This window comes from Saimiri boliviensis, chromosome 1 (assembly GCF_048565385.1).
Source record: "Saimiri boliviensis isolate mSaiBol1 chromosome 1, mSaiBol1.pri, whole genome shotgun sequence".
Lineage (NCBI taxonomy): Eukaryota > Metazoa > Chordata > Mammalia > Primates > Cebidae > Saimiri > Saimiri boliviensis.
Genome location: NC_133449.1, coordinates 131062083 through 131124415, shown reverse-complemented (window position 1 = coordinate 131124415; position 62333 = coordinate 131062083). Strand labels below are relative to the sequence as shown.

The 62333-nt window shown below is 44.4% G+C and overlaps 1 protein-coding gene across 1 annotated transcript; it reads left to right on the top strand.

Annotated features, from left to right (window-relative positions):
- Nucleotides 1-11023: 11023 nt before the first annotated feature.
- Nucleotides 11024-50856, top strand: CREG2 (cellular repressor of E1A stimulated genes 2). Its single transcript, XM_003938078.4, has 4 exons — nt 11024-11509; nt 14837-15006; nt 44832-44945; nt 49078-50856. Exons 1-4 carry the CDS (start codon nt 11069-11071, stop codon nt 49223-49225), a joined length of 873 nt encoding a protein of 290 aa, XP_003938127.2. The 5' UTR covers nt 11024-11068; the 3' UTR covers nt 49226-50856.
- Nucleotides 50857-62333: the final 11477 nt, after the last annotated feature.

The window sequence follows — 62333 nt, the reverse complement described above, 5'->3', positions numbered from 1 at the left end:
TGTAATTGGAAAAGAGACTTGAAGAAAGTAGGAGAAAGGAAAGGTGTTAGAGTTTCATAAAAAGGAGAGGAGAATGAATCAGAGAAGTAGGAGAGCACTGCCAGGCAGTGCTAATGCCCCTTTAAAGTTAATGGCCTAAGTCTGAAGTGATTAAGGAACTTAAAATCATATACATACCCTATATATAAAATGTATATATATTTAAAATTATATATATACTACATATAAATCATATATACTGCATATGTGAAATCATATATACTATACACGTATATGACTTATATATACAGACTTTAGATTTATGGCCATTAACTAAATTATACATATATATGATTTTAAGTCCCTTAATCACTTCAATATATATAGTATATATAGTATATTGATAAAAGAAATTAAAGGCAACACAAGTAAGTACAAAAACATCCCATATTTATGAATCAGAAGACTTAATTTTGTTAAATTGTTCTTACTACTCAAAGGAATATATAAATTCAATTCAATCTCTATCAAAATCCATATAGTGGCTGCAGGCAGAGGCTCACCCCTTGGGAGGCCAAGGTGGGAGGATCATTTGAGACCAGGAATTCAAGACCAGCCTGGACAACATACCAAGGCCCCATTTCTACAAAAAAACTTTTTAAAATTAGCCATGCAAGATGCTATGTGTCTATCTATAGTCTGATCTACTCCAGAGGCTAAGGAGACAGGATTGCTTGAGCACAGAAGTTGGAGGTTACAGCAAACTATGATCATTACCACTTCACTCCAGCTTGGGCAGCAGAGTAAGACTCTGTCTCTAAAACAAACGAAGAATAGTAAAAAAAAAAAAAAAAAAAAAAAAAAAAAAAAAAAAAAAACCCTGCGATGAGATCACCTTACACCCATTAGAATGGACATTATAAAAAATAACAACAGGGATCTTCCGGGTCCACTGGCAAGGTCACTGAATAGGAATAGCTCCAGTCTGCAGCTCCCAGCAAGATCGACGCAGAAGGCAGGTGACTTCTGCATTTCCAAGTGAGGTACCCGGTTCATCTCACTGGGACTGGCTGGACAGTGGATGCAGTCCCCGGAGGGCAAGCCAAAGCAGGGTGGGGCATCGCCTCACCCGGGAAGCACAAGTGGTCATGGGAGTTTCCTTCTCTGGCCAAGGGAAGCCTTGAGAGACTGCAGTGGGAAGAACAATGCACTCTGGCCCAGATACTGTGCTTTTCCCACAGTCTTCACAACTGGCGGACCAGGAGATTCCCTCCGGTGTCTACACCAGCAGGGCCCTGGGTTTCAAGCACAAAACTGGAAGGCCATTTGGGCAGACACTGACCTAGCTTCAGGAGTTTGTTTTCATACCCCAATGGCACCTGGAACACCAGCAAGATGGGACCATTCATTCCCCTGGAAAGGGGCTAAAGCCAGAGAGCCAAGTGACCTGGCTCGGTGGGTCCCACCCCTACAGAGCCCAATAAGCTGAGATACACTGGCTTGATAGTCTCACTGCCAGCACAGCACGCTGAGGTTGACCTGGGACACCTGAGCTTGGTGGGGGGAGGGGCATCCACCATTGCTGAGGCTTGAGTAGGCGGTTTTACCTTCACAGTGTAAACAAAGCCACTGGGAAGTTTGAAGTGGGTGAAGCCCACCACAGCACAGCAAGGCCGCTATGGCCAGACTGCCTCTCTAGATTCCTCCTCTCTGGGCAGGGCATTTCTGAAAAAAAGGCAGGAGCCCCAGTCAGGGCCTTATAGATAAAACTCCCATCTCCCTGGTACAGAGCACCCAGGGGAAGGGGCAGCTGTGGGTGCAGCTTCAGCAGACTCCCTTCCTGACAGCTCTGAAGGGAGCAGTGGCTCTCTCAGCACAGTTTGAGGTCTGATAAGAGACAGATTGCCTCCTCAAGTGGGTCCCTGACCCCCTTGTATCCTAACTGGGAGACATCTCATACAGGAGACCTCTGGCTGGCATCTGGTGGGTGCCCCTCTGGGATGAAGCTTCCAGAGGAAGCAACAGGCAGCAATCTTAGCTGTTCTGCAGCATTCACTGGTGATACCCAGGTAAAGAGGTTCTGGAGTGGACCTCCAGCAAACTCCAGCAGACCTGCAGCAGAGGGGCCTAACTGTTAAAGGAAAACTAACAAACAGAAAAGAATAATAACAGCATCAATAGAAAGGATGTCTACTCAGAGACCTGATCTGAAGGTCACCAACACCAAAGGCCAAATGTAGATAAATCCAAGAAGATGGGGAGAAACCAGTGCAAAAACGTTGAAAAATCCAAAAACCAGAATGTTTCTTCTCTTCCAAAGGATCAAAACTCCTTACCAGCAAGGGAACGAAACTGGATGGAGAATGAGTTTGATGAATTGACAGAAGTAGCCTTCAGAAGGTGGGTAATAACAAACTCTTTCAAGCTAAAGGAGCATGTTCTCACCCAATGTAAGGAAGCCAAGGACCTTGAAAAAAGGTTAGATGAATTGCTAACTAGAATAACCTGTTTAGAGAAGATCATAAATGACCTGATGGCACTAAAAAACACAGTACAAGAACTTCATGAAGAATACACAAGTATCAGTAGCCAAACTGATCAAGTGGAAGAAAGGATATCAAAGATCAAAGATCAACTCAATGGCAAGAAGACAAGATTAGAGAAAAGAGAGTGAAAAGAAATAAACAAAGCCTCCAAGAAATATGGAACTATGTGAAAAGACCAAATCTACATTTGATTGGTGTACCTGAAAGTGATGGGGAGAATGGAACCAAGTTGGAAAACACTCTTCAGGCTACTATGCAGGAGAACTTCCCCAACCTAGCAAGGCAGGCCAATATTCAAATTCAGGAAACACAGAGAACACCACAAAGATACTCCTTGAGAAGAGCAACCCCAAAACACATAATCATCAGATTCATCAAGGTTGAAACGAAGGAAAAAATGTTAAGGGCAGCCAGAGAGAAACGTCAGGTTACCCATAGTGAAGCCCATCAGACTAACAGTGGATATCTCTGCAGAAACCCTACAAGCCAGAAGAGAGTCAGGGCCAATATTCAACACTCTTAAAGAAAAGAATTTCAACTCAGAATTTTATAGCCAGCCAAACTAAACCTCATAAGCAAAGGAGAAATAAAATCCTTTACAGACAAGCAAATGCTGAAAGATTTTGTCACCACCAGGCCTGCCTTACAAGGGCTCCTGAAGGAAGCACTAAACATGGAAAAAAAAAAAAAAAAAAAAAAAAAAAAAAAAAAAAAAAAAACCTGGTACCAGCCACTGCAAAACCATACTAAATTATAAAGACCAACCATGCTATGAAGAATTGGCATCAACTAATGGGCAAAATAACCAGCTTGCATCATAATGACAGGTTCAAATTCACATGTAACAGTATTAACCTTAAATGTAAATGGGCTAAATGCCTCAATTAAAAGATACAGACTGGCAAATTGGATAATGAGTCAAGACCCATCATTGTGCTGTGTTCAGGAGACCCACCTTACATGCAAGGACACACATAGGCTCAAAATGAAGGGATGGAGGAATGTTTACCAAGCAAATAAAAAGCAAAAAGAGCAGGGGTTGTAATCCTAGTCTCTGATAAAACAGACTTTAAACCAACAAAGATAGATTAAAAGAGACAAAGAAGGGCATTACATAATGATAAAGGAATCAATGCAACAAGAAGAGCTAACTATCCTAAATATATATGCACCCAATACAGAAGCATCCAGATTCACAAAGCAAGTTACTAGAGACCTACAAAGAGACTTAGATGCCCACACAATAATTGTGAGAGACTTTAACATCCCACTGTCAATATTAGACATATCAACGAGACAGAAAATTGACAAGGATATCTAGGACTTGAACTCAGCTCTGGACCAAGCAGACCTAATAGACATCTACAGAACTATCCACCCCAAATCGATAGAATATACATTCTTCTCAGCATCACATTGCACTTATTCTAAAATTGACCAGATAATTGGAAGTAAAACACTCCTCAGCAAATGCAAAAGAACAGAAATTATAACAATCAGTCTCTCAAACCACAGTGCAATCAAATTAGAACTCAGGATCAAGAAACTCACTCAAAATCACACAGCTACATGGAAACTGAACAACCTGCTCCTGAATGACTACTGGGTAACTAGCAAAATTAAGGCAGAAATAAAGATGTTCTTTGAAACCAATGAGAACAAAGACACAGTGTGCCTGAATCTCTGGGACACATTTAAAGCAGTGTGTAGAGGGAAATTTATAGCACTCAATGCCCACAAGAGAAAGCAGAAAATATCTAAAATCCACACCCTATCATTATAATTAAAAGAACTAAGGAAGCAAGAGCAAACAAATTCAAAACCTAGCAAAAAACAAGAAATAACTAAGATCAGAGCAGAACTGAAGGAGATAGAGACATGAAAAACTCTTCAAAAAAAATCGATGAATCCAGGAGCTGGTTTTTTGAAAAAATCAACAAAATAGACCACTAGCAAGACTAATGAAGAAGAAAAGAGAGAAGAATCAAATAGATGCAATCAAAAATGATAAAGGGGATATCATCACCAATCCCACAGAAATACAAACTACCATACAGAGAATACTACACACATTGCTATGCAAATAAACTAGAAAATCTAGGAAAAATGAATAAATTCCTGGACACATACACCCTCCCAAGACTGAACCAAGAAGAGGTCAAATCCCTGAATAGACCAGTAACAAATTTTGAAATTGAGGCAATAATTAATAGCCTACCAGTCAAAAAACAACCCAGGACCAGATGGAGTCACAGCAGAATTCTACCAGAGGTACAAAGAGGAGCTGGTACCATTCCTTCTGAAACTATTCCAAACAACAGAAAAGGAGGGAATCCTCCTAACTCATTTTATGAGGCCAGCGTCATCCTGCTACCAAAACCTGGCTGAGACACAACAAAAAAAGAAAAGTTCAGGCCAATATCCCTGACAAACATCGATGCAAAAATCCTCAATAAAATACTGGCAAAACAAATCCAGCAGCTCATCAAAAAGCTTATCCACGATGATCAAGTCGGCTTCACCCTAGGGATACAAGGCTGGTTCAACACATGCAAATCAATAAACGTAATCCATCACATAAACAGAACCAATGACAAAAATCACATGATTACCTCAATAGACGCAGAAAAGGCCTTGGACAAAATTCAACAGCCCTTCATGCTAAAAACTCTCAATAAAATAGATATTGATGGAATGTAGCTCAAAATAATAAGAGCTATTTATGACAAAGCCAATTTCATACTCAATGAGCAAAAACTGGTTTGAAAACCAGCAAAAGACAAGGATGCCCTCTCTTATCACTCCTGTTTAACATAGTATTGGAAGTTCTGGCCAGGGCAATCAGTCAAGAGAAAGAAACAAAGGGTATTCATTAAGGAAAAGAGGAAGTCAAATTGTCTCTGTTTGCAGATGGCATGATTGTATATTTAGAAAACTCTATCATCTCAGCCCAAAATCTCCTCAAACTGATAAGCAATTCAGCAAAGTCTCAGGATACAAAATCAATGTGCAAAAATCACAAGCATTCCTATACACCAATAACAGACTTAAAGAGAGCCAAATCAAGAACAAACTGCCATTCACAATTGCTAAAAAGAGAAAAAAATACCTAGGAATACAACTAACAAATAATGTAAAGGACCTCTTCAAGGAGAACTACAAACCACTGCTCAACGAAATCAGAGAGGACACAAACAGATGGAGAAACATTCCATGCTCATGGTTAGGAAGAATCAATATCGTGAAAATGGCCATACTGCCCAAAGTAATTTACAGATTCAATGCTATCCCCATCAAGCTACCAATGACCTTCTTCACAGAACTGGAAAAAACCACCTTAAACTTCATATGGAACCAAAAGAGAGCCCGCATAGCCAAGTCAATTCTAAGCAAAAAGAACAAAGCGGGAGTCATCACACTACTGGACTTCAAACTATACTATAAGGCTACAGTAATCAAAACAGCATGTTACAGGTACCAAAACAGAGATATAGACCAATGGAAAAGAACAGAGACCTCGGAGGCAACACCGCACATCTACAACCATCTGCTCTTTGACAAACCTGACAAAAACAAGCAATGGGGAAAGGCGTCCCTGTTTAATAGATGGTGTTGGGGAAACTGGCTAGCCATGTGCAGAAAGCAGAAACTGGACCTCTTCCTGACACCCTACACTAAAATTAACTGCAGATGGATTAAAGATTTAAACATAAGACCTAACACCATAAAAACCCTAGAAGATAATCTAGGCAAAACCATTTAGGACATAGGCATAGGCAAGGACTTCATGACCAAAACACCAAAAGCATTGGCAACAAAAGCCAAAATAGACAAATGGGACCTAATCAAACTCCACAGTTTCTGCACAGCAAAAGAAACAGTCACCAGAGTGAATCGGCAACCAACAGAATGGGAAAAAATTTTTGCAATCTACCCATCTGACAAAGGACTGATATCCAGAATCTACAAAGAACTAAAACAGATTTACAAGAAACAAACAAACCCATTCAAAAGTGGGCGAAGCATATGAACAGACACTCTACAAAAGAAGACATACATGAGGCCAACAAACATGAAAAAGTGCTCATCATCACTGATCATTAGAGAAATACAGATCAAAACCACATTGAAATACCATCTCATGCCAGTTAGAATAGCGATCATTAAAAAATCTGGAGACAACAGATGCTGGAGAGGATGTAGAAAAATAGGAACACTTTTACACTGTTGGTGGGAGTGTCAATTAGTTTAACCATTGTGGAAGACAGTGTGGCGATTCCTCAAGGACCTAGAAATAGAAATTCCATTTGACCCAGCAATCCCATTACAGGGTATACATCCAAAGGATTATAAATCCTTCTACTATAAGGACACATGCACAGGAATGTTCATTGCAGCACTGTTTACAATAGCAAAGACCTGGAACCAACCCAAATGCCCATCGATGATAGACTGGACAGGGAAAATGTGGCACATATACACCATGGAATACTATGCAGCTATAAAAAAACAATGAGTTCATGTCCTTTGTAGGGACATAGATGAACCTGGAAACTATCATTCTCAGCAAACTGACACGAGAACAGAAAATCAAACACCGCACGTTCTCACTCATAGGTGGGTGTTGAATAATGAGAACACATGGACACAGGGAGGGGAACATAATACTCAGGGACCTGTCAGTGGGTTGGGGGGCATTAGAAGAAATACCTAATGTAGCTGACAGGTTGATGGGTGTGGCAAACCAACATGGCATGTGTATACCTATGTAACAAAGCTGTACATTCTGCACATGCACCCCAAAACTTAAAGCATAATATAAATAAATAAATAAACATAACAACAGGTGTTGGTGAGAAGATGGAGACATTAGAACTCTTGTGCACCACTGGTGGTAATATAAAACGATGCAGCTGTTTTGGGAAACAGTACAGAGGTTCATTAAAAGTAGAACTATCTTATGATTCGGCAATCACACTTATGGGTATTTACCCAAAGAATTCAAGACAGGATCTCAAAGAGGTATTTACACTCAAATGTTTATTGCAGTAGTATTCCCAGTAACTGTAAGGCAGAAACAACCTAAACGTCCATCAATGATGAATAGAAAATATGGGCCCGATGCAGTGGCTCATGTCTGTCATCCTAGCACTTTGAGAGGCTGAAGTCAGAGAATTGCTTGAGCTCAGAAGTTTGAGATCAGCCTGGGCAACATAGTGAGACCTCATCTCTACAAAAAATAAAAAAGAGCCAGGTATGGTAGTTTGCTTTTAGTACCAGCTACTCAGGAGGCTGAGGAGGGAAGATCACTTGAACCTAGGCTATCCAGGCTGCAGTGAACCATGATGGTGCCACTGCACTCCAGCCTGGGCAACGGAGTGAGACCCTGATTTAAAAAAAAAAAAAAGGAAATGTGATATATACATGTGTGGACTCAGAAGGCTAATCAGAAACTCAAAAGAATGCAACTATTTGTGTCTCACCTACCTGTGACCTGGAAGCCCCCTCCCTGCTTTAAGTCTTTCTGCCTTTGCTTCAAGTGGTCCTGCCTTTCCAGACTGAACCAATGTACTTCTTACTTATATTGATTAATGTCTCATGTCTCCTTAAAATGTGTAAAACCACGTGCCTCAACCACATTGGGCACATGTCATCAGGAATTCTTGAGGCTGTGTCACGGGAGCATCCTCAACCTTGACAAAATAAACTTTCTACATTAACTGAGACCTGTCTCAGATTTTGATTCTGAGGGCCCAAGATATTTTCCTTTCACACATGCGATGGAATATTATTCACCCTTTAAAAAGAATGACCTCCAGTCATATGCTACAACATGCATGAATTTTGAACATCATGCTAAATAAGGTAAGCCACTCACAGAATGACAAATACTATCTAATTCCACATGTAAGTGGTATGTGGTTACCTAAATAGTCAAACTCATAGGAACAGAAAGTAGAATGGTGGCTGCCAGGGGCTGGGGGAGGGCAAATGGGAGTTGCTGTTCAATGGATAAAGAGTTTCAGTTATGCAAGGTGCAATTCTAGAGATTTGCGATGAGCAAATTTCTTATAGTTAACAATGCTGTACTGTACACTTAAACACTTCTTAAGAGGATAGATCTCATGTTACATTTTTTACCGTTTTTTAAAAAATGGACAAAAGACATTAACAGGATTTTATAAACGATTTCAAACTGAGCAATAAATATATGTGAAATGATCAGCCATATTAGTCATTAGGTAAATGCAAATTAAAATAACAATGAGATACCATTGCTCGTCCACCAGATTTGGTGCGGGGGGAAGTGCGGTGGACGGACCAAAAAACTTAACGAAATCTGTGTTGATGGGAATGTAGAGCTGTAACAGTAACTCTCACACTCTGACTGTGGCAGTATAAACTGGTACAATCATTTTGAAAATGTTTGATTTTCAAGTATATATATTTCTATATATATATAAACGTATTCCTACCTATATCTTTACTACCTGGCATGTCTCTGCAAAATAAATCGCTGTATCTCTCCAGAAAGACACTATCTCTAGCTTTTCAAAGTTATTAAAACAGGTTTGGACTCTGCAGAAAAGCAGGAAGTTCATGGAGAGTTATCTTCCTAAATCTGAGTTTAGGAACCTGTTAAATATTCAGGGGTAAATGGGCAAAACAAGCAACATTGGCTGTCATTGAGGAAGCATTTACTATGTTCTGGCACAAATTATGTGATGAGGTTTGAAGAGTGATTCTTGATCACCCTCTTTGAGTGTGGAGCTAATTTGCAAAATAAAACAAGAATCAAAAACCTTAATGGAAGTAAAGCCCATGGGAAATTTTGACCAAATAGGATTCCTATTAGATTCTACAATTGAACCTACTCCCTTAGTCACAGACAGGGCTGGGAGACCTCCCACCTGCTGAAGGGGCAGGGCAGCTCAGGCAAGATGGAAGAGAAGGGTGAAGAGACCATTCAGAAAAGAACAGCCTTGCAGGGGCTGAGAAAATCATGTTAAGCTTGCCTTTCGAAACTCATCCATCAGAGGGGTCACTTCTCCCATGAGGAGGCAGGAGTAAGAAAACAGCCAAAAGCCTGCAGTATTCCTCCACAGTTTTCCTTTCCAGGGCTTGGACCAGAGTTCTGGTCACCCAGAACAAGGGGCATGGCCAAGGTGGTATTTGTCCACGTGGCTTTGGCCAGATTGTTTCAGCTTAAATGCAAATACCTTGATTCTGCTACTAGATGTACTGGCTGTAATGCCCTCCTGACACAGCAAAGTGTAAGAAGGTTATTGTCCTTGCAAAGAAGGAGAATGGGCATCAGAGGGAATTGGTGCCAACCTCACCTACACCATTTACTCAGTCTTCTCCTCTAAAACGATGTAATAACAATCCCTACCTTGTGTCTAGATAACTAAATAGAGTCAGCCCTTCATATCTGTGGGTTCCCAACCAACCACAGACTGAAAATATTGGAAGAAAGAGAAAAAGAAGAAGAAGAAGAGGAGGAGGAGGAGGAGGAGGAGGAGGAGGAGGAGGAGGGGGAGGAGGAGGAGGAGGAAGAGGAAGAGGAAGAGGAAGAAAAAAAACATCTAGATGCACTAGCTCACACCTCCAAAAGTAATCCAGCATTTCTGGAGGCTGAGACAGGAGGATCGCCTGAGCCTGGGAAGTTGAGGCTGCAGTAAGCTGTGATTGTGCCACTGCACTCCAGCCTCGGTGGACAGAGCAAGACCCTTCCTCAGAAAAATAAAAAATGATAAAGGATAATTGCATCTGTACTGAACATATACAGGCTTTTTTCTTGTTCTATTCCCTAACAATATAGTAACAACAATTTATGTAGTATTTACATTGTATTAGGCATTGTATAAGCAATTTAGAAATTAAAGGAGAATGTGCATGGGTTATATGCGAATGTTGCACCAGCTTTTATAAAGGAGTTGAGCATCTCTGAATTTTGGTATCCACTGGGATACCTATACGTTATAGAGTAGTCCCTTGGTATCCTGGGACCAATACCCCTCGGACACCAAGGGACTACTGTATAGCGTTTGCTCCATGCCACGCACTGTTCTAAGCCTCTTCAAATATTAATCCTTTAATCGTCCCATCCATCACCTTACGAGGTAAACATTACCTTTGTCAGCTAACGAAGGAAATGGGCAGTGAGAGGTTAAGTGGCTTGGCAGGTCCCACCGCTGTTGAGCCGAGGCGCCTATTGCGCTGGGATTTGAACGCCCACCCTCTGGCTGCGCAACCTGTGTCATCCTGCAGGAAACGAAGCCATCCCGGGACCCGGCGCGCGAGTAAGACTCCGCAGTATGCGCGGCGTGTGCGCGGAACCTGGTCTTCTACGAGCCTGGCCTTCCGAGCGTGGCGCGCGGCTGCAGGGATTCTCCGGGACTCGCGCCGGGGACCGCGCTCGGGAATCCTGCGGGGGTGGGAAGGGGGCTCGGGCTCGGCGCCTCCGCCGCAGGGGGGCGCTGCCGGGCTCCCCGGCGCTGGCGCTGCGGGCCGCCCCCGCGGCTGGGCGTGCCGCCTGCAAGATGTCCGTGCGCCGCGGCCGGCGGCCGGCGCGGCCCGGGACCCGCCTCTCCTGGCTGCTGTGCTGCAGCGCCCTGCTGTCCCCGGCCGCGGGCTACGTGATCGTGAGCTCCGTGTCCTGGGCCGTCACCAACGAGGTGGACGAGGAGCTGGACAGCGCCTCCACCGAGGAGGCTATGCCCGCGCTGCTGGAGGACTCGGGCAGCATCTGGCAGCAGAGCTTCCCCGCCTCGGCTCACAAGGAGGACGCGCACCTGCGGCCCCCGGCGGGCGCCGCGCGCTCCAGGCCGCCCCCTGCGCCGCCCGGGATGTTCTCCTACCGGCGTGAGGGCAGCCAGGCGGCCGGTGCCCCCCCGGCCCCGAGGCTGCGAGCCGCCACCGTCCGCTCCCTGGCCCACGCCAGCGCCTGGGGCTGCCTGGCCACCGTGTCCGCCCACGAGAAGGTAAGCGCCCGGCGGCGAGCGCGAGGGGGCTTGGCATTCAGGCGGCGGCCGGGGAACCGGGACGTGCTCGCGACCGCTCGGGACTGGGATCCGGGTCCACCAGACGTGCTCGGTGCGCTGGATGGCACCCTCGACACTGCATATAACGGAAGGCGAAGGTGCCTCCGTGAGCTGGCGAAGTCGGGGAGGGGTCGGAGAGGGTCGTGGACAACCAGGCTTCCTGCCAGGTAGGGCTGGGTACCGAATCCCCGCCTAGAGATGGCCAGGCAGAGGGACGGACACCTAACCAGCGTCTGACCGAGACCTGAACCAAAGCAGCCAGAGCCGCCTTTGGAATCTCAGAGTAGGCGGGGACAGCCCTTCCCAGAGCAGGGCACAGACCCACAGACCCGAACTGCCCATCACCTCCTGACCTGGAGCTGAAGTGGAGACGGGGGCAGAGACAGCACCAGGGCTTCGTTGGAAATCTGCATTTAAGAAAATGGAGTTCAAGATTTTTTTCTGGAAAGGAGGTTTATTATGCAAAGTGTGTAAAACCTGGAATGAGCTATCCGCTGCACTTTTTGTCTTCAGTTCGCAAATGCTTTACTCACCTGTTAGACATGATTCCACGTAGAATGACATGGACAAGTAATGCACATGTAACTTCCATGCCTCCAGAAAGGTTTTACGGGTGTTAAGAGAGATAAAAGAGATACAGGGCAGTAATGTGAACTCCTATTTACTTCCTACAGAAACAGAATTAGTGTTTTATAGAATGCATAGGACATTGGCTGGGTTCTTGCCCCAGCTCTGGGTCTCACCAAGACTGTGGCCGAGTGACTGGCTTCTCCACTTTGCTTTCCTCATCTGTAAAATTAGGTGGATAACCAGGCAGTTTTTAAGGTTTTTTGTGTTTTTTTTGCTTAAAAACTGCCTAAATGGCAACTTTATTTCGATTTTGGCAATGGTCTTAACCTCTTCAGTGTCAAATGCAGATCCAGTTGGATATCCTGAGCACCCAAATGATTTTTCACAGCTGTATTTTGCACTCCTAAGACACATCTTAAAAAGACAAAGGTTAAAGATGATACTAATCTTGGTTGAAAACACAAATCTTTTCAATAAATTGAAAGTCTAGTGCCAATGTATTGGAGATATTTTGACTTTCAACATTCCTTCTCTTAGCTTTGTTAGGAGTTCCTCTTTCTAATCCTTACTGACATTTAATCTAAACAATAAATTCAGAAAACATTTACAATGTACTGCCACGTATGCAAAGCATGACTCTGGGCAGCTATGTCAAGCTGAAAAATGGGATATATGAACGAAGTTATATTACCATTTTGGAAGATTCCTTAACATTTCCTATTCCTAAAAAATTGAAGCCCTGCCTTTTATAATTCTACACTCCATTATCAAGCAACCCTTCAAGGACAAAGATAACTCCTGGATTCTGAGCTAAGTAACAACAAGGTGAACTTCGTTAGGAATGAAATCATGGAAAAGTGGGATGTTTGACTGGCAGGATTTGGGAAAACCTAAGCACTAAATATTTTTGTTGGCCAGGCGCAGTGACTCACACACCTGTAATCCCAACACTTTAGGAGGCCAAGGAGGGCAGATCATTTGAGGTCAGAAGTTCAAGACTAGACTGGCCAACATGGTGAAACCTTGTTTCTACTAAAAACACAAAAATTAACCAGGTGTGGTGGCACACACCTGTACTCCCACCACCTGAGGAGGCTGAGGCACAAGAGTCGCTTAACCCAGGAGGCAGAGGCTGCAGTGAGCCAAAATCATGCCACTGAACACCAGCCTGGGCAACAGAGTGAGACTCTGTCTCAAAAAATAATAATACTAATAAATAAATATTTTTGTTTATATCTGCAATCACAGAAACATGATATACCACCTGTCTTAGTCCATTTGTATTGCTATAAACAAATACCTGAGGCTGGGTAATTTATAAAGAAAAGAAGTGTATTTGGCTCACAGTTCTGCAGGCTGTTCAGAAAGCATGGCGCAGCATCTGCTTCTGGGGAGGCCTCAGGCTGCTTCCACTCATGGTGGAAGGTGAAGAGGAGCCAGTGTATGCAGAGATCACATGTCGAGAGAGAGAGCAAGAGAGAGGGGACGGTGCCAGGCTCTTTTTATTTTTATTTGTTTATTCCCAGGCTGGAGTGCAATGGTGCAATCATAGCTCACTGCTGCCTCAGACTCTTGGGCTCAAGCAACGCTTCTTCCTCAGCCTTCCAAGTAACTGGGACTACAGGTGTGTGCCACCATGCCAAGCTACTATTAAAAAAAAAAAAAAAAAACTTTTTGTAGAGATAGGGGTCTCGCCATCGTTCCCAGGCTGATCTTGAACTGTTGGTCTCAAGGGATCCTTCTGCCTTGGCCCCCCAAAGTGCTGGGATTACAGAGTAAACCCCCACGCCCAGCTGACACCAGGCTTTTTTAAACAACCATCTCTCAGGGGAACTCTTAAGGAACTAACAGAGGGACAATTCATTCATTACCTCGAGGAGGACACCAAGCCATTCATGAGGGATCCACTCCCATGACCCAAACACTTCCCACTGGGCCTCCCCTCCAACACTGGGGATCAGATTTTAGCATGAGGTTTGGAGGGAAAGACATCCAAACTATAGCACCACCCTTCTCCCACCCTGCTGGGTGGTCATGAAGAAAACTTGGCATATCATGTTTCTGTGACTTCCTTTATACAAAAGAATGGTTAAGAAATCAATTTCTTGTAACTTGCTGAGTCATACAATGAAATATTATTGATTATAATTTTTAAAATGCAGCTAATAAATGAGGAAGTGATGTAGCCCTAAAAGAAACAATAAAAGAAAGTTCCTGAAGTCCAAAGAGCAGGCAAGACGTTAAAGACTTAAATTTCCTCCCTAAAGTTGCTAAAAACATGGAAGCGGCAGCCAACCTTGGGAGTTAAGGCAGTGGGACTGTAACGGGCAACTTGTGGGAAAGGCTTAGCGCCACCCCCCATAAATGTCATTGTTCCTCCCCCAACATGAAATTTTAAAAGTGAATGTATATTTGCCATGCACAGGCATCTTCAAGAAGAATCCTTTCACCACCCCTTCCAAATAGAATGCCATTGCTAAGCATCTCCTGTAGAGGAATTCTAGAGCCACCACGGAGTGAATTGGGCAGACTGGGGACCACGTTACCTTGATTTACTACCCGTCAAAGCCACTCTGATGCCATGATCCCCCCTCCTCCCTGGTGCTGTATTTTCTAGCCAGAGGCACACAAGCTAAGCTCCCAGATCAAGTCAAGCCACAACTCAGCATTGAAAAAGCCTTTTTTGGTGTTTATTAGATCCAAGGACTGCCATTTGGGAACTGCCTGCCCATCAGTGATGGCCCCATCAACAATAGCACTGGGATTCCTTTCTTCTACATGACAGCCAAGGACCCCGTGGTGGCCGATCTGTTGAAGAACCCCATGGCCTCGCTGACGCTACCGGAATCAGAAGGAGAGTTCTGCAGGTAGACAAGGGTTTGCCCTCACTCGCGTGGTTCCTGGGAAATTTTTGACAGAGAGTTGGGCATGGGTTTCCCTCTGGGTCACCTGACTTTAACAGACCTCTAACATGCACATCGATGTTCACCCTTGAAATCAGATCAATTAGAATTCCACCACTCACCAAGCAGTGTGATTTGTAGCAAGTTACTTAACCTCTAGGAGCCTCAGTTTCTTCTTCTGTAAAATGTGAATAATAATCGTTGCCTCCGAGTGTTATTGCAAGTGTTGGATAACCCTTGCAAAATGCTTTGTGCAGCACTGGCAGGAATCCAGACAGCTCCTGTTATTATGGAAAAGGGCTAGAGTAGGAGTGAGGGTCAGTAAAGGAAGAGCCAGTAGTTCATCTCCTCAGCACAGAGTCACGCAACCCAGAGTCAATTTACTGTCTTTTCAATTTATTTCTCCTGTCCCCAGAGATATGTGCAATAAAGAGCCAGCATTTTTTAATACATCTTTTCAAAAACTCTCTGAAAGAAAACGTTTTTAAAGACATTTAAGCACTAACAGAACACTGATCCAGGCCCCTTTGTCTGAATTCAAAATGCAAAGCCTGAACTTGTATTCTCCCAGGGAGATGTCTACACGAAGCTGGTATGGGGGCTGCATGTGAGATCCCCTTACCCTTCCCAGAGGAGCAGCAAATGCCCAGGGTAAGCCCTTTAACCTCCAGGACCTAAGTCACTCCACCTAAATGTAGTGATGCTTTAGAAAATCAACAGGCCACGGCAGGGCTCGGTGGCTCACGCCTGTAATCCCAGCACTTTGGGAGGCCGAGGCAGGGTGATCATGAGGTCAGGAGTTTGAGATCAGCCTGGCCAATATGGTGAAACCCTATCTCTACTTAAAATACAAAAATTAGCCAGGCATGGTGGCAGGTGTAGGCAGGAGAATCTCTTGAACCTGGGAGGCCGAGGTTGCAGTGAGCTGAGATTGTGTCTTTGCACTCCAACCTGGACAATAGAGTGAGATTCTATCTCAAAAAAAGAAAAAAAAAAAAATCAAGAGGCCTCATCCCTCCTCTGAAATTTATTCTTTATGCACAGCACAGAAAACATAATAACCAAACAATGTATGAGTTCTTACAGAGGCTAATCAAAGCAACTACACAAGCAAGATGCTGCCTGGATAAGCCATCGTTCCCCTTCAGCCAGGATAGACCATGTGGAGATACTTCAGCTGACCCTGTTCCCCACCAGGTTACAGCAAGAAGCCAGGAAAAGAAATGTTTCCTTCCTCATGGAATAGTCTCCCTGTTCTTGGTCAGTCAAGCTTGCTGTTACTAGAAGTGTATTTCTAGGATTCTGTTTTTTTTTTGTTTTTGAGGTTTTTTTTTTTTTTTTTTTTTTTTGAGACAGAATTTCACTCTTGTTTCCCAGCCTGGTGTGCAGTGGCATGATCTCGGCTCACTGCAACCTTGAACCTCTGCCTCCCGGGTTCAAGCAATTCTCCCTGCCTCAGCCTACCAAGTAGCTGGGTTTACAGGCACCTGCCACCAGGTCTGGCTAATTTTTATATTTTTAGTAGAGGTGGGGTTTTGCCATGTTGGCCAAGCTGGTCTTGAACTCCTGACCTCAGGTGATCCACCCACCTCGGCCTTCCAATCCAGGATACCTTTCTAAGCTTCTCAGGCTTTCCTCGTTCAGGTATCCTGAAAGCAGTCGTGCTGAAGCGTGTGGCTCCCAGAGCCCCAGAGCACAGCCGCTCTTGGGACACGCAACAGAATCCATGCCTGGGACCAAGCTGCAGCAGCGCTCCGGCTTGGGGAGGATTTGTCAACTGGCAACCCCCAGGCAGACGGCAGCAGGAGCTGGAGCTAGGAGCAGTGAGAAATCGGACTTAGGAGAAGTCCTCACAGGGGAGAGGGTCTCAGGGTGACTTCCTTCAGCCCCCGGGGAAGACTTGCCTGCATGGTTTAGAGCCACCTATGTGGACCGTCTTCGTGCCAGGCCACATGTGGGATGCGCAAACACCTGTGCAGCCTGCCAACTAACTGGGTGAGGCAGTTCATGTCTGGAGGTGAGCACCCCAGGGCCAAGGGCAGGAGCATCTTAGCACACCTGTTACTCTGTCCTGGGAGAGGAAGGAAGAGACACACTCATGGGTACCCCTTAGTTTATATCTTCATGTAAAGCTGTTTCTCAGAACTGCTGCACCCCCGACAGTGGTTAAGCTTCTGACGTATTGAAATATGATGTAAATAAATGCCTATAAAACCAAGTTTTGCCTTAGTAAGCCTCATACTTCAATGCAAAAGTTACCCAGCAATGGGGCTTTTGCGTCACCCTAGGGTCTACGACTTCCCATAATCGGCATAAGCCCAGACGTGACTCACCTGTGTGAGCTTCACATTCCAGGTGGAGCATTACATTTTAGGTTTCACCTTCGGAATCTTGGTAATGTTGAACACAGGGACTCAACAAGTCAAAGCCATGCGGCCTGCATTGAAAAAGAGAATCCAGAGCCTCAAATAAACAAGCCAAGCAGGGGGCTCCTAGGGCCACCAAGGCATCTGGTAGAAGTGTCCGCAGCTACCCAAACACCTGGGGGAGTTTTGAACAACAGCCAGGCAAGGTACCAGCAGGGGGCCCCCTCCTGCCTGCCCCCGGGCCTGAAGAGGTCGCAAAGGCAGACTTCATCCTCAGGTGCTTCAGAGTTTCACAGCTTGAATCTCCCACAGGAGGGAGGAGATTCAAAAAAGCATCCATGTCTTATGATGATAATGAAAGGTCAAGGCCACCTGATCCTCTCAGCTTCAGAAGGTAGCTCATACTCAGAAAAGTGAAAACTGCCTTCCATCCTATGTATGGAAAACTTGCAACAGCGTTTTTAACCATCCCATGTGGCGCCTTCTGGGGGCTCCTATTCCTCTGCTGGTCTGTGCAGTGGGGAGGCCGTGAGTTATCCGTGTTTCATCCCAAGGGGGAAGACAAAGCCAGAAGTAGGCTTTACTGGACCATAAAACAAGTCCTGACAGGGAGGAAGTCGGGAGGCCACTGACCTCTGAGAAAGGAAAGGGGGTGCCTTCACGGTCATTTCCTACAGCCCACTGGGCATCTCTAAAAGAGGGGGCATTTCAGCGGCAAGCCTGCCTCTGCGTTCATCAGGTAAGCCCCATTTACTGAAGACTCTGCACTGGCATGGGCTGGTGAGTGCCACTCCACCAAGGACACAGCCCGGGAGCAAGGAGCCTCCAAGAACTGGGGCAAGAACAACTTAAGCTGAGGGAGGGAGAAAAGCAAGTCTGAGACTATTGAGAGGGCGGGCTGATGTCAGAGCTCCCTTTGGTGCCAAACAATTGTGTCTATAATGTGTATGTGTTTAGTAAGCAGATACACAAATGGAAAAATCGATTACACATAGATAATAGGTAAATAATTGATAGAAGATAGATAGATTATAGATAGGTAAGAGATAGATGGATGATGGATGAATGGATAGGTAGATGGATGAATTGGATGAATAGATAGATGATAGATGGATGATAGATGAATAGGTAGATAAATGATAGATGGATGATGAAGAGATAGATGATGGATGGATGGATGGATGAATAGATACGTACATGATGGATGGATGGATAGATGAATAGATAGATAGATAGATAGATAGATAGATAGATAGATAGATAGATAGAAGCTTTTACACATTTCAACTGTTCTCTATTCAAAAGAGCAAATATTGGCCAGGCGGGGTGGCTCACACCTGTCATCCCAGCACTTTGGGAGGCTGAGGCGGGTGGATCACAAGGTCAGGCATTCAAGACCAGCCTGGCCAAGATGGTAAAACCCCATCTCCACTAAAAATACAAAAATTAGCTTGCCATGGTGGCGGGCACCTCTAGTCCCAGCTACTCGGGAGGCTAAGGCAGGGAATTGCTTGAATCTAGGAGGCAGAGGTTGCAGTGAGCCGAGATCATGCCATTGCATTCCAGCCTGGGCGACAAGAGCAAAACTCTGTCTCAAAAAAAAAAAAAAAAAGACCAAATATTACAGTTGCCCTACTTGGTCTCCACAGTCCACTCTTCATCACCTTGAATTCATCCTTAATCCAGCAGCTGGGGTACTCTCTTAAAATCCACATCAGATCCCGAGGAGAAGCAGCAGAATCCTTAATATGGCCTAGGAGGTGCTTCACAACCAGGCACCTGCTTCCCTCTAAGAATAAATAATAGTGTCTGCCTCTTAACTGATTGACTTAATATTTAATTTATACCTAGTTTCATCAAATTAAGAGCATTAACCTGATAGCTTGTTGTAGTCAAAACTGACATATATTCTTTGGCATGGAGCTAAGAAAATGCTTTTCCATTAGTAATCCCCGCATGTAGGTTGACAAGTCATATCACTCAAAAGTGATATTTAGATCCATTAACAGGCCTGTGTCTTAAAGATAAAGTTAGATCCAAGTCGAAATAGGTGAAGGACATTGAGTATCCATGGCCTCAAGAGTCTCAGGAAATTTAATGAAGAAAATGCCCAGCAGGGCCGGGCGAGGTGGCTCACACCTATAATCCCAGCACTTTGGAAAGCTGAGGGGGATGGATCACGAGGTCAAGAGATTGAGACCTTCCTGGCCAACATGGTGAAACCCTTCTCTCCTAAAAATACAAAAATTAGCTGAGCATGGTGGTGTGCACCTATAATCCCAGCTATTCAGGAGGCTGAGGCAAGAGAATCGCTTGAACCTGGGAGTCGGAGGTTGCAGTGAGTCAAGATTGTACCACTGCACTCCAGCCTGGTGACAGAGTGACTCTGTCTCAAAGAAAAAAAAAAAAAACCCCAGCAGATGTAGTTTCCTTAACCACAGCCATGAGAAGGCAATATCTTGAGAATGATGAAAGGAATGAATATCTCTTCATATTTTATAGCTTTCTAGGGACCTTAAAGGGTTTTTTAATGAATCTGTCAAGTCCAGCCTGGGCTAGTTCATCACACCTAGTTAGGGATTTTTTCCAGATCTTTTCGTTTCCCTGATCCGCAGGTCCCCGAACTTTCCCTAAAATGTCACATTGAAGTTCCTAGATTTAATTGAACTCATTTGTCCTGACTCCCAGCCCAGGGCATAATGATTAGGTGTTATCCCAGGGCATAATAATCAGGCATATTTGCCCTGCCCTTCTTTTTGGAGGGGATAATTTGGAGGATGAATCTGACTGGATGATAAGTAGAATGTGACTCTCAGCTGGAAAAGTACTAGGTCGGTGATTTCTGCGGAACCAAGTTGCTGGGCTAAAATGAAATACCCTGCCAGTTCAGAACGTCACTTTTCCCACTGGTGTGACATAGAGGGGAGGGGAGGATATCCGAGGGCCTTCTGGCTCCATGGTTGACTGGAGGTAGGACACTCCAAGAGTGGTGGAGACAGAATAGGTGAGCACAGCCATCAGGGCCGATATGTATTTGGTATATGGATCTCTACATAGACTGTTATAAAGTGTGAGCTCCTATAAATTTAGAGTAGAAGAGTGACTTTCAACTGCTTGAAGGGCAAGGATTGAAGGGACACATTATTTGGACCTGGACCTCTTTGTCCCTCCCCCAGGACCCCTTAGGGGAAGCAGCACCCAAGTGATGCTAACACCACTCCGAGATAATGAGGACATTAATTAGGTCTTATATGCATTTCCTGGGTTTCTAGTAAAGGCCTATTAAGAAATATGATTTAGGTCGGGCACGGTGGCTCAAGCCTGTAATCCCAGCACTTTGGGAGGCCGAGGCGGGCGGATCACGAGATCAAGAGATCAACACCATCCTGGCCAACATGGTGTGAAACCCTGTCTCTACTAAAAATACAAAAATTAGCTGGGCATGGTGGCGTGTGCCTGTAGTCCCAGCTGCTCAGGAGGCTGAGGCAGGAGGATTGCTTGAACCCAGGAGGCGGAGGTTGCAGTGAGCCAAGGTCGTGCCACTGCACTCCAGCCTGGCACCTGGCGACAAAGCAAGACTCGGTCTCCAAAAAAGAAAAAGAAATGTGATTTAGGGCCAGGATGGCTTATGTCATTTGTAAATGGAGTCAAGATTAGAGTCTGACAGAAAGGCAAAGCCTGAATGATCTCACTTACACGTGAAATCTAGAGAAGTCAACTCATAGAAGTAGACAAGCCTTTTCGCCCAGGGGCCAGGCGAAAGTGAGAGCGGGAAAATGGTGATTACAGGGTGCCGAATTTCACTTAGAAGACAAACATGTTCTGGGGTTGGATGTGTGAATTAATGTGATTTGCATATACATCAAATTGTCACATTGCAGATGTTGAATCTTTTCAATCTTTATTTGACAATTAAATATTTTTAAAATGTTAGAAGATTAGTGTAAAAAAACCATGAAGGGAAGGTGGCTTTTCCACTCGTCAGACATTATACCCAACAAGCCAGAGCCTACAAAACATGTCTTGCCTAATAATTGTTAGTTTATTTAAAGTCTGTTTTATCTAATTATTCTGTTTACTCCTGGGTGCTGTGATGCCTTCATTTAATTAATGAGATGAATTAGGGGTGGGAATCTATTTCCCAGCTCAGGTTAAAATGGCAAATGGAGAATAAGAGTCTAGTTTAAAAGAGTCACTGGCAATCAGTAACCCCCCTCCTCTTCATTTCCCTCTCCCTTAGTGATGTAAGCATGGACATGTACCCCTTAACTAAATTAACCCCTTAACTAAATTAACCCCTTAACTAAATTAAACTAAATAAGGCAACCACGAAACCCACTTGATGAAAATTCAATAAATATTGATTGACAAAGAAAGGCTGCCCAAAAATGTCTCTTTTCCTGTAATATCCTCCCTTACAGAGCATGCAGCCTTGAACAGCATGGGTTAGAGATTTGCACTTTCTTAGTGAATCAGGGCAGTGAGCCCTTGGGACCAGGGAGGACTCATCCATGGGGTGATATTCTCCCTGATCATATTGGATCAATTTTCATTTGAAGATCAGAATGTAAATGAAACCCAAAGAGTTTATCAGATGCTGTTCCTGAAATAAAAACATTTCTTTTTTTAAAAAAAAGCAGAATACATTTTTATTATACGACAGTTTGTGTGGTTTAAACAATTTCTTTTCATGGAGTACATTTTCACATTTTAGATTCCCACAGTGGGAAAAATAACAATTTATCACTTAGAGGTTTATATTTGTGGACAGATTGTTTTAGAACAAGTAAAACATCTTTGAGAATTAAGTCTCAGTTTAGAATTTATAATATTTTGATACATCTCCAAGGGGGCCTAATCTTTAAATGGAACTTCTCTATATTCAGAAGCTCTCCAAGCTTTTTTTCCTATGATTTAGAAATTCATGATATGAGAGATCAGCATTTGCTAATTTTAAAGTTTCCCTAGTCTAGCTGGTGTCTACTAACGAGAGAGGGAAGTTTTCTAAAATTAAACGCTGTCTAATTTTCTGCAATTTTTCTTCATGAATTAACAGTATTTCCTTCTGTCCATTATTCCCAAGGCAAATAGAGGAGAAATTTGATCATGTGGTAGTAACAAAGCTGGATTCTCTTTAAGAGATTATTAAATTAAAAGGCAAAAGCTCATATTATGTTGTTTTACTGTGAGTCTTTTGAGAAACTGGGAGGCAACCCCACCAGAATACAGACCTCAGTCTCAATTTTTTGGACATGATTCTTCTCAAACCTTTTCCTCTTAGATTAAATTCTGTGCCGGGCACAGTGGCTCACATCTGTAATCACAGCTATTTGGGAGGCCAAAGCAGGCAAATTACTTGAGGTCAGGAGTTCAAGACCCACCTGGCCAGCATGGTGAAACCACATCTCTAATAAAAATACAGTAAAATCAGCTAGGCATGGTGGTGTGCACTGGTAGTCCCGGCTACTTGGGAGGCTGAGGCAGGAGAATCGCTTGAACGTAGAAGTTGCAGTGAGCCGAGAATGGGCCACTGCACTCCAGCCTGGGTGACAGAGTGACACACTGTCTTAAAAAAAAAAAAAAAGATTAAATTCTGGAAATAACCACGTGATTGAGAGATGCCTGTTCAATGGACTTCTCTTATTTCCTCCTTATTGTGAGGTGAATGGCACGAGAAAGCAGAGGCAAAGAGGCAGACACCAGTTTTCCTTTCCTTCAATAACATGGACAGATGTCCCTTGACTGCATAAATGCCTGGGTTTAAAGTATTCCATCAAGAAGGTCAGAGCTTCCACAGCGTGGCAGCAGCTTTACAGATGCCCATATCGTGACAGTTGAACAGCACAGCCCAACAAAGCTGGAAGTGCCGAAAGGCCTGCTTTGACAGCTTTCTGTGATGCACCCCCTTGAACACAGTCAACAACTTGTCCAAGGCCCCAGTGACTATGGAGAGGGAAGAGTTCAAATAAGCAGCTGGGAGCAGGCCCAGGAGCAAAACATTGTCAGCCCTTTCACGAGTCCAGTGGAGAGACACCGCCTTGGAACCAGAATGGTGGCTCAGTGTCAGGTGAATGTGCTGCATTCCACCCCATCCTGGAGTAGGGTGGTCCTAAGGAAATGCCGAAGCGTCAGCAGGTCTGACCACTGGGGTTCAGAGAAGCAGAGCTCAGCCTCCCTGAGCACCAAAGAAGGCACTCAGCCGCCTCGTTCCTGAGGGCTCCGGAAAACATTCCTATTGATATTTTGAACAAATGCTACTTTCCTAGGTAGACTGGTTTGATGATCAAGAAAGGAGGGTCCAGGAGTACTTTTTCCTCTTCCTCCAAAGGCTCTTAATGAAAGGTGGCCATGGGTCACACCCCCTCTTATTCCCCAAGGATGGAGGCATCCCTGCCTCACCATGACCAGTGGCTCTTGGCAGAGCCCTTTGATTGGCCAGGCCTTGGTGTGGTTTTGCAAACTGAAAAGATTCCAGTTTGCAGAGGAATCTAGTTTCTGAGGGGAGTGCCAGACTGTGGAAGGGATTGAAGCCCAATGGGCCTCGATGAGACCTCGAATGGAAGCCTCTCAGAATCCAGGATCCCTCAGAACGACTAGCTGGCAGGGGTGCATGTTGAAGATGCAACTCAGCACTGAGGAATCACACACCAGAGAGGGACTGCTCACACCGGAGCAGCTGGGGTGGCGTGCCGGGACACAGACGAAATTCCTGCCCGGTCTCATAGGCAGCCCTCTATGCTGCAGACACATCAACCGGAAGAGGAGCTGCTTTTGTGAAACAGAGGAACTGAGGGGAGGGTGTCAGCAGGAGGGTTGGTTTGCCTTTATGTCATGGGTTCAAGATGAACTCTTCCTGCAAACAACTAAATTAGTGTGCACCAAGTTTAATTGTTTCTTCTTTATGAAAAGTAAAAGGAGATTCGGGAAATGCAAATGCCACTCCTCCCCCGGCCTCCATCTTTTTAACTATACTTGTAGGAAGAAAATGTCAAATGATAGATGAAAACCTCAGACCAACCTAATTCCAAAGGCAGGCCCTGAGATTTGTTCCCCCAGAGCTGGGTTTAGAAAGCACTCTGTTCATTCAGTCATTTTTACATGGGCTGGATCAAGCAAACACACAGTAGGCACCTGCTTGCAGCGGCTGGCTTGCTAAGAGCCAAGATTTGTCTCTGTCTGGAGTCTGTGTCCACCTGAGACGGAATGTGCATTTCAAAGCCCAGAGCTGACCTAATCGGATATAGAAGCTGAATCCAATTTCTCTTCACTGAATCTTGTTCATTCCTTTTGAAAGGAACATGCAAGTCTAAATAATTCCTCTCTGTTCTGATTCATGTTACCTCTTCTCCTTTGCTGTGCATTCCAGTATTCCTAGAGCTAACATTAACCTGAGTGGTTTTATTTATTATTTTATTTTATTCTTTTGAGACAAAGTCTCACTCTGTTACCCAGGATAGAGTGCAGTGGTGTGATCTTGGCTCACTGCAAACTCTGCCTCCCAGGTTCAAGCGATTCTTCTGCCTCAGCCTTCCGGGAGGCAACACCATGCCTGGCCTGTTTTGTATTTTTAGTACAGATGGGGTTTCACCATGTTGGCCAAGCTAGTCTCGAACTACTGGGCCTCAAGTGATCCGCCCACTTTGGCCTCCCAAAGTGCTGGGATTACAGGCATGCGACACCATATCCGGCCCTGAGTAGTTTTTAAAAGAGCTGTCTGCCAGGGGCAGTGACTCACACCTGTAAGCCCAGAACTTTGGGAGGCCGAGGCGGGCAGATCATGGGGTCAGGAGATCGACACCATCCTGGCCAACATGGTGAAACTTCATCTCTACTAAAAATACAAAAATGAGCTGGGCATGGTGGTGGGCACCTGTAGTCCCAGCTACTCGGGAGGCTGAGGCAGGATAATTGCTTGAACCCGGGAGGCGGAGGTTGCAGTGAGCCAAGATCATGCCACTGCACTCCAGCCTGGGGCCTGGCAATGGAGCGAGACTCTGTCTCAAAAAAAAAAAAAAAAATAGCCAGGTGTAGTGGCGCACACCTATAGTCCCATACTCAGGAACTGAAGTGGGAGGATCCATTAAGCCTAGGTGGTTGAAGCTGCAGTGAGCTGTGATCGTACAGCTACAATCCAGCTGGGTGACCCTGTCTCAAAAGAAATAAATTGCAGACTCTGTCTCAAAAGAAATAAAAAATAACAATAAATAAAAGAGCCATCTAGGAAAAGTCAGAGAACTTTGCAAAGAAAAAGCTTGATGAGCCAGTGTTCAAATATTCTCTTTCACCTTCCTGTCGTTTGTGAGGTCATATCTCATAGTAACCTGCAGTCACTTCTCTCTCCCTAATTTCATTTCAACATTGTTAAGGTTTGTCTCTGTGGTTCCTGTCCATTACATGAATTCACTAATGACTATAGTTCCTCTGTCATTACACTACCCTTTTCCTCCATCTTCTGGCCACCTGTCCCCATCCAGCTTATCAATGTTCTATTTGTCTGTTAGCCATGACTCCATCTTAAGCAGAAATGATACAAATAAGTGATTAGGATGTGACACCCATAAATATACATCCTCCAAAAAGCTTTCAGGGCTTTTAAGATGGACATAGGGGTTTTATTGCAGGACTTTTAGCATCTGGCAATCATTAAACTTCTTTCTGTCTCTGTGGATTTACCTATTCTGGACATTATATAAATGGAATTATATGACTTTCTATGGCTGACTTCTTCCACTTAGCATAATGTTTTCAAGGTTCATCATATTGTAGCATGTGTCTATAATTCATTCCTTTTTATGGCTAATATTCCATTGCGTGAATTTACTACATTTTATTTATCCATTTTTATTTATTGATTCATCATCAGCTGATGAACATTTGTTTCCATGTTTTGGCTCTCATAAGTAATGCTGCTATGAGCATTCATGGACAAGTTTTTGTGCAGATATATAATTTCACTTCACTTTGGTATATACCTAGGAGTGGAATGGCTTGGTCTTATGGTAACCGTGTTTAACTTTTTGGAGAACTGCCCAGCTGTTTTCCTAAATATATGAGGGTTGTGATTTCCCTGTGTCCTCACCAACACTTATTATTGTCTGTCTTTTTTATCATAGCTGTCCTAGTGGGTGTGAAGTAGTATCTTGACATGGTTTTGATTTGCATTTCCCTCATGACTAATGATGGTGAGCATCCTTTTGTGTGCTTATTGGCCATTTGTATGTCTCCTTTAGGGAACTGTCTATGTAAGCCCTTTACCCATTTTTAAATTTGATTATCTCTTTATTGTTGAGTTGTAAGAGTTGTTTATATCTTCTAGATATGAAAAGGTATATATGACATTTTAGATATATGACTTGCAAATATTGTGCTTATGTGTCTTTGTCTAATTTTCTCTTCTTTTGTCTTGGAAGAAGCAGGAAAACTGCTGAGGATTTCATACTGACATTCCAATTGCCCATGCTCTCTGTCAGTGTCCTTCCTCTCTTATAGGCTGGGATTTCCCCACCAGACAAGCAAATAATTGAAGTCTCATTCCTGAGACGGTAAAGAAGTGTACCCAAGTTATCTAGTGTGTAGAAATGGCAAGAAAGTGTATAAACATGAAAAAAGATTTCAATTAATTGAAAGGAATTTGGGAAAAGCTGTTATTCCAAACGTATAAAGACAAGGTAGGAGATACTAAGAATAAAAATTCAGTTCAATGTGAATTAAGCAGACCATGTCGTGTTAAATATTATGATGAAAATAAGACATTTCTCCTTCAAATGAGATTTATTGAGCACTTACTATAGGCCAGGCGTGCATAGGCATGAACTTAAAGGCACAGGCTCTTCTTGCTTCCCTGCTTATCTGTCGCCATCATTTAAATCAAGACAGCAAGGTCCAACACGTGACCACATACACGAAGTCCCCTGACAGTTAATACCAAGGCTCTCCACAATATGGAAGTTGAGTAGGGTCCCACAGTGTGACTGCAGTTTCCCCCACCTTGACATCCTCAGACCCCATCTGCATGTCTGTCCATCCATCTACCCATCATCTCCAGCTCAGCCTGCCCAACCTGACCTGGCCTTCAAAAATAAGACACTAAGCTCCTTCTTGGTGTATCTTTCCCTTCTTTACCTCTTTCTTCTCATCTTAAAACTGTATTTCAGTGTTCTAGTCCTAGTGATCACTGATTTATTCCCAAGGATTTCATTTTCTTCCTCTCTTGTGACTCAGCCTCCTGGGACTGCCCAGTCCAAGGCTCTTCCCTCTGAAAATCCCATACCCTTCCCTGGTTTTCTAGGACAGCCTTGATGATCTTGGTTTGTTTGAAGCCACTTCCTTCCTGCTTGTTTGTCCTTGAGGTCTCTGCAGCATGGGCAGAGCTCAGGCACGCTGGGGCTGCTGGCCAATGTGACCCTTGAAGCAGCAGAGCTTCCTCTATAAAATGAGATGAAACTCCAGGGTGCTTAGAAGTATTTATGGCCTAAAAGGGCCCTGGCCATCCACTCCTGCCTTTCACCATTCAGACTAGGAAGTTGAGGGGCTGAGAACAGCAAGACAGGAAAATGGACTGTGCGGTAGTGAGTGTTCGTGACCACACCCTGCTCTCTGCTGCATGGTCTCCACAGACAGCTCCAATCCTGACTCAGCCTCCCTTTCCCTCTGGCCTCTGCTCTCCCTGTAGCCACCTTCTTTCCTTTTAAATGAATCATGCATTTAAATGGCAGGCAGGTCCCTTTTTAAATGCATTGTTTGTGGAGCATCTCTAATGAGATGAATAGCAGGCTTCTGGAAAGGACGATTGAACATGCCATGCAGGGAGGGCGTCACTCCATAGCATATGTCACGTATTAAACTAGGGGGCACCCCCTGGATCTGCTGTGATACAGAAAGAGGAAAAAGGCAGAGCACCCCCTGAGGTTCCTTTGGTCTATGGAGGCCTCTATGAGGGGTCATGGGTCTATTCCTGACATCCGCCATCTGGGCTGAGGCATAGTGACCCAGGGCTGAGGATCGAGAGACCTGCCTGCCCAGGACAGGTCCTGGCAGTGTCTGCGGAAATGGCAGAGGGAACTCAGAAGGCATCTGAGAAGTGGTTTCGGGGTGGCCTCCAATCAGGTCAGCACTGCAGCAAGACCCTCAGCAGGCAGAGAGCTGCCAGGGTGCCCTGTTTCAGTCCCAGAGGATCACCTGATCCTGAAGATGAGCCAAGTGGGCCTTGGGGTGACCTTGAAACCTGCAGTCTCAGCCCAGCTGCTAACTCAGGGCCTGGGAGCAGGTCTGAAGCCAGCCTGACCCTGTCAGGTTTGATTCTGGAACCATCTGGTGGGCTGTGTATGACTAAACCCTGCTCGGGAGCGGCCTGAGCCCAGGAAAGCCACCTGATTCTCTTGAAAATACCAATTCTGGGCTCCAGCAGTCTCTGAAAATAAGGGTCTTGGGATCTGCACTTTCAAGGAACAGCCAGGGTACTCTTGATGCACAGTTAAATAGGATAATTATGACATGAGAGAAAAGGACTTCTGATCTGAGGCTCACCGATTGGAGTCCTAAGCCCTCCAATTAATATCTGCCTGGCTTTGAGCAACTTAATTTGAGTCTCAATTTCCTTCACCCTAAATGGGAATGATAGTACCCTAAGTCCACTGTGGGGATAAAATGTTTCAATGTGTGTAAAGTTTTGAGCACATGCTCAGTACTAATAAATGGTAGGTATGGTCAGTAACAGATGTTTCTTCCACACTGGACTGGGATGGCAGAAACCAGAAAAAAAAGATGGAAATCAATAGTGCCCTATTTACACTGTACCCCTCCTGTGTATAAAGGGAAGTACAGTATGTCATATACACAGTTATAGAAATAACTCATGTGTTCCTTACAAGAGTCCCAAGAGAGAGGTACCACTTGTTAGCCCCTTTTTAAAGATGAGGAAACTGAGGCACAGAGGGTGTGAGGGACTTGCACAAGGATCCACAGGTTAAATCCTCATGGGGCTGAGATTCACTCCCAGGCAGCCTGGTTCCAGAGCAGGGCTGTCACCCACTGTATTCCCTTCCTCTGTGGAATCAGCTGCATCCCAGAGGCAGTGAGAACCCTCATTCACGTTTCAGAAAGCACTGATTCGGAAGCTGCAGAACACAAATGCGGAAGTATTTTTTAAGATGAGTTGAGTTGTTTTAATATCATGTCCACTATAGGCTTACACTGAAATAGAGGCAAGACATGAAACTTGCTCTAAATGCATGCATGCAGGTCCATGCGGGCCACCTCTTCCAATAAAGCATTCGTGTGAACAAATACCCACCGAACATCTGCTGGGTAACAAGCCATGCTAAACACCATCATGGATAAATGTGAAGAAAGCATCTGCCTTTGAGGTGAGGGAGAAGGTATAAGACGCACGCACGTGGAAATAAGCATCATTCAAGCTGTATGTGTTAGATCCCCTACAAGTCATCGGCCTGTAGAAGACTGGAGAAGAGAGAGAAGCTCTTATTAGCCAGTGGTGTCTTCTCAGTCTATATCTCTTCCTGCTCTATCCAGTCCACTCTCAAGCCACCACCCATATGTGCCAGTGACTCCCAAATATATAGTCCCAGTTGAGACCGCTTATCTGAGCTCGAGATCCCAAGTCCACCTGCTTCCTAGGCACGTCAAGCCCAGCCTCCTCTCCTCCCCAGAGGCCTCCTCTGCCTGGGCTCCCCGTCTGCGTGGCTGTTTGGAGCAGACTTAGCTGCCAGCTGTGGCTCCTTCTCCCTCCCACACCCACACCCAGTCCGCAAGGCTCACCTGCCCTATCTCCTAGGCCTCTCCTGGCCCACTGCTTCTCTCCACCCCCTGGCCCAAGTCCTTAGCATCACTCAATGTGCTCCAGATTCTCCTGACTGGTCTCCTTGGATCAACCCATTCTCCATTCTAAAGCCAGAGGCATATTTTCAAAACACCCGTTTCATCATTCTACTGTCCAGCTTAAAATTCTTCAGTCTTTCCCATTCCTCTTAGAAGAAAATTCTAAAATCTTAACATGTCCTGTGAGGCCTAAATGGCCCACCCCCGCACGGTTCTAGCCTCGGAAATTACTCTCTCACCTTGTCTTTATCCTGGTCTCAGTGGCTTTTTGGCTCTTTTTTAGTCTGTGCAAATAAAAGTAACAAAATACCACAGACTGGGTGGCTTACAAACAATAGAAACTTATTTCCACAGTTCTGGAGGGCGGAAGGCCAAGCCTGAGGCAGATTTAGTGTCTGGGGTGAGCACCTGCTCTCTGGATCATAGGTGGCATCTTCTCGCTGTGCCCTGACATGGGGCAAGGGGCCAGGGAACTCTCTGGGGCCTCTTTTATGATAAGACACTAATCCCATTCAGGAGCGTGGAAAGCACTTTTGTCTCTCATGCTTTCCCTGCCTACGCCTTCTCTGATTGCCACTCATTTTCTAGGGTTCAGCCTTCATTGACCCTCAGAACTTCATTGCCCCTCAGGATTCCATGCTGTAATAGCAGGTGATGAAATCATTAATTGCGTGTCAAGCTGTCTGGTGTCTGCGTCTCCTACTGGAGTGCAGATCGCTGAAGGCCAGGACCGTGTCTTTCTGGCTCTCTGCAGCCCTCAACAAGTGCAGGGCCTGGAGCACAGTGTGAGAATATTCATGGGGGCGTTGAGGAAGGGCGTTTTCATTTCCCATTGCTGCTGTAAGAAATTGCCACAGACTTGGTGCTTTAGAACAGCACAGATGTATTCTTTTACAGTTCTAGAGGGCAGAAGTCTGAAAAGAGTCTCACAAGACTAAAACCAAGGTGTCGGCAGAGCTGCTCCCTTCTGGAGGCCCAGAGGAGAAGCCGTTTCCTTGCCTTTTCAGCTCCTAGTGGCTGCTTTCATTCCTTGATGCCTGGCCCCTTACTTACCTCACTCTCAGGGCTTGCTTCTGTCATTGCAACTCCTAGTGCTCACTTGAGACTTCTGCCTCCGCCTAGGAGGATCTCCTGTTTGCATTGGGCCCACCAGATAATCCAGGATAATCTTTCCCTCTCAAGATCCCCAACTTAATCACATCGGCAAAGTCCCTGTTGCCATATGAAGTTGTGTTCACATACTCTGGGATTAGGACACCTCTGGCATCGGGGGATCAGGACATCTTTGGGGGAGCTATTATTCCGTCTACCGCAGGATGGATGTAACAGTTTCAGTGGATTTGAAGTGGAGATAGAAACGTGGTGATTTATTCTAATGTATGCTACAGCCCTCTTTGGTATGTTGGAGGTGTCATGATTGCACTTATTTATAATATAAATGTTTTAAATATAGAAATTGAAATGGCTGAAACATGTGTGAGATTCATTTGATGAAGATAAATTTTAATATATTCTCAGCCTGTCAAAGTTATAAAGAAATGTGAAAGCTCAAAGGAAAGGGCTCATACATTGAACCGCCTTGCTCGACAGTGCCTCTCCGCTCCGAGTGGACTGTTCAGCACGCCTGTTCCTCTCCTGTCCCGGAAGTGGATCCACATCCCCCCTTTTCTGGTCTTGTCTCTTGTGTGTGGTTGGTCAGTGTCTGTTGAATCACAACATTGGACAGTGGATAAGAGAAAATTCCAGCCCAAGATGAGTAAGGAAATGTAATGGACCACTCTTCCAGTTACACACATACATTCATCCCTTGGTATCCATGGGCAACTGGTTCCAGAAACCCTTCTCCAGCCTCTGCACCAAAAGATGCCAAAATCCACAGATGCTCAAGTCCCTGATATAAAACAGGATAGATGCATATAACCTACACACATCCTCCTGTGTACTTTAAGTCATCTCTAGATTACTTATAATACCTAATACAATTTAAGTGCTCTATAAATAGTTATACTGTCTTGATTTCTTGTTTGTATTATTATTATTATTACTTGAGACAAAGTCTCACTCTGTCTCCCAGGCTGGAGTGCAGTGGTGCAATCTCAGCTCACTGCAACCTCCACCTCCTGGGTTCAAGTGATTCTCCTGCCTCAGCCTCCCAAATTGCTGGGATTGCAAGTGCATGCCACCACACCTGGATAATTTTTGCATTTTTAGTATAGACGGGGTTTTGACATGTTGGCCAGGCTGGTCTCAAACTCCTGACCTCAGGTGATCTGCCTGCCTCGATCTCTAAAGTGCTGAGACTACAGGTGTGAGCCACTGTGCCTGGCCTATTTGTATTATTTTTTATGTTGTACTATAGCTTTTTTTCCTAAATATTTTCAATCCATGGCTGGTTGGATCCACAGATGCAAAATCCATGGATGTGGAAGGCCAACTGTATGTGCAAGGCTTCTGAATGATACACACTTCATTCAGAGAACCTTAGGGAAGTCATGGATGGGAACATTGAATTGAGGAGTAAAAGAGACATCAACAGCCTGAAAATGGGCAAGCGTCATTCAGAGTCTCAAAAATCCGAGGTTGGGAGGGTCTGTGGGTAAACACAACTTACACAGTGATTCTGGAAAAGATGGTTTCTGTGCCCTAAGAATAAGAAGAAGTGACCACCTACAGGCAGTATTGGTTGGGAAGAATGTCATGTTAAAAGACCATCCCTTTCTTTTATAGTTTTCCTATGATGATGAATCAGGAAACTATTGTGGATTTCCCTGAGGCATTTGAAGAAACTTGCAGGGTCATATTCTCATAGGCAAGATGAAATAATATAAACTGGAGAATAATCATTTGGGCGGATTTATATTTGTTTATTTCTCTTATATCTAATTTCACTGTGGTGGATGTGAAACTGCGGATGAATGAACAATTGGGTGAATGACCAAAAGGGTCTATTAGTAGGGGGGTTTTATTGAACTCTATGTAGGAGGTTTCTAGTTCCTTGACCTTTTGCAATATCCTGAAAAGTGGGGGTAAAGCGTTTTGGGAGCCAGAGGAAGGAGTCTGGGGTTGAACTTATTGGAAGCTTGATACAGTGAGAGACATGGAAAAATACATATTTGGGAGACAGAAAATTGTCAAGAGAAGTCAATGTCATAACCAGGAAAATGGTGCCAAGAAGGGTGAACAAAACAGAGAAAAAATTAACTAGAACCATATGAGGCATTATACGGGCATGCCATAAAATAAAATAAAAATTAAAGTAAAAACAAGATAATAAAATAGACAAGCTTTCTCTGTGCCCTAAGAATAGGAAGAAGTGACCACCTACAAGCAATATTGGTTGGGAAAGATGTCATGTCAAAAGACCATTCCTTTCTTTGACAAGTTTTCTATGATGATGAATCAGGAAACTATTGTGGATAGCATCCCTAGGAGGATGGATTAGAGGGTGGTGGAGGTGAGACGCCTCCCCAACCTTGCTCACCTCCTGCTGGAGTTTCAAGGGCAGTTCTGGATCCCATAGTTTAACAGGGACATTGATGAGCTAGGATGTCTGAAAGCAGCCAGCCTGGAAAGGAGCAGTCTCAGGAACAACACAGTGTTGTCTGCAGATGCTGGAAAGGCTAGCGCCGAACAGGAGAATCCTGTTTGTTCTGGTTTTACCCTGGGGAACAGGAATAAATCTGGCAGTGGAAGCTGCAGGCCTCACCGTTTTCGTCTCTGCTGCCATTGCTCTTGCCTTCAGCACTGCGTGGAGGGCGCATCCTACACTCCAGCTTCTCCAGCCAGATTCTCACCACCCACACTCCAGATTTGCTAGCAAATGCACCACATCCAGAGTTTCCATTCCAAGACTCCTACTCTGTATCCTTCTTGCTTGGGCAACCCTCCTGCAACATGCTGGGACCACATGGAACTGCCAACGCTTTGCCCCCATCCCGATCCTCCCACCTGTCACCACATCCTGGCTCCCCTTTCTCTTTGCCCAGGTTAGACTCCATGGTCTATCTTTACAATTGCCTTGATACCACCTACACTGCCTCTGACGCTTTTGCCTCCTGCCTGGCCATACCCAAACCCTACTTCTACCTCCTCTGTTTCTGCACCCAGGTGGCTCAGGTCTGCCCAGACAAACCAGGTGGCCGAGCTGAGGCTGCCCTTTTCAATTTATGACAGAATCCTCCCATGCATTCTCAGCACTCATAGAAAATCCCATTTCAGCCGGGCGTGGTGGCTCAAGCCTGTAATCCCAGCACTTTGGGAGGCTGAGGCGGGTGGATCATGAGGTCGAGAGATCAAGACCATCCTGGTCAACATGGTGAAACCCCGTCTCTACTAAAAATACAAAAAACTAGCTGGGCATGGTGGCGCGTGCCTGTAATCCCAGCTACTTAGGAGGCTGAGGCAGGAGAATTACCTGAGCCCAGGAGGCAGAGGTTGCGGTGAGCCGAGATCGCGCCATTGCACTCCAGCCTGGGTAACAAGAGCGAAACTCCGTCTCAAAAAAAAAAAAAAAAAGAAAATCCCATTTCATTTCCCCAGTAAGATCGCTTTTTTTAAAGAAGAAACCTAAGCGTTCCCCTTCATTCTCTCTCAGGTGCAGATGACACTCATAGTCATTTGACACAGTACAAAATCATAATAGGCAGCTCGCTCCTCTCCCTCCATTAAGCTGAAAAATTTACCTGCATTTCCACCAGTGGATCTCAAACGGGGATCTGGGAGACTCCTCCCCAGGGACATTTTTCATGTCTGGAGACCTTTTTGGTTATTACAACTTGGGTTGGGGTAGGGGTGCTGCTGGCATCTAGCGGATAGAGCCCAGGAGTGTTGTTAAATACTCAATTATGCGAAGGACAGCCCCTCACCTCAAAAAATCATCCAGTCAAAGTGTCAGTAGTGCCAAGGTTGAGAAAGCCTGGTCTACACCCACCTTCCATTTGTCGCTATCTGGCTGTACACATCAGGGAGAGACAAAGCCTAGCGACGTGTCTCAATTGGTTCTATTGTCATTTGGGGTGGGACAGTTCCTTGTGTAAGATCGTCCCATGCATTGGAGGACATTTAGAATTCCTGGCCCCTGGCGGGGTGCATTGGCTCCTGCCTATAATCCCAGCACTTTAGGAGGCCAAGGTGGGTGGATCATCTGAGGTCAGGAGTTCAAGACCAGCCTGGCCAACATGGCAAAACTCCATCTCTACTAAAAATACAAAAATTAGCCAGGCGTGGTGATGTGCACCTGAAATCCCAGCTACCCAGGAGGCTGAAGCAGGAGAATAGCTGGAACCCAGGGGGCAGAGGCTGCAGTGAGCCGAGATTGTGCCACTGCACTTCAGCCTGAGCAACAGAGCAAGACTCCATCTCAAAAGTTCTCCCAGTTGAGAATCATTATACAATGATGGTGATTTTATCATTCACAGGATTGGGTGGTCCAATCCATTTCCTTTCTTCGTGCGTGTGTGTGTGTGTGTGTGTGTGTGTGTGTGTGTGTTTGAGACAGGGTCTCACTGTGTCACCCAGGCTAGAGTGCAATGGCATAATCATAGCTCACTGCAGCCTCAATCTCTTGGGCCCAAGTGATCCTCCTGCCTCAGCCTCCTGAACTAGGACTACAGGTGTGCACTACCTGCCCGGCCAATTTTTTCTATATTATAAAAAATCAAAGTAAGGTCAAACAAATATTTTGATGTCATTTGCTCAGTATGTTTATATATATATTGGTATAACTTCCTAAATCCTCAAAGAACATAATACATCCTTCCTTTCCTCTAATATTTTTCTTTACCACTGAACGCAAACACATAAAAATAAAATAGACTTTTAAATGTACTATCAAGATATAAAGTGTGTGGGAAGGTTGTACGTATTTTTAGAAAAACACATCCCTTGTGAAGCTCTTACAAAATCATAGCCCATAAAAATATGAGCGTAAAATAAATTGTAGCAAGAGGAGGATTACTTATCTCAGAGAAGTTTATCCAGAAGGCAAACTTGATGTTTAATTGAAGATGATTTGCATACAAGAACACTGCTTTATTATGTCTTTTATGACTCCCCAGGTCATGTAATCCACTCTGTTGCATACAAAGTGCTGTGACTGATCATTCTCCCGATTCAGAAGCATTCTGGAACCCCGATACAATGGGGTCCATGCCTGTGGGCATGAAACCCACCCCCTAAGAAAGAACCTTTTCATATTTTGGTCCTTTAACTCCCTGGATTGAATCTTCACATACCATATTAGTATCCATTATAGGAAAAATAAAAATAAAAAGATTAAAAATCAAGATCATCCTGGCCAACATGGTGAAACTCCATCTCTACTAAAAATACAAAAATTAGCTGGGTGTGGTGGCATGCACCTGTGGCCAGGCATGGTGGTGAACGCCTGTAGTCCCAGCTACTTGGGAGGCTGAGGCAGGATAATCGCTTGAACCCAGGAGGCAGAGGTTGCAGCGAGCCAAGATCGCACCACTGCACTCCAACCTGAGTGACAGAGCAAGACTCTGTCCCAAAATAAATAAATAAATAAAAAGAAGCCCCTGGCTGGGTATGCAAGCACTTCACCCAGCAGAGGCCACCTGTTGAGTGCTGGGTGGGCACCAGGGCAGCGTCGATGAGTGAGTGCAGTCAGGGTCCAGAGGGCAGACGTCAGGACAGCTCCTGCCACTTTCCACCAAGGTCCTCGGGCAGGTAGGACATCCCTCTGGGCTCCCCGGATGGCCACTATGAGAGCATGGATCAGGTTTTTCTGGTCCTACTCTTGAAACTTGAATCCTCGTGGTTTACAAGCTGCCCATCCTCACAGGGCATGGGTGGCCAACTCTAAAGTCAGGTGAAAGGGGGAGAAATACCCAAAAGAATGTCCACTGGCCTGAAGGAGAGCTGCAATCAGCACAGCCCACGTCCTTCAGCTCCTAGGGTCACCCACACCAGTGAAACACAAGAAAACAAGTAAGCTCACTCAGGTTGCAGGAGGTAGAGAGCCCAGTGGAACACCCCACGATGCTTCTTTACAGTCTTTATGAAAAGTAGTTCATTGATCGCTATTAATATGTCTAACATTAGGTGTGCATGTCTCCACCACATCTAAGAACAGAGACAAACAGAGCTCCAGAAACACGAAGCCTATAATTAGTGAGCAATCTTTCAATTGAAAGAAATAGAAAAGTAAGCTCATATGGACTTAAAGAATTGAGAAATTTAACAGTTCACTAACTGAAAAATTCAGAGGTAGGCTTTTCTTAGGGGCTAAACGATGTCAACTAAATGAGGCTTTTTCCCGCTCCCTCTCTCCTGTGGCGTCTGTTTCATGTTAAGAGTGGCTCCATTGTAATCCAGTGTGGCTGCCCTCCAGGTACAGATGCTCCTCTGTTTATGTTTACTAAAAGTGAGCATCTACCCAGGTGGACTCCAAAGAAAGTTAGGGGGGTTTCCACCCCAGAAGTCCTCAGCGAGTAGCTCCTTGAGCTTTCATGACCAAACTTGCTGTTGCGCCAGTCCCTGAACCCATCATTACAGCCAGAGATTGGAATTTGCTGGTTGGCTTAGGCAATCCAGGTTCTCAGGGCCTGGGGATGGATGAACTAAGGTTCCTGAAGCTGTATGCGAAAGGGAAGTAGACCCCTAAACAAAAGATGAGATGTGGCTGGGCATGGTGGCTCACGCCTATAATCCCAGCACTTTGGGAGGCTGAGGTAGATGGATCACAAGGTCAGGAGTTCAAGACCAGCCTGACCAAAACGGTGAAACCCTGTCTCTACTAAAACTACAAAAATTAGCCAGGCATGGTCATGGGCGCCTATAATCCCAGCTACTCAGGAGGCTGCAGTAGGAGAATTGCTTGAACCCGGCAGGCCGAGGTTGCAGTGAGCTGAGATCACACCACTGTACTCCAGCCACTCCAGCCTGGGTGACAGAGCGAGACTCCATCTCAAAAAAAAGAAAAAAATAGATGAGATCTGTTACCCAGAGAAGGGGCAATACCTCCTACAGCCCCTTCTTACCAAAGGAGCCTCTCATCAATCGACAGCATGCATCAGCGTCCCCAGGGTGCTCAGGGCCCTCTCTACTAGCTGGTGTTGCATTTGCTGGCCATTTCACGGGCACAGCTGCCAGTAACCACATGTGTGTAGCACTCCTGTGACTAAGGGTGGGGCTGCCATCCCACTTCCTTTAGATGCTGTATTCATTTCCTATAACTGATGTAAAAACTTACCACAACTTACTGGCTTAAAATAACTCAGATTTATCATGTTATTGTTCTGGAGGTCAGAAGTCCAAAAGAGGTCTCACCAGGGTAACATCAAGGTGTTGGCAGGACTCTGTTCCTTTTTGGAAGTTCTGGGTCAGAGTCTTGTTTCCTTGCCTTTCTCAGCTTTGAAAAGCTGCCGGCACCCCGGGATTCATGCCCCTTCCATATGCAAAGCCAGCTGCAGCCAGGAGGGTCTTCCTTAGTCAAATCACTTCGAGGCTTTCCACATAATGATCTTTTGATTGCCTTGGGCTCAGCCAAATCATCCAGGATGATCTTCGGATCCAAAATCAGCTGATTAGCAACCGACTTACAGGGAACATATTCACATGTTCCAAATATTGGGATGTGGACATCTTCAGAGGGCCATTAGCCTGTCTACCACATATAGAAGAAAGTGATACAGAGTTTAGCTGGGTTTTCCACTGTGTAAATGCAAAGTTTTCTATTTACCTTTAAAAATGTATAATCTCCTTTCTATTTCTGTGTAATAACCCACGGTAGAGAAGCAAAAATGCTCCCTATGTAAATGTACTGTGTTATTATTCTATAATGACTTACATCTGAGGGCTAATTCCATTGCTTTCATCACAAGAATTTTATGAAGAAATTAGCTTTAACAGTGAACAAATAAATTGGGCGCAACTAATGACAGCCTCATTCAGCCACAAATTCTAAATACTTCTCATATATGTGAATTCAGTTTCTTCTTACTATTTTCACTTCTTTTCTCCTATGCATCTCAGTTATTTTTACAAAGATACAGATGTGGCTTTTGTTATGCAGGTTACATCCTATCATTCTTTCATCTTAACTCACAAGAAACAGTTGCAATGTAGCAACCACATTTTTGCAGTATCAAAAATACCACAGATTATAATTTTCTTCCTTTTTTTTTTTTTCTCTGAGACTGAGTCTTGCTCTATTGCCCAGGCTGGAGTGCAGTGGCACAATCTTGACTCGCTGCAACCTCCGTCTCCCAGGTTTAAGCTATTCTCATGTCTCAGGTTCCTGAGTATCTGGGATTACAGGTGCCCACCACCACGCCCAGCTAATTTTTGTGTTTGTAGTAGAGACAGGGCTTCACTATGTTGGACAGGCTGGTCTTGAACTCCTGACCTCAGGTGATCTGCCTGCCTCAGCCTCCCAAAGTGCTGGGATTACAGGTGTGAGCCAACACACCCAGCCCTTTCTTTCTTCTTCTTTTTTTTTTTTTTTTTTTTTTGATGGAGTCTTTTTTTTTTTTTTTTTTTTTTTTTTTTTTTTTTTTTTTTTTTTTTTGATGGAGTCTTGCTCTGTAGCCCAGGCTGGAGTACAGTGGCGAAATCTCGGCTCACCGCAACCTCCGCCTCCTGGGTTCCAGTTCAAGCAATTCCCAGTTCAAACAATTCTCCTACCTCAGCCTCCTAAGTAGCTGGGATTAGTGGCACGAGCCACCATGCCCAACTAATTTTTGTATTTTTTAGTAGAGATGGGGTTTTACCACGTTGGCCAGTCTGGTCTTGAACTCCTGACTTTGTGATCCACCTGCCTCAGCCTCCCAGAGTGCTGGGATTACAGGCGTGAGCCACCGTGCCCGGCCTCTTTCTTCTTTTAATGGAGCTGCACAGCACATATTTTTCTTGATAACCAAAATGAGTCACTGAAGCAAATGTCAATCAATTGAGATTTGTTAAGCCAACCTCAGGGCATGTCCAGGAACACACAAGCCACAGACCTATTTGTGGCTATTTTCCTAAAGAGGTTTTCAGGAGGTTTACTATTTGTACGTTTTCTTCAAGGGGAGAAAGGCATGTAGGAAGAGGCAGGTAGGTGGTAAGGCAATGGTTATATCTTTGTGAGACTTTAGTTAGTGCCCAGTAAGTCAACACTTTGCGTAAGATAAAGTGAATGTTTGAAAGAAAAAAGGGACTAAAGGAAGAATTAATTATGCAGTTGTCTCTGGGTAAGTGGAGGAATGATTGATCCAGTCTTGTCTTTGTTCTGCACCTGGAAAGAAAAGCTTGCAATTGACATTATCAGCCTAGAATCAGACTTAGTTTCAGAAGCTAGGCTTAGATTGCAGATCTAAAGTTAAAATTGGCATGTCCTTATTCATGAGAGGCCAGCAAAAAATTACTTATGAATGGTCTGTGGGAGCAGTCATTTGGAGACCCCTGAGGCCTTTTACCTTTTCCCGGCGAGTCTGGGTGATGCATAATGCTGGTAACAGCGATTCATTTGGAAGAGGGGGGTTGCATGACTCAACCTCCAGGCTTAACCTTCCCTTTGGTAAAAGGAGTTTGAGGGTCCAGAGACACGTTTGTTGTTGTTGTTGTTTGTTTGTTTCTTTGTTCTAAGACAGAGTCTCACTCTGTCCCCCAGGCTGGAGTGCAATGGTGCGATCCTGGCTCAATGCAACCTCTGTCTCCCAGGTTCAAGCGATTCTTCTGCCTCAGCCTCCCAAGTAGCTGGGATTACAGGCGAGTGCCAATACACCTGGCTAAGTTTTGTTTGTTTGTTTGTTTGTTTTTTTAGTAGAGATGGGGTTTCACCATGTTGGTCAGGCCGGTCTCTAATGCTTGACCTCGTGATCCACCCACCTCAGCCTCCCAAAGTGCTGGGATTACAGGCGTAAGCAGGCCAGGAAAGGGTCCACTTGTACCCCCACTAGAAATGTCAGGTAACCATCAGGTGTTGGCCAGGTGGTTAACTGTCTCTCTAAAATAATAATTAGTCACAGCCAGCTCCAGGAAAAGTCTGTCTCCCAATAGATAGAAAAAACCTGACGATGGTGAACAGTAGCTTCCCGGTAGTGTCTCAGGAGTTGGGTGAGGGGCCTCACACATGTGCACTAAGAGGCAAATGGCAGAATTTAACTGGTATATGACCTTATAGGAAGACCTGACTGGTAAGGGAAGAACACCTCAAGTGAGCATGGGTGCAACTCCCATAAATGAACTATGCGTGCTCCCCTCCCAAGAGCTGGCAGACCACTGCATATGCAGACGGCTCACCCCAGCAGAAGACTCGGGGAGAAGGGATGCAAGACCCCAGAAGTGTGCCAACATATAAAACCCTAGGTTAAAAGTCAAACCATGCACTTGGTCTCCCAAGTTGCCTGCTTGACCCTCTTCCAAGTGTACTTTACTTCCTTTCATTCCTGCCCTAAAACTTTGTAATAAACTCTCACTCCTGCTCTAAAATTTGCCTCAGTTCTCACTCTGCCTTATGCCCCACTCCGTTGAATTCTTTCTTTTGAGGAGGTAAGAATTGAGGTTGCTGCAGACCCATATGGATTCACTGCCTGTAACATTTTTACTTATATCTTTATCATGGACATCTACAGTTCTACCTCATGTATTTTAAAGGCTGTATGTTATAGTATTGATAAAACTTTATTTGTATTTCCCCACTGCTGAGCATTTTGGTTACGTCCAATTTTTGCCATCATAAATGATTCTATAACAAACATCCTTGCAACAGGCTCTTTTTTTCCCCCATGTTGTAGTATTTTTTTTTTTTACCCCCAAGACAAGCTTTTGAGAAAATGTCCCAGCAAGATATTTAAAAGTTTATAATCAGATAATGGGATAAAGAATCCATAAACCTTGGGAACTGATTGGATCTGGGACATAAAGGAGAGGTCAAGTCTGGGATATACCCAGATATAAGGAACCAGACGGGGCCAGGTGTGGTGGCTTATGCCTGTAATCCCAGCACTTTGGGAGGCCGAGGCAGGTGGATCACTTGAAGTCAGAAGTTTGAGACCAACCTGGCCAACATGGTGAAACCCCATCTCCATTAAAAATACAAAAATTAGCCAGACATGGTGGTGTGTGCCTGTAATCCCAGCTACTCGGGAAACTGAGGCCTCGTTTACACCCGGGAGGCAGAGGTTGTAGTGAGCCAAGATCATGCCACTGCACTTCAGCCTGGGCAACAGAGTGAGACTCTGTCTCAGAAAAAGAGATAAATAAATAAGGGACCAGATGAGAGGTAGCCTGGCTTTCTATTTGAGACCAGAAGACTAGGGTCCTAGAGGCCTGGCTGCACCCCTACGAGCTCCATGGCCCTGGACAATTTAACCCCTCTGAGTCTCACTTTCTTCTAAACAAGGGCTAATAATAAAACCTCCTAGGGTTATCATGAAGATCAAACAAAATGAGGTGATATACCAATGTCCTTGCTATAAAAATTAACAAATCTTGCTATATCAGCAGATGATGGGATATACGTCAAAGGCTTTTAGAAATACCAAAAACACTATGTGAATGTAAGTGACTAATATTATCATCGTGCTGCCTCATCCTTGAACCATCTTCTCAAACACTTATGGACACAGCTTGCAACATACATAAGGCACAAGCTGTGGCCAAGAAGAGCTTTCTCTTGTGAACTTACAGGAAGCCGCTATCTGAACAACATTTGGAGAATCAGATTCTCTTGTTTATGCTTCTTCCAGAAATAGGCAGCCTGACATGATTAGAGGTAGATGACAGCCTTAAGCTCCCTTCCCCACAGGCCAGGAACAGTGGCTCACGCCTGTCATCCCAGCACTTTGGGAGGCCAAGGCAGGTGGATCACCTGAGGTCAGGAATTGGAGACCAGCCTGACCAACATGGTGAAAACTTGTCTCTTAAAAATACAAAAATTAGTTGGGTGTGGTGGCATGCTCCTGTAATCCTAGCTCTTTGGGAGGCCGAGGCAGGAGAATTGCTTGAACCTGGGAGGTGGAGTTTGCAGTAAGCTGAGATTGTGCCATTGCACTCTAGCCAGGGCAAGAAAGAGACTCCATCTCAAAAAGAAAAGGAAAAGTTTCCTTCCCCGCATCCTCACTGCCAGGTGACCTTTACAATGGGGACAAGTCTTAGGATAGATAATTCTGTTACCACAGAAACATTTCTTAGCAGGCAGTGACTAATACGATCACAATACTGTTCGTATTTCTCATACACTTCTTGCTGATTAAGGAAAGCTCCAGGGCAGGTTCTGATGGCAAATATTTGAAACCCCTTATTCCAGTCACTGTGGGATCCAGACAGATGCATTGTGCTACTCCAGAGATGCCATTCATGTTACACAGACATCCAGCATCTCCCAAAGTTTTCTTGTGTTCATTTGCTTTGTTTGGTTTCTGCAGCTTAAAAAAAAAAACAAAAAACAAAAAACAACAACAAAAAACCCACCTAACATGAGATCTACCCTCTTATTAAATTTTTATGTGCACAATATCATTTTGTAAACTCTTATGCTGGATAGCAGATCTCTAGAACTTATTCATAGCAGAATTGAGACATCCTTCCCTTTATAATAACTCCCATTTTGATATGGATGGGAGGCAAAAGGGCAGGGTCCCTGGCAAGGGCTCCACCCTTAAGCCTGGACATGCAGAGCCCTAAATGAGAACAGACATTCCTGATTTTGTGCCTGAATGTTGCTTTTTGGTCTGCCCCACCTCCACATCCTGTACTTATATAAACCGTGGACCTTAGCTGGGATTGGGAAGAGCAGCTGAACTTCTAGAGAAGAAGTAACTGAGAGTTGGAGACTATGGATAGACATGGCTTAACTTCAGATGGCAAGACTTTGGAGAGGAGCCTGGCTGGCAGGCCTCAGGGAAAGATCACCTTCCTGCATCAGCCCCTTTCCAGCCCTTCTTCCGCTGAGAGCCACTTCCACTGCTTCATAAAACCTCTGCGCTCACCATCCTTTAAGTCTGTATGGCCTGATTCTTCCTGGATGCCGGACAAGAACCCAGGTACCAAGAGGGCAGGGTGTATGACACCCTGACTCTCCGCCGCGCTGGTTAACACTTGGCCATCCCCGGCAACCACTAAAAGAGCACCGTTTGTAACACATGCCCTCTGGGGCTCCAGAGTTTGCAGGCAACTGTTAGACGCCGCCAAGGCTGGTAGAGGTTCACTCCTGTCAGTGCCTGAAGGCACTCGCCCCAGCTCCTGCATCTGCTCACCTGTGTACTCCCCCGCCTCTAAGGGTTTGAGCTCAGCAAAACAAGCCACCCCTACCCACCAAACCACAAGCTACCCCGCTGTCCCAAGTCTCTGGAGGGGATCAGGGAACTTTCCCATCCGAATTTCCTCCACCCTCAAATGTTCACTTTTGGCTAGCACGCTTCAGATGTTATCTCACTGCCCCAGAACCAAACTGACAGCTCACTTACACAAGCACACCTATTACACAGCCTCTGCCTGAGTATTTTAAAGTAACTATCTGTAACATAACCTGAATGATATAACCAGGAATGTGACTATTTTTAATTTTATAAAATCCTTAGAATTGTGGCTGATGTCCTATCCTTCTTCTAATATACAAAAAATATTTTTCACATGCAGAAAAAACATCGTTGACCCGGAGGATCCCCGATGTGTCCGGTTAACACTCACCGGCCAGATGATTGCAGTGTCTCCAGAAGAAGTAGAATTTGCCAAGCAAGCCATGTTTTCAAGGTGTGTATATGCTTTAAAACTGATTTGCCCAGAAATATACAATAACAACAAGCCAAGGTCAGGCTGTGCCATTTGATGCCTCTGATGCAATGACACTGATTGGTCTGCACTGCCCTTCAGTGGTAACAGGGCCAGGCTCAGCCTGGCTGTGGAGATCACTATCAGTGGCCGCAGAAGCCAGGCGAATGCCTCTGGAGAACACACCACTGAGCTATTCCAGGCACAATCCCTACCTACTTCCAACCTTTGACAATTCCCTGCCTTGCCGTGAAAATAGCTGAGTCTTCGCCAACACAACAAACATTTTCAAGCATCCACTCTAAACAAAGCATATTGCCTGCTGGGGTTGGCAGCATTTCTCAGTGTGGTGCTCTCACCCTTACATCAGTAGGACGCTGACTTAGACCCGGCTTTACTCACCCCACCCCGACCTACTTACTGAATCAAACTCTCCAGAAATAAGGCTCAAGAATCTATATTGTAAAATGCATGCTCCAGGAAATTGATATGCTGCTAAAGTTTGAGAACCACTGCTGTAGGGGTCTACACAAGTGAGAGGGTGGCCAAGCCTGGAGGTCAGAGCTTGTGCAGGCTGAGGACAGCGCATGCACGCGGGGGTGGCCTTTCCGCAGGTGTCCACACAGGAGCAGCCGGAAGTGGAGGCTCAGAGCTGGGGTGCAGGCTGGTGCAGCAATGGAAACAGGCTAGAAGGCAAGTGGTGAGTTGGAGGAGCAATTCACAACCTCATGGGAAGAGGAAGATTCTGCATGCAGGGATGCAGTGAATGAGCAAGGCTCCTGAGGACATGGAAAAGGGCTAAAGGCACAATCAGAGGAAACTAGAATGATTGGGATTGGTTATTCACATGAACTCATTGGCTTTTAATACTTAAAGAAATAGATGTTGATGTGTGTGTGTGTGCGCACAAACGTTTTTATTTAGTTATTTATTTCATTGCTAGCTTTTAAACTCAACTCTAACTCTTTAGTTCTTCTCTCACATGTTATTACAAACAATGAGAAGGGGCCAAAATCTTCCCTAGATCCTAGATCAGTGGGTTCATTAGGTTCATTTCCTATTTTCTTTTTTTTTTTATTTTACGTTGTGGGATACATGTGCAGAACATGGAAGCTTGTTACATAGGGATACATGTGCCGTGGCGGTTTGTTGAACCCACCAACTCGTCATCTAGGTTTTAAGCCCCGCATGCATTAGATTATTTCTCCTAATGCTCTCTCTCCCATTGCCCCAACCCCCAACAGGCCGCAGGTGTGTGATGTTTCACTCCCTGTGTCCATGTGTTCTTGTTGTTCAGCTCCCACGTATGACTGAGAATATGTGATGTTTTTGTTCTTATGTTAGTTTACTGAGGATGATGACTTTCAGTTTCATCCATGTCCCTGCAAAGGACATGAACTCATTCTTTTTTGTGGCTACATAGTATTCCATGGTTTACCTGTGCCACATTTTCTTTGTCCAGTCTATCATTGATAGGCATTTGGATTGGTTCCAAGCCTTTGCTATTGTAAATAGTGCTGCAGTAAACATATGTATGCATGTGTCATTATAGTAGAATGATTTATAATCATTTGGGTGTACACCCAGTAATGGGATTGCTTGGTCAAATGGTATTTCTGGTTCTAGATCCTTTAGGAATCGCCACACTATCTTCCACAATGGTTGAACTAATTTACACCTTACCAACAGTATAAAAGCATTCCTATTTCTCCTCAGCCTCACCAGCATCTGTTGTTTTCTGACTTTTTAATGATCTCCTTTCTAACTGGTGTGAGATGGTATCTCATTGTGGTTTTAATTTGCATTTCTCTAATGACAAGTGGTGATGAGCTTTGTTTCATATATTTGTTGGCCACATAAACATCTTCCTTTGCTTCATGACTAAAACACCAAAAGCAATTGCAGCAAAAGCCGAAATTGATAAATGGGATCTAATTAAACTAAAGAGCTTCTGCACAGCAAAAGAAACTACCATCAGAGTGAAGAGGTAACCTACAGAATGGGAGAAAATTTTTTCAATCTACCCATCTGACAAAGGTCTAATATCCAGAATCTACAAGGAACTTAAATTTACAAGAAAAAAGCAAACGACCCTATCAAAAAGTGGAAGGATATGAAATTTCCTTTCTGCCTACCAGCAAACAACATCGCCGAGTTTGCCTGCCACTACATAATATAGGTACCTTTACCCCCAACTTTCAGTAGCCTTCCTATGCTTTTATTTTTAATTTTAGAGACAAGGTATTGTTCTTTTGTGCAGGCTGGAATGCAGTGGCGTGATCATAGCTCACTGCAGCCTTCAACTCCTGGGCTCAAGGGATCTTCTTGCCTCAGCCTCCTGAGTAGCTGGGACTACCTACAGGCACAACCTTTTTTTGAGACAGAGTCTCTGTCTGTCGCCCAGGCTGAAGTTCAGTGGCACAATCTTGGCTCACTGCAACCTCTGCCTCCCAAGTTCAAGTGATTCTTGTGCCTCAGACTTCGAAGTAGCTGGGATTACAGGTGTGCACCACCGCACCTGGCTAATTTGTGTATTTTTAGTAGAGAAAGCATCTGCCATGTTGTTCAAGCTGGTCTTGAACTCCTGGCCTCATGTGATCCTCCCGCCTTGGCCTCCCAAAGTGCTGGGATGACAAATGTGAACCACCAGTTCCAGCCAGGCACTACCATTTTATAACCCCTCACTGTCGGTCTCCTCGGGGTCCTTCCAGCTTCCACCCACTGCCTGGGCCCAAAGCCGGTGCCCCATGGATTAGGGTTTGTTGCACCAGCACCACTTCCAGGTATCAAACTTTGTTCCAGTTATCAGTACAAAAGTAGATTGCTTAAGACAACAGCAATCACGTTACTATCTTTGCTGCATAATATTTGGGGTGTTATAGCGACAGATTAGCAACTTTTGTTCAAATGGATTAAGAAAAGAAAATAGTTTTGGATACTAAACTTTCAATTCCCCTGTATGTTTATTATTGTTTCAAAATAAATTATTCTTTAAAAGGATGATTGACTGAGCGTGTGGCACACACCTGTCATTCCAGCACTTTGGAAGGCTGAGGCAGGAGGATTGCTTGAGGCCAGGAGTTCAAGACCAGCTTGGGCAACATAGTGAAACTACATTTCTACAAAAATGGTTTTTTTTAATTAGCTGGGCATGGTGGCACGCTACTCATGAGGCTAAGGCAGGAGGATCGCTTGAGCCCAGGGGGTCGAGACTGCAGTGAGCTATGATCCTCCCACTGCACTCCAGCCAGGGCAACAGAGCAAGAGCCCATTTCTAATAAATAAATAAATAAATAAATAAAGATCATCAACCTGTTGTTGCATTTCCTTTGTAATAAATGTTTTTTCCCAGTTTGGACCTGGTCTTTGAATTATGTTTATACCATTTTTAGATATAAAGGAAATGTTTATGAAGTTAAAAAAAAAAAAAAAAAAAGAAGTGAGCCACAGCTCCTGCCCTCAAAAACCCTGCACGAAGTTTAGGGGTATGCATCGGGGAGAGGCAAGTCAGTAAACAGCGCGAGCCAGGATGTGACGTCGCCTGTCAAATCTAGCTGGCTCTCACTTGCCTCAGTAGTTCTCAGCCTGCTCCGTGACTAGAAATCTTTTCATGGGCAGACTGATTTCACAGGCTCACTCCATGTTGTGAACATTTCCTATAGAGATGCATAAAACGTTTCTTTACGTTTCCTGATAAGGTAACCAGCCTCCACTGAGCACTGACTCTCTGCGGGTGTTCTCTGTGTGGGTCATTGTCTCCTTCCCCACACAGCCCTATGAGGAGCCCCATCAGCATCACCCCACATGACAGGTAAGGACACAGAGGCTTGTGAGTGCCAATAGCCCTCGGGCATCACAGCTCATTAGCAGTTGAACTGAGATTCATACCAAGGAGCCTGGCTCAAGACTTGAGCCTTTAGCCGCATGGGGTAGGGTCTCCAGTCCCTGCCTCCCTACCGAGGTCCCAGGCACTGACTCCCCTGGCTCTGGCTCTGGCTGATCTGAGCAGCTGTCAATGCAAATGAGGCCTGGACTCTGGAGGTTCTATGACTTGGCCCAGGGTGCACCTCTCTGATAATAACAGCTTTACTGTGGTCTCTCTTTATTTCTGCAGGCACCCAGGGCTGAGGAAGTGGCCTCGTCAGTATGAATGGTTCTTTATGAAGATGAAGGTAGAACATATCTGGCTTCAGAAATGGTATGGAGGCGTATCCGATATTTCAAGGGAGGAATATTTCAAAGCAGTTCCCAGAAAGGCCTGATGGAGTAAGAAGAAAGTCCTTAGTGTTTGCACTTAAATGAAAACCTTTTCAGTGATGAAGCCAGACAGCTATTGACCACTGTCTCTTTGTTGAAGGGTTCACAGCAGCCCTGCCATCCCTACAGTAGAATGAGAGAGGGGGAACAGGGAACTCTATGCTAGATGTGAGATTAAAGTAGTCATTTGCAGATCTCCAACTCACACGGATACTTCGCATAGATAGTCTTTATTCAGTTGTATTCAATCCAAACTCACCTATTCAGAAATCGTATAACAGTGGTGGTGAAAATGACATGTTGAGATCGTTGCTGTTTCCTTCTTTAAGAAAAAAAAAAATGCCTGTACGTACAATGTGATTGCTGTGTATTGTGAGAGTACTTTTGTTGCTTGCGGTGCCAAACGCGATCTTGGTTCTCAGCTCACTGCAACCACAAAGGAGGTGACTGGGCATCACACAGCCACAACATCATATTAGGGCGAGGGTGGAAGACTGTATGTCTATGGATTACTCCTCCTGCTGGTGGATTGCAAATGCATTATTAAGTCATACTGGCTAGAATATACTGGTCACTTATGCAGCTTTTTCCCCACCATAACGTGAAACAGTTAAGAACATAGGATGCTTTGTGCACAGCCCTTCTCTATGTAACCAGCCATGGCAGTGCATTAAAGAGGAACAAGTAGCTTCGACATTAAGTTTCCCAAAAGGTTGAGCTGCCCACACTTCTGGCAAGGGTTCCCCTCTCTCCTGCGTGAACGGGGCATCCAGAATAAGAAGTGCCCCGTTCTGTGGTGGAGAAAGAAGAAAGGGGAGAGGGTGAAGCTGGGAAAGTAAAGGCAGCACATTAGAGAAGGAAGAAAGGAAGCCGGTAACTGAGGGCCTGCTGCCTGCCCAGCCCTGGGCCAGACCCTCAATGGAAGCCATCGCATTTAAGCCCTGCAACCAATGAGATGCACATTATCATTGCCTCTTACAGACAAGAAAACCAGACTCAGAGAGGTTGAGTCCACATCCCAGACAGCGCACTGCAAACACGGGTGGAGTGGTTCCTAGAAGACATCGGTTTTAAGAAGGAAAGTTATTGAAATGCATGGATAGAAACTGAATTAGGAAAATCAGCAAAGTGATTGTAAAAGAGAAGGACTAGCCTGCCTAGAGATGATGTTTCTTGCTTTTGGAAAAAAAATCTCTGAAATTTGATTCTTACTACAGATTTAAAACTTTCTACATATTACATGTAGGTGCTTCTAGTGTTTTCAAGAAATTAGACTGTACCTGTGTACACTTCTAAGGCCCACGTGGACCTATGTATATATATCTAAGACCTCTGATCATTAAAACCTATAAAGGATTGAGCTGTCCCAAGTATCCTGTCTTTCTGTAATGGCTATAAACTTTATTTGGTAGGTTAGGGAGGTTGTGTAACATAAAAACACATCACTATATATATATATATATCTTTATTTATGTAAATAAAAGTGTTATTAATGATTATATACTTTTGCTTAACAAAATAACACATGATGAGAGTTTGAGTTGTCAACATATATTTTAAGTATCTATTGCTAAAAACATAGTAAGCTGCAGAGATTTCTTTGTCATAAGCCAATCGTCAAAAGAGTTCCTAACAATGGTGATGTCTAATATATAAGAATAAGGTACCTCTGAGGGAACTTCATATTTTCAGAGTTTAAAATTATTGCTACTCTCAATTTAGAAAAAAGGGAGAAAGCTAGAAGAACAAATGACATGCTCAAATGTATTGCATAAGTCAACCTCAAACCTTAATACTTGGAGCTTTGCTACCTCCTGATCCTGTCTTACAGATAAGGTCCCTATGCTAGGTTTATTTTATTGTCAGGTTCCATTTAGCTCATTAAAGGTCACTGCTGCTTCAAAGGGCTTTGCAGAGTGGATGCCATTTATAACCACTGACGGAATGTTTTCAGCTATTTATCCAAATTACAGGAAATGAAAGCTGAAAAGGTTGGATAAGAACTGTGTTGAAAATTCATAGTTTTAAGTTTGATGGATTCCATTCAGGCAAGTGTGTTTCAGCAAATCTCTAGAAATTTACGCTGATTAAAATTTTAGCGGCTGTATTGGAAGTTCCAGACATGGCGATAAGGCAAGAAAAAGAGATTAAATGCATACAGATCAGAAAGAGAAAACAATGTATCCCTATTTAGAGAAGACAGGATGGCCTACATAGAAAATTCCAAGTAAACTATTTTTTAAAAAAGAAACTCTAGAACTAGTAAGTGAATGCAGCAAGGTCTCAGGACACAAGACCAGCACACGAAAGTCAATTGCATTTCTCTACGCTAACGATGAACATGTGTGTGGGGGAGGGGGGCCCACTGAAAACACAATACCATTTGCAATCACTCCAAAGTGAAATATTTATGTATAAACAAAACTTACCCAGGACCTGTGTAGTGAAAATTTTTTAATGCTAAGAAAAGAAATTAATGATCTAAACAAAGAAAAAGAGATACCATTCTTGGATTGGAAGATACAAAACAATAAAGAGATCGGTTCTCCCCATCTTTATCTCTAGGTTTAATGCCATTCCTATCAGAATCCCAGTGAGGATTTTGTAGACCTATACAAGCTTATTTTAAAAGTTATTTGAAAAGGTACAGGCATTGAAATAGCTAAAACAATCTTGTAAAAGCAGAATAAGGTTGGAGAAATCATTCTATTTAATACAAAGGGTTATTATGTAGCTAAGTACTCAAGAAAGTGGCATTTGGTGGCCTAGAAACACACACTGATGGAACAGAATAGGGAATCTAGAAGGCCCACACAAATAAGCTCAATTGATTTTTTTTTTAACAAAAGTACAAAACGAATTCAACAGAGGATAGTCTTTTCAATAAACTGGAGCAAGTGGACATCCATAGGCAAAATGAACGTTGGACTACACATACTTTATACAAAAATCAACTCAAAAGAGATCATATCTGTACACATAAAATGTAAAACTATAAAACTATAGAATATAGAAAATCTTTGGGAACAAGGGCTAAGCAAAGAGTTTTTAGACTTAATACCAAAAGCACAATTCATAAAAGAAAATGTGATAAATTAAACTTCATCAGAATTTAAAACATTTGCTCTGCAAAAGACCATGTTAAAAGGCTGAGAAGACAAGCTACATACTGAGAGAAAATATTTCCAAATCACACATCCAACCAAAGATTAGTATCTAGAATATGTAAAGAACTGTCAAAACTGAACAGTTAAAAAATTTTTAATTAGAAAATGGAGCACATAAACAGACATTTCACTGCAGAGAATATACTAATGGCAAATAGTATATGAAAAGACATTCAACAGCACTAGTCACTAGGGAACTGCAAACTAATACTACCATGAGCTATCACTGCATACCTACCAAAATGGCTAAAATTTAAAAATGATGATAACACCAAATGCTGACACAGATGCAGATAAACTGGGATAGGCATATACTAGTGGTGAGAATGTAAAATGGAACAGCCATTCCGGAAAACCATTTGGCAGTTTCTTATAAAACTAAACATATAACTGCCATGCTGACCCTCAACTGCGCCCAGAATTTATCCCAGAGAAATGAAAAGAGGTTTGCACAAACGCTTCTGCAAGAACATCCATATCAGCTTTATTGATAACGTTCAAAAACTGGGAGCAATCAAATGGCCTTTAACAGGTGGCTGGTGAAGCAGTGGGTGGTGCCCTCATGCCTGGAATACTACTCAGCAATCAAAAAAAGAACTAATTACTGACACGGACAACTGCTGGGACGCATTCCAGAGAATTATTCTGAGAGAGTGAAGCCAATCATAGAAGTTTACACACTGTATGGTTCCATTTACATAACATTTCGAAATGTAAAATTATAGGAATGGAGACTAGATAAGGGGTTGCCAGGGAGGAGTGCGGAGAACAAGAGAGTTGGGTGTAACTGTAAAAAGATGACACAAGAGATCCTCATGGTGATGGACATGTTCAGTATCTTGACCAAATCAATGTGAAAATCCTGGTTGGAATATTGTAGTAGAGTTTAGCAAGATGTGCCATTGGGGAAAACTAGGTGTAAAGAGCATAGGATCTCTGTAGTATTTCTTAACGACTGCATGTGAATCTACAATTATCTACAACTATCTCAGAATCTACAATTATCTCTGAGTAAAAAGCTTAACATAAACAAGATTTAAGGATTAGCTTAATAAAGCATTTATGCTCTCTCTCTTATTAGTCCCTAATAAATGAGGAACTGAGCTATAGGCTAAAATCTAGTACAAAGAGATAGTATTTCATGTGTTAACCCTTAATATATGCATTTGCTGAAGAGATGTAAAATTCTTTAAAATTTTTCTAAATATGTTCAGTTTAATGTTAAATACAAATTAATAAGAATTCAGCAAATCTGCTGTATAGACTTTAAGTGGGTCACTCAGGAGGAGAGGACATCTTCAAATTTCTGATATAAATATGTTGAGTAAGCTATAGGTATATAGGCATCCAAGTCTATGTATAATGATTCTCCACTGATTTTATAGAGAAGAACTATATTTCCAGTAATCTTCCTCTAAATATTGCGGAAAACAATTCTGTTTTAGTGAATAAGCTAATTAAAGCCTATTCAGACCACCATGTTTTTATTTATAGTGACTGTACATATCCATGATATTGACATAGAGTATAATTCTGATGTTACTTGTTTCAATATGCCTTGTATTTATTGGCTGTTTATTAAAATAGTCGCTTTTTGGTTGAAAAGTATTTATGCTGGGTGAGGTGGCTCATGCCTGTAATCCCAACATTTTGGGAGACAAAGGCAGGAGGATGACTTGAGGTCAGGAGTTCAAGACCAGCCTGGGCAACATAATGAGACCCCATATCTACAAAGAATGTTGTTTTTCTCTTTTTTTAAAAAAAAGTCCCAGCACACCTGTAGTCCTAGCTACTCAAGAGGCTATGGTGGGAGGATTGCTTTGAGGCCAGGAGTTTGAGGTTGCAGTGAGCTATGATCATGCCACCACACTTGAGTGATAGAGTGAGACCTTGTCCCTTAAAAAAAAAGATATTTCTAAAATTTTTCCAAAATGTCTGTATTTATTTAAATAATTGAACTATCAAACACTGTTCTGAAAATAAAACCTCTCTGGAATAATTTATTGATCCTTATTTGATTGCTGTAACAGAAAGTCAATTATTGTAAAATTTGAGTTGTAATGATGTGATTGTGCCATGTAATGCATGTAGAATGCAAAATGTTTTCAAAACTAGATCTATTTAACCAAAGACTATTTCATTCCTGATATGATTTGTGTGTTTGATTAAATGAAATTATGACATGAATATATAGTCCTTTTATGTCAAACTACAAATTACCATTGCTAGATTTCTAAAAAAAAAAAAAAAAAAAGACACAACTACAGAGAATCAGCAGTTAATTTTCCAATAGAAAAGAAAGAATTAGGCCAGGCACAGTGACTCACACCTGTAATCCCAGCAGTTTGAGAGGCTGAGGTGGTTGGATCACCTGAGGACTGGAATTCCATACTAGCCTGACCAACATGGTGAAACCCTGTCTCTACTAAAAATACAAAAATTAGCAGGGGTTGATGGTGGGTGCCTGTAATTCCAGCTACTCATGAGGCTGAGACAGGAGAATCACTTGAACTTGGGAGGCAGAGGTTGCAGTGAACTGAGACTGTTCCATTACACTCCAGCCTGGGCAACAAGAGTGAAACTCAATCTCAAAAAAAAAAAAAAAAGGAAAGAAAGAAAGAAAGAAAAGAAAAAGAAAAAAGAAAAGAAATAATTAGCTGGGTTACTTTTGTTGTTTTCTTAAGGCTCTGGGTAAAATGCACCTAATTTGCATACGTGAAAATGCCAGTGTAGCCACACTTTGGTATTCCTACTCTTGAAATATTTGCCATTTTAAATATAGGTGTTATTCCTGAAGTTCAGGGCTAGGAAAAAGCCCCATCCCACTGATGAAAAACATGCACAAGAGGTCACACATGTAAAGCATGGCAAGAAATGATGTGTGCCCACGAGGTCAATCCTGGGTAGCTTCCACAGACCATCTGCCAACACCCTGGCTTCTCCAAGATATTCTTGTCCTCCGCTTAGGGTGACCAACTGGCCTGGTTCACCTAGGAATGGGGAGGTTCCTGGAACTTGAGACTTCAGCCATAAAGGCAGGAAAATCCTAGCATACTGAGAGAGGTTAGTACCCCCCTCAATGCCACCTTAGTCTCCCACATCCTGGGCCACCCCCTGGAGCAGGCCATCTCCATGGTGACCCACTTCTGACCACACACTCAGACACCTCCACCCACACTTCTGCCCTTCCAGCCTTTCTCCCCTGCCGCCAGAGCACTTGATCGGGAAAGTGGCTGACAGCAGGATGGAACTGCAGTGGAGAACACGGCCAGGCCCTGCCCTCAAGATACGTATGGTTTCTAAACAGTAAGTAAACAAGCACGTTTCGACCCCAGGTCATCATTCTGTAGATTCAGTGCCCCGTCACTTCAGCCAGTATTCTCAACATCGTCACTGTTTTCATCAGAACCACGTGGCAAACTCCAGCCTGGATAAATTCAGCACTCATCTCTGCAGCTGAATAACATTCACAAGGATTGCTTCCGCCTTAAATCCAAGGGCTGCCGTCCCTGACTAGGCCCTGCCTGTAGCAAGGCTCTCCCTGCAGCTGCCTTCCGCCCTCTTCGGTAGGCTACCTGGGCTCTCTCTCCAATGAGCACTCCCTCAACTCCCTGGAGAATTTCTCCAGTGGCAGCAGCCCCTTCATACTCCTACCTGCCCTGCTGGATGGTTTTCTGGGGCTGGGTTACTCTGCCTGGATGTGGGCAGGAGCAGGTAGAAACAGGTGTGATGCAGGCTCATCCCAGGTAGAGACAGGTGTGATGGAAGAAGGGGAAACAGAGACATTTAGGATGTTTTCTTTTTTCTTTTCTTTTTTTTTTTTTTTTTCTTTTTTTTGAGACAAAGTCTCACTCTGTCACCCAGGCTGGAGTACAATGGCATGCTCTCGGCTCACTGCAACCTCTGCCTCCCAGGGTCTAAGTGATTCTCCTGCCTAGCCTACAGAGTAGCTGAGATTACAGGTGCATGCTACAACACCTGGTTAATTTTGTATTTTTAGTAAAAACAGGGTTTCACCACTTTGGCCAGGCTGGTCTCAAACTCCTGACCTCAGGTGATCCACCCGCTTCAGCCTCCCAAAGTGCTGGGATTACAGGCGTGAGCCACTGCGCCCAGCCATTTAGGGTATTTTCTGGGAGTAGCTAGGGCAGGAAGGAAGGTAGTGCAGGCAGCAGGCGGCTGTGACAGCTGCAGCAGGGGACCTGAGCCCACGATCTGGAAGGCTCAGCATTGTCCACAGAAAGACATGTGAACGCCCAGTTCCAAAGAGATGACAGCGATGAGAAGGCCAGGCTGAGGCTGTGGCCACGGACGGTGGAGGTGACTGGGAACACGGTGCCTGGGGTGAGCCAAATGCGGGTCACAGTGAAGGTGACAGGTGGGGGCAAGGCCAGCAGGGAAGAGGAAAGAGGCTGACTGGGAGGCCGGGGGTGCAGGAGGGTACTGCCATCCTGCTTGTCAGCTATTGCTGAGGGCTACCGGCCTGAGATTTCAAGGACCTGGGTTGTTTTGTGTTGCTTTACCAGAAGAGGAGTGATCTGTAAAGCACGAACACAGCTTTATAATAGACTAACTAGCTTGATTCCACTGTTTCTTAGCTTTGTGAATTTCGCGAAAGAGTGAATCCTTCGAATCTCAGTTTTGCTTTGTGTAAAATCGGATAATTATTATGCAACACATGGCATGCCATAAAAGTTACAGACATGGTGGCATTATAGGACTTCTCATTTGCACATCGTATCGATGACATTTGTCCACGTGTCAGCCTCCTTAGCAAGACTAGGAGCCAGTAGAGGGGCTGATTTTGCACACGGCCGTTTCTGGCTTCAGGTAGGTGGTCAGCAAACCGCTAGAAAGAAGGGATGAGTTCGTTTTCTGAGGGCTTTGGGCCAGAGCCCCTGCCCAGGTCCCCGTGGGTAGCCTCGCGGACACGCTTGTTTTTTCCCTCCTCCCCCGTGACTCTCCCCCCTCGCCTCCTTACCCCGCCTCAGTGAGGTCTCCCACCCGCCTAACCACTTCCAGATTCGCCGCTGAGCCTCCCGGAGGTTCTGACCAACTCCTCGGTTTGCAAGCCTGGCCATTTTCGCCGCAGCCAAGGCCAAGGAGCGCCGCGCCCCCTGGTGGCTCCATCCGGGACACCTCGCCTTTTCCGGAGCCTGGCATCCATGCCCGCGCGAGCTAGGTGCAGACGGGAACCGCATCTAGTGTTCACGTCCGCCCTGCAGGAAAGACATGCTTCGGTTTTCCACATGGGAAACCTGAGGCTCAGCAAGTTCACAGACCTGCGCTCCTGGGCTCCCAGGGCCAGGGAGGAGATGAGCAGGTATTAAACCCAGGGCTGACTCCAACCTCCTTTCTCCTCTCAGTTTCCAGAGGCTTTGGAGGTTTCCGGAGCGCAGTCAGACCTATGTTCCCCTCTTGGAATTTTCCTTCTCTTCCTTACGTTCTCAGCACCCCACCCTCTTCCTGCTCCTGACGGTGGCCAAGACCAGGCTCCATCCGCATCCTTCACAAACCACGTCTTCCCTGGTCCTACTGGCCACCCTGTGAGGCAGGTCCTCCTACTCTCACTAATTGCCAACTCAGAATCACAAGGCTATGGTTTCTGTGAGCCTAGGTTATTGTGAGCCTAGGTTCATGCTCTGAACTTACCACCCAGTAGTCTTACCCTGGAGTATTTGTGTATTTTTTGGTATTCGATTGTGATTGACATTTTGATTTTAATTCAATGATACTTACAAGAACCGTAACTTCAGTGTGGACTCATGATGGCCTCTCGCCAGGCTGGGGAGCTTTGGCCCCGCCCCGGCTCTGACCCTTCCTTTCTTAGGTCTTTTGCTTTGCCAGCCCTACCAACCTCTCTTATTGCGAATCCCCTAAACTAAACCTCTGTTTTAAATAGTGTGTCTGTTTTCCTGATTGGACGCTGACCGACATGCCTCCTAACAGACATTTTCAGCACATTGATCTCTTAGTTTCTCATGGAATGAAAGCATTTGTTCTATCATGACATTTCACATTTCCTGTGTCATCTTATTATATTTTAATTATTTCTGAAACCAGGCTCTGGGTCTGTCTTAATATAAAAGCCACTTTTAATAATTTTTTTTTTAACAGAGTCTGGCTGTGTCACCTAGGATGCCGTGCAGTGGCGCGATCTCGGCTCACTGAAACCTCCGCCTCCCAGGTTCAAGGGATTCTCGTGCCTCAGCCTCTGGAGTAGCTGGGATTACAAGCGCCCACCACCACGCCCGGCTAATTTTTGTATTTTTAGTAGAGACGGGGTTTTACTATGTTAGCCAGGCTAATCTCAAGCTCCTGGACTCCAGTGATCCTCCCAACTTATGCTAGGATTACAGGCGTGAGCCACTGTGGCTGGCCAAGATACTTTTGAAAGAATCATGTAGTTGACCTAAAAGTACTTGGGTACAAAAAAAAAAAAAAGGTACAAATGTTTTGGGTTTTTTGTTTGTTTTTAACAGAAAAATTTTTTATTGTATTCATCGATGGTGTATTATATTCTGCAAAGTAGCTGGTGATATTTTTATAAAGACCCAAATAATTCTCCTTCCAGGCACTTTACTGAGAAAGTAAAAATCAAGTCAAATTGAGAAAGGAAAAATCTTCCCTGCCATGAATCAGGCTAACCTAACAGACAGACAAAGGCAGCTGCAAAGGTAACCGGAAACAATGTTTCTCCCAGGGTCATGCTACATCTGTAAAATGTCACAAACCCAGTTCTGAGTGATTTCTGCTTTCTGCCTCAGTGAGAAACCTTGTTCTGAAGTCTCAGGCAGTCAGAAACTTAGCTGCTAGAAATCAGAATGAAATGTTCCACTTTTGCCCAAAGGATCCAAGTCTTTTAACATGGAGAAGCAGCCTCAGTCTCCTCCTCCCCACCCCCACCCAACTGCAGATGCAGGCTGCAGACAATGGCTTCTAGACACAACACAGCAAAGCTATCTTAACTTCCTAATTTTCTTTTTCTTTGTTTTCTGTTTTGTTTTGTTTTGTTTTGTTTTGTTTTGTTTTGTTTTTGAGATGGAGTTTCACTCTTGCCCAGGCTGGAATGCAATGGCCCAATCTCTGCTCACTGCAATCTCTGCCTCCCGCGTTCAAGCAATTCTCCTGCCTCAGCCTCCTGAGTAGCTGGATTACAGGCATGCATCACTATGCCTAGCTAATTTTGTATTTTTAGTAGAGATGGGGTTTCTCCATGTTGGTCAGGCTGGTCTGGAACTCCTGACATCAGGTGATCCCCCCCCCCCCCAGCCTTCCAAAGTGCTGGGATTACAAGTGTGAGCCACTGAACCCAGCTTAACATCCTAATTTTCAAGAACCAGGGAACTTTGCAGTTTAGGCCCAGCGCTGAACCCTAACCCAGAGACTGTTTGCCTGGACTCCGTCAAAACATTGCTTCATTTAAATTTTACGTAAGGGTCTCCCTTCCCCCAAATCACATAACCATATCTCTTTCTTTCTTTGGTGAAATGCCCAGTAGTTCCATTGACATGCAGTCTCCCTCATTTCCAAGAGCCAATAAGCCTGATTTCACTGGACATCTGTCCTGTCCATCAGATCTGTCCTGATGGCCTTTGGCTAGAACAATATCCACAGACCTAAATGCTGGCATTTTATAACCAGAGCACCCCACACTCCTTCCTAGCCCCTAGGGAAGCCAATTATTCAGAGTTGTTTGATTAGCATACGAACAGAAGGTATTATTCACTAAATTCAGAAACAGGCAAGTAAGTTCATCTTTATTTTCCAACAGAAAATGCAAACAAGTTACTCTCGTAACCCAGATGTAGTGGCTGTCTCCTACCAGCAGACAGGGATGGGGAAATGCTTAATGTCACTGATGAAGTTGTATTTCAAGGCACTGTACTATAAGCCATGAGATATTCTATCTCCAACAATGTATTATATATTGATTTAATTAGAACTACCCAGTAAGTCCTGGGACGTCCTGCCATGGCAACCAACAATTTCCAAATAGTCTGCTTAGGTAATCTAGATTACATCTCACTGTTTTCATTTTCTATTGCTGTGTAACAGATTACCCCCAAAATTTAACAGCTTAAAACAGCAAACATGTATTATGTCACACAGTTTCTAAGGCCAGCAATGCACATTATGCATACTGTTAGAATGTTTAGGGAGTTCAAATCCAGGTAAAAATAAATTTGATACTATTCCTTATTTAATGAACATATTTTCTACTTAAATATGTTCATTTTTTTTTTGTGGATGATTTTGTTGTGTGTTTTAGTGTAACGGCACATTCATGTTCCTCAGGTCAGTAATACAAATACAATTTTTGTTAGGTTCCAATGAAACAGGAGAGTTCCCTGATTCCCCTCGCAGGACATGTGACAGAGGTGTCCCCCACTTGGTTGCCCCACAGCTCAAACCCCTAAGGGGAGCATGTAGACAGGCAGGCGCAGAGGCCCACCCAAGCACTTTTGGGCTCTGGCCCCACAGCAGCATCTAACGGTGGGTGTCTTCGACTCTGGAAGCCCAAGTGGGTGTGTGTTACCAAGCTCTTTTAGATTTGTCATCTGCAGATGGCTTGTGTGTTCATCAGCTCAAGGAACCCTCTGCCTTATTGCAAGGGGGATATCCACTTCCATGATCCAACCACCTCCCACTGGAGCCCTCCTCCAGCACTAAAGATCATAATTTAACATGAGATTTGGGTGGTGACACAGAACCAAACCGTATCAGGGGCCTTGTTATTTTGCCCAGGCTGGTTTCAAACTCCTGGGCTCAAGCAATCTTCCTGCCTCAGCCTCCCACATAGCTGGGATTATAGGTATGCACCACCACTCCAGGTTCTTATTTGCCTAATATTTATTATAGTCAGCTTCTCTATACAATATTTAGGTTGGTAGTTAGAACTAATATAGTCTAGTGTTTAGCATACACATTGATATCTTAATTCAAAGAGTTGCTTGCTCTTTTCTGATTCCAGAAGCTAACTATATGGGTAGTTATAGGACCTGAGTACTAATTTCATGACTCGAAGGAATGGCAGGAAGAAATGAAAAAAAAAAAATGCCTATAGAAGGGGCTTGCAGGGGAAGGGGAAACTAACTCACATCAACTCTGAGACATACCCCAAGAAAATGATTAAACTACAAAGACAGAGATTAAATCCCAAAGCCCCCCAGGTAAAAATATTAGATAAATTACAAAAGCAAGATTACCAGTCTGGAATCAAACTTTTCAAAACCAACATACAAACAAAGCAACAATGGGCATTATTTTTTAAAAAAAATGAAAGAAAGTGTAATCCAAGGATTTAAACCTGAGGAAGGAGACCCTGAATCACCCTTAAGCATCTAAGGCCACCTCTCCCTTGACTTCTACATCGCATTTCAACAGGAGAAGTAAAGCCTGGCAGACTGGGCGACACCTGTAATCACCCTCCTATAGATCGTAGGCATGGTATGGAGGAATCTTTCCAGAAGGCATTGTTTTTACTTAAACACAATCAAACCCCCACCTAAGTCACTTATCCCACGCCTACTCCATGGACAAAGACCCTTTCACAACCCTAGAGTTATAAGCCCAAGACCCTTTCACATGTAACTTCTAGAGTTGTAAGCCTTTATAAGGGCAGGGGTTTTCTTTGTTAGGGAAGCTCAGCTATTGGGGGCATTCAGACCCACCGCAGCTCCCGGGGGAATAAATCACCACTTCCTTCCCAGTTCGGTGTTCGAGAGGTTTGTTTCTTGGCCTTTCCTGCTTCATTATTTGGTTCCCTGACCAGGAAACGAATTTCGGTTGGCAGCCAGCCGGCACAGCCTTTCAGGCGGTTTTGCCAAGCCCTTGGGAGGATCCCTGTAGGGGGCTCCGGCCTGCTTGGGCCATGCATTTCCTGAGAGCGCTCCCGGGCAGGTGTTGGCCCCAGTGGAAAGCCTCGTGAGAGCAGAGCAGGAAA

Bases quoted from the DNA above. Each gene is read 5' to 3' on its own strand.
- CREG2 (XM_003938078.4), top strand. From the start codon at position 11,069: ATGTCCGTGCGCCGCGGCCGGCGGCCGGCGCGGCCCGGGACCCGCCTC. The intron at 11,510-14,836 runs GTAAGCGCCCGG...GGTGTTTATTAG, and splicing joins CCGTGTCCGCCCACGAGAAG to ATCCAAGGACTGCCATTTGG. The intron at 44,946-49,077 runs GTGTGTATATGC...TTATTTCTGCAG, and splicing joins AAGCAAGCCATGTTTTCAAG to GCACCCAGGGCTGAGGAAGT.